Source organism: Phacochoerus africanus, chromosome 8, assembly GCF_016906955.1.
Source record: "Phacochoerus africanus isolate WHEZ1 chromosome 8, ROS_Pafr_v1, whole genome shotgun sequence".
NCBI lineage: Eukaryota > Metazoa > Chordata > Mammalia > Artiodactyla > Suidae > Phacochoerus > Phacochoerus africanus.
Window position 1 is genome coordinate 90,695,258 of NC_062551.1, and position 71,035 is coordinate 90,766,292.

Sequence of the window (71,035 nt, forward strand, 5' to 3'; positions counted from 1 at the left end):
CTCCCACCCACCCTGCTGAGCTGCTGCAGAGCTTTGATCACCACTACACGAAGGGCTTCCTGAATGCTTTCCTGAGGACATTGTTCCCCACTACAGAGTCATCAGGGTCAAATTCATCACGGGCTATGCCGGTCCAGGTCCTACCCAGTGGGTAGGTCCAAGCCCCACTTCCCCTGGGAGAATGAAGCCAGTCGTTTCTTTCAGTCTCGCGTGCTACTAGCCCGGGGGAAGGAGAAGCTGTAGCAAAGCACTGCTGCTGCCCTGAGCTCAAGGCAGCCAGGCAGCTCAGTGCACACACCCAGGAGCCCGGCTCCCACTTCCCAAGACGCCTGTCTCCGCACCCCAGCACCTGCTCCATCCCCAAATCACACTCAGCGGCCTCTTACTTCATTCAACATTTATTGTGACACCCTGTGCGAGGGACAGAGTTGAGTAAGGCAGGGTCCCTGACCTCAAGGAACTCAGTCTGGGGCCCATCCCTATGGCCACAGAGTCCGTGCCATGTGAGATGCTGCAGTGGGAGAGCAAACACAGGGCTAGAGGCAGAGGAACGACTGTCTCAGCTCAGGGAGGGGCGTGGACCCTCACACGCCACGGCTCATAGTGCAGTGGAGCTCCCCAGACAGTCAAGGAGGCCCGGTGCAGCCAAGGAGGCGTCAAGTTCTGGTCAAGCAGGACGTGTTCTGGAAATGGCAAAAAAGTGGCTCCGTCCTGGGGACGAAGGGAGGGAGGCGGGGGCAAGATGGTGAAAGAATCTTCATGGAACATGGGGCTTTGGCGAGGGACGCCTTGGAGGCCCCTTAGAAGTGATCTCGTCAAAGATGTGTTTTGGAGGGAAAATGCTGGCAGGAATGGAAGAGACGAAAAGTTTAGGCAGATGATGATGGGCTGAAGCAGGGAAGTAAGATGGAGAACAGAGGATGAATTCCAGATGAAGAAGCGGGTCACCACAGGTTGGCCGGGGTGGGGGCAGGCAGTCAGGACCAACTCAGCAAGAGGAGAGGAGCTGGACTCTACACCGAATGCCACGCTGGGTGTTTCCCACTCTCCATCTCCACAGGAATCGTCGCCATTGTACAGACGATGCTTGGAGAAGTGGAGGGACTTTTCTGGTGGCACAACTAGATTACGCAGTTAAGCTTCAAACCCAGCTCAACACTTTTAACCATCACGCTATATGGGAAATCTAGACAGATGAATAGCGAGCTGTTTCGGAGAATGATCTGGAGCTTGGGGGGAAATTCACCACGAGAGATAGACATCTGGAAGCCCTCAAGGTAAATATAGCTGGTGGTTGAGGCCGCAGGTGCAGCTAAAACCGTCCAGCAAGAAAAAAGCCAAGGATGGAGCGGGAAGAAGACTCAGAGTTAGGAGAACGGGAGGGGCGGGGGCAGAGCAGAGAGCCAGAAAGGGAAACGGAGGCGGCAGTGATGTCGACGGAATTCCATGAAGAGCACCAGACACTGCAAAGCACAGGTGTGACTGGGACCAAAGGAGGAAGGCTTTTAGCCAGACTGGCCTCCCCACTGTAGTGGTGGAGGTGCCGAGCAAGCAGCCAGGGCTAAGAGCAGTGCGGGGATGGGGCTGAGGGCTTGAGGAACTTGGTTTTTAAAAACATCACCTTGAAGGTTGCATCCAGAACCATAAACGGAGAGCTCCAGGCAGCACGGTTATGCAATATGCTCCAGCTGCACTTGGCAGCTCCGGCCCACACGCAAACAGAATGGACAGTGTGGAGCAGGACAGAAGGGCATGGAGGACTCCGGACTCTTCTAGAGAGAAGAACCGCCCTTTCTGAGACACCAGTAAAGACGTTTAAAAAAAAAAAAAAAAATCTCAAAAATATTTGGAGGACCCATTTGGAATTTTTAAACAAAAAACAAGCCATGGTTTATCTCTGCATGATACAAAAAAGATGTGGTAAACAGATAACTAATGTTAACAAACTTAGCTCAAAAAGAATAAACTATTTTTAAGCACCTCAAGGTACTGCTGGAACAGGATGCAAAATGATACACTGTGATTATCCTCTTTACTTGTAAAGCTGATTCCCCAAACACTTTTACTGTAGCAAATAGTTTGAGAGACTGTTCAGAAAAAGAATAAAGGAGCATTTATGTCTATGCCGTTATTCAGACTGGCTGCCATTCTGATTCGGTAAAAGCAAGATTTTACAGGACAGAACAGCACCTGCATGTTTTTGGAGCACTGGCTAAGCTGGCCTCTCATTCTTTTTACACTACACCTCAGAGCACATCCGTATCCCCATTTTGCAAGTGGGGACACCAAAGCCAGAGAGGTGAAGGGGCCTGTTCCAGGCCACCGTGTTCTCTGGTCTCCAACTCCAAAGCTCTCTCCTCCACCCATTCTGAAGTGGGGCACTCTAGGGCCATTCCCCATGCCTTGCTCCCCACTTCTCGTCTCCAACTTTGGGATAGCACTGGCAAGGGGACTACCCAGTAACACAGGTCTAAGCCCGCACTCCCGCCGCCGCCAGCTGGTCCTTCCTGTAAAATACTCCTAAGAAGCCCTCAATCACTAGGCCTGTGACCGCACCTATGAGCACTCTCCCAGCCAAGGCTCCCTCCTCCAGATCCCCACCTCCCCAGGATCACAGGGGTACATGCAACTTTTTCCTACAATAAAGCTAAAGGAGCCAACACACTTATTGGGCACCTACTTGCTGCCATGGACTCTGCTGAGAACTTCACATGTTACCTTAGCTTTGCAACAACCCAGCAAAAAACAGGTATTCTTGAGTTCCCACTGTGGCTCAGCAGGTTAAGAACCCGACTAGCATCCATGAGGATGTGGGTTCGATGCCTAACCTCACTCAGTAGATTAAGGATTCAGCACTGCCTTGAGCTGCAGCACAGGTTGCAGGCATTGCTGGGATCTAGCATTGCTGTGACTGTGGTCCAGGCCAGCAGCTGCAGCTTCGATTCGACCCCTAGCCTGGGAACCTCCACATACTGCAGGTGTGGCCCTAAAAAGACAAAAAAAAAAAAAAAGAAGAAGGTATTCTTATCCCAGTTTTACAAATGAGGATAACTGAGGCTCGGAAAGGCTATGTGACCTGCCCAAAGTCACTCAGCTACCTGTGGAGGCAGTACTCACAAGTCTGCCAGCCTCTAGCACCCACTTTATTTTTACTCTACCGCACGGCCCCGGCTCCCCACTCGACAAGTGCCTAGAGACCTGAGGGAAAAAAGAAAAGTAAGGCAAAAGGCATAAGCCTTTTCGTTTCCACTGCCTGGCCCTCAAGTGACTCTGGGGAGGCTAATCCCATGGAGTTTTTTTGCTCTGCTGGCGGCCTCACCAGCCCAGGGCCCTGGGAAGCTGACAGCAGTCAAAGGGCCCCCTAGAAGGCTTGTCCTGGCAGCTGCCCAGCTGACTTGTGCTAACACAGCAACAGGCACAGGAAAGGCTCAGGAGAGAGTGGAAAAGCACCAGACACGGGGCGGCTGAGGGCAGAGAAGTGATTCCTGCCGTGCTCAGATAGGATAACAGGCTCTGACCGCCGGCACCAGGCCGAGAAGAGATGGGGTGGGGGTGGGTGCCAAGCGAAAAGCCCCAAGCACATCTCAGTGTTAATGTGACTGTTGGGCTGATCCCAAAGAGGGTCACATGCCTCCAAGGTGAATCAGCAGCTATGGAAGCAAACTGGTCCGTGCCCTGGTTTGTTTCAGCAAGCCTGGCCTGTCTTTGCCACAGCCTCAGAAGCCCTGCTACCTGAGGTCTCCTGAGCAGAGACAAGAAAGCGTGCACTATCTCACAGCCCCACAGCAGAAGCAGGGCTCAGCCAGCCCTTGGGAAAGAAAAGCCACTGAGAATATTAATAGACTTGCCAGAGGCAGACATTCAGTGAGGGCAAGCCCTAGGAAATAAAATTATTTAAAGGGGACACAAAGTGAGACTGGAAAAATGGGGCAACTTGGATTTCCAAAGATAGGGCATCCTCTGCCAGGCACTGGGAGGAGTACAGCAGCAGTGACAGGCTTATTCTAAAATAGCTGAAAAATCCAAAAATGTCTTAGTTTGTGGGAAAACTTTTTTGGATTATTTCTGTAGGTTTTCTGCCCTCTAATGTTTTGCTTAGGCTGATGTTAGACTACATATGCACAGGATGCTCAGGTGTTTCAAAAGAAACCAGTCCTGGGATCTAATCTTTGCCACAGTTGTTTGATTGCTTAAAAACAATGCAGATCTCTCAGATTTCATTAGAAGGCAAGGGGCAGTTTGAAAGGTGGCAAATTGGCAGCCACTGGGTCAAATTACCTCTATAGGTATGTTAGCATGCTTAGAATTTTTATTATTACTATTGTTATTGTTTTTGGCTGCATCAGCAGCATGAAGTAGTTCCCAGGCCAAGGATTGAACCTGAGCCACAGCAGCAATGCAAGCCGCAGCACCACTGCACCATAAGGGAACTCCAATTTTTTTTTTTAAATAAACTGTCAACTTTTAAAAATCGGAAGTTTCCACACCAAAATAAATAAATAAAATCCACAAAAATCTGAATGTCTAGTATCTTCAAGAGGGAAAAAAGAAAAACTGGTGTTTCTAGGCAAGGAGCACAAACTGGAAGAAGCTGCATAGCCACTGCCCCCTTTAGGCAAGCCTGTGCTTCCTAGCTCCTGGCCTGGCCTGCTCTTTTAAGTCACCTTACTGAACCCCTCCAGGCATGGGAGTTTGCTACTAGCAGTTTGGCCCTGCGAAGGGATCCCAGGCTTGACCATACTCAGGACTGCCACAGGGGGGCAGCACTGGGCTGCCAATAAGGCCTGCGTCAGCCTGAGCTCAAAAACCAAGTGACCAAGCTGAGCTCAATATATCCTTTCAAAATCAGAAACCTCATCACTACTTCGGTAGCAGACACTGCTGCTCCACACTCTCCATCAGATTTATTCCCTGAGAGGCAAGAGCAACTCATCTCTACATTCCCACTAGGCCTCCGCAACTGAGGGGAAGCTACCAACTCAACTTGCCCCTAAATCTCTGGCTACCTCCTTCCCTGTCCCCTAGCTCCTCCCACTGCACAGCCAGCATCTCTACCTGTTCAGGAATCCCATCTTCACCCACCCCAGATCCTGAGGTCAGAAGCAGGGTACACACCCTCCCCCATTTTAAAGCAGTTTGTTCTTCATCAAATGTTCATTGCCTGCCTTTTCTCATTCAGGTTAAAGGTCAGCCGCCTTCATCAGGCAATAGGTCCACTCTCTGCTCTCACCCCTTCCAAACTCCTCAACAACTCTTAAGTGGCAGCATGTAGTATAAGCTCTTATAGCCCCTTGGAAAGACATTTAGTGTTAGGCACCGAGACCCTTAAAACTGTTCATCCCATTTCATCCAAAACGCCATTTACTGTTCCTACCATTTAGTCCAAACTGCAGGAAAATCCTTATATAAGATACTCTTTGCGGTACTTCTTCTAGTGAACCAGAAACAATCCAAATGTCTAATAACAGGGAAACTTAAAAAACAAGCCATGCCGAGTCCCCTGGTGGCTCAGTGGGTTAAGGACCTGGCATTGTCACTGCTGTGGCGTGGATTCAGTCCCTAGCCCGAGATCTTCCACATGCCGTGAGCACAGCCAAAAACAAAAAACAAAAAACCTATGCTATGTTCCCACTCGATGGGCAATTATACAGCTGTTGAAACAATGAGGACTATGAAGACCATATGATAAAATGAGAAAATGATCATGATGTGAAACACCATGTGAAAAAAGAATATAAAGTTAAATGTACAATAGTGATAATATCAGAAAGAAAGCAAAAAACTATGTCAAGAATTAGTGAAAGATACCAAAATGTGAGCTTTTTAGCTGTAAATGGGCCCTCAGAGTGTGGATAACTATCTGTTTGGGTTTTTTGTTTTTGTTTTCCCCATTTTTGGCTGCACCCACAGCATATAAAGTTCCTGGGCCACAGGATCAAATCCGAGCCACATCTACAACCTAGGCTACAGCTGCAACACCAGATCCTTAAACCATTGCATCAGGCATCGACCTAGCAACACCATGAGATGAGCCGGATTATTAACCCACTGTGCAATGGAGGGATCTCTTGGGAAACCATCTTTTTAAAATCCCTACCAAATGTTCTTTAATGTACAAATACTACTTTCACCGGGAAAACTATATGTGTGTATATGTACGTGCATGAAATTGGTAAACTGACAATTGTTCAGCTTCCTGGGCTCCTCTAATTTAGACTTTGAAAGGTCCTATAAGCCTCTTGTTATCACGATAAAAAGGCTCTTGGGAACGGGCGCCTCTGGGACCCAGTACAACCTTGTTAGTAGAACAAAGTTTTTATGGCCCCAAAGTCCTTACTCAGTTAAAGGCCAGCGTTTTCCTACCTGGAGTCGCCTGCACTTGCATAACTCTAAGGAGACCCCAACACCACCTGGAAGATAGGATTAGATCAATATGGTTCTCAGACACCACTTTAATCAAGTTTTGCACTGAACAGTGATGGGGGGGTGAAAGGTAGTGACTGTTTTCAAGCGAAGTCACATGCCCCAAGGTGAACAGCCTGGGCTCCCAAGAACGAAAGGGCTTTCCTTCCCAGGGGAATCCCTGCCTGAGTGCTAGGCCAGGACTGGAGGGAGAACGAGCACAAAAGACAGGTCAAGCTAGTGAAGGGAGCCAGGCAGATCCGTGACCTCCTCCCAGTGCAAACTGGAACTAGACATGTAGGTATCCCTCCTAAAGACAACCCCCAATCCCAGCCACTCCCCCTTGGGGCTGAACTGCTTCCCCGAAGGGACTGAGAGCCAGTGTTCATCTCATAACTCCTCCCAGTGGTGCACCCAGCAGCGAAGAAGCCTGAGCAGCGGTGGCCACCAACCAGCAGATGCAACTTTCAGGCTGGAACCCTCGTGAGCCTTCCTCTTCATTGGCCCCTCAGCTACCAGCGCATCTGCCTGGCCACAGCAGAGCAGCCAGAGTGTGTGGCTGTGTGGGGCGAGAGGGGCCAGAAGCGATAAAGCAAATCAGATGTGGGTTCTAGAGCTGAGTCGACATGGTGGCAGGGCCAGACAAGGCCCACTGAAGGACCCATAGGGCCCTGTGTCCTTTGTTAATTCTTCTCCGGTCGGTTTCTGTTCAGGACAGCTTTAGGGGCAAATTCCAGCTTGTCCTTAAGGCTCACCACCTGGGTGTGGTCCTTGCCTAGCAGCTCATCCAGCTTGCGGTCCTCCCGGCGCTCTGAGATGCTCTTCTCCTCCTCCACAGGCTGGGGATCCTTCCCTCTGATGAACCATTCCAGGTGGTAGCCCACAGCCCCGACCACAAAGGCCACAGGGAATGTGACATAGGGAGCATAGGTACGCACCACGGTCCAAAGCACAGGCCACATGACATCTGCAGAAAAGCACAAGGCCGCATTAGGGAGAAACCAGCACCCCTTCCCACCAAATACGGACAACCCGCCAGGGCTCTCCACTCATCCGGCTGCCTGGCACAACTTACTGAGCATTCACTCCACACAGAGCAATGCAAGAGGGGACCCCTTGCTTTATGCAACAGCTGGGTCCCTGAAACAACCTAGGAAATTTCAAAAGATTCAATTGTTGGAGAAGGGGAGAAGAATCTCTATTTTATGTACTACGCTCTCGGACAATTACACAACCATGTGTGGCAGTGTTCCCCACAAGAGGACCTCTGAGCCTTACCTAATACAGCTGCAAGCCTGTTGCTGACCCCACCCCCAGGCCCTCCCTGCACAAGTTGCCAACATTCCAAGATCGGGCCTCTCTCTGCTCTACGCAATTTCACCACCAGCAGAGCTGGCCACTCTTTCCCCACCACACACAATCCCACTGCGAATCTCCTGGGTCCAAGATAATGAGTAGTTTCTTTGCCTCCTATGAAGAAGGAGGAGCAAAACCCCAATCCATTATTCAACCATTCTGGATTTTAGATAAATAGAGCTTTTTCCTATGCTGAATTTGACTTTTCTAACCTATAGAAGATAAACCTATACTTTACAAATCTATTGGTCAAACCCCTTTACAAAATATGCTTTCTTCAACCAAAGCCACATCCTCATATTTGCATAATAAGCTCCTAAAAATATCACCAACCCATTATACACTCTCGACATATGATTTGAAAATTCTATGTTAAAAAAACCACTGCACAACGTACATGGGAAAAGAATCTGAAAAGGAATGAATATATGTATATCTATAACTGATTTACTTGCTTTACACTTGAAACTAACACAACTTTCTAAGTCAACTATACGCCAACAAAATTTATTTAAAGAATAAAAATTAGGAGTTCCCATTGTGGCTCAGTAGTAACAAACCCAATTAGTATCCATGAGGATGCAGGTTCGATTCCTAGCCTTACTCAGTGGGTTAAGGATCCAGAGTTACCATGAGCTGTGGTGTAGGTTGCAGATGCAGCTCAGATCTGGTGTTGCTGTGGCTGTGGCACAGGCCAGCAGCTACAGCTCCAATTCAACCCCTAGCCTGGGAACCTCCACATGCTGAGGGTGTGGCCCTGAAAAGACAAAAGACAAAAAAAAATAAAAAATAAAAAAGAGAAAAAATTTTAAAATAAAAAATAAAAACCACTGCACAAGCCATGGCAGAAAAACAAAGAAGTGGAATGGCCCCATGGCTTCCTGAAATGAAATAAGACAACACCAAAATAATGTAAAAACACACAAACTGGTTTTTGCCACTTAGTCTCAAATGATTATCATTATTAACAATTATCAAAGAAAAACAACTATTCACAATTCTAACAGTGATCACTCCATTTATTGAGCATTTCTTATATGCCAGACCTTGGGCCAAGCACATTGTATATACTCTCTCCTTTAACCCTATGTCCATTCTGTGATGTAGACAGCGTTACCACAGGGTTAAGTAACTTGCTCCAAAGTCTCACCTGAAGGATCATTTCTTTTGTGCCCCTGTAGGTACTTCTCCAACTTGGCTATCTCCAGTCTAACGGGAACAATCAAAATCTCACCAAAGATAAGATGCGTTTCTTCCTCTCTCTTCAGTTCCAATTCTCAGCATTTTGGGAAACCAAGACTATATTGCACCATCAAGGAGAAAACTGCAGCAGCTCCAAGACTGCCCTCTGAGTCCCGGTCTCAGCGCCAGGCACCATGCTGGACAATTTACACACTGGTCATCATCTGATTTTCACAGCACCTCTATGAGCTAGGAATTATTAGCCCAGGTTTCTCCTGAAGGCCACAAAGGCCCAGTGTCATTACCTTTACTTGCCCAAGATCACTAGAAGTGACACAGCCACTGATTTTGAACTCAGGCCTCTCCAACTGCAACGCTTATGCTCCTTCTACTGGAAAGAACACACTGCAGAGGTAGACGGTTTCTGTCCAACTCCTGGACTTGAGGAGAGCTTCCACAGTTTTTTCCCAACAACCTGGCATTTCACTATCTAGAAGAGCCTCCCTTTTTCCAAACTTTAAGATTACACTCAGAGATCTGTGAAATTATATTTTGGAGTTGTTAAAAGAGGCACTCTTGGAAGTTCCCACTGTGGCTCAGTGGGTTAAGAACCCAACATAGTGTCTGTAATGATGCAAATTGGATCCCTGGCCTCACGTAGTAGGTTAAGGATACTGCATTGTCATGGCTGTGGTGTAGGCCTGCAGCTGCAGCTCAAATTAGACCTCTAGCCTGCAGAGAAATTCCATATGCTACAAGTGTGGCTGTAAACAGAAAACAGAAAATAAAAAAACAAAAAGAGTCACCCTTGAAGTCAAACGTAATACTTCTCCATTTTCTTTCCTACCTTGTAAACAAGTTCTCTTCTAGCAAACACTTTCCCTCAACAGCCACTCTCCATTCAGATTTCCAATTTGTCTTAAAACATATGAAGCATGAGTCCACAACTAATATTATATTTCATGTGCAGTACAAGCTCTACCTCTGTCTACTGTTCACATTCTAATCATTCCCAAATAAATTAATCCACTCATTTATTCAACACTTATAACCACTTTCTCTGTGTCACACAGTGAGCCGGCCTACCCCATTTATTTCTATTTCTCTTCACGCTCCAAGAGGGCAAGGCTCAGGTTTGTGCGTCCCCACTGTGCCCTATCCATCCCCCACCGCTCCCACCCCTTCTGGCACTAAGTGCTGAAAAAGTGTGTCGAATGAATGAGAGCTCAAGCAACTCATTAGTTTAAAACCACAGTAGTCATTCATCCACCCGCTTTCAAAAGGCGGCAGGAATACACAACAGGTATCTTTGCTGATTACATGAGACTAAATAACAAGTCATCCCCAGATTATCAAAACTAAAGAAGCAACTGTCTGGTAAACACGGTGACGCACAGTTCCAGCCCCGCACGGAGGGAGCCTGAGTGTCCGGGAAAGGTCAAACGGGTTGCCGGGAAACCCGCTCCTGTGCGGGAGTCCGGAGGCCCAGTGAGACGCGAAGCCGCAGTCCGAAATTTGAGGAATGCAGGGGAGAGGAAGGGAGACATGAGTGGGTAGAATTAATCCTGACGGTCACTTGCACCCAAAGCAGGTATGAAAACACAAAGAGGTCAGGGTTCAAGGGTCTGTTCTCCTCCTTCCTCTGGGTTCCCGGGCCCCTGCGCCGATCCCACCAGGCTGACGGCCTCGTCAGCGTCCTTCTTCACTCACGTGCCTGAGGCCAAGAAGCCCCAGCCTCCGTGTCCGCAGGGCGCTGAGACTCCGACGCTGAGCCCCAGGAAGAGAGGGAGCCGTTAGGCCTTGCCAGGGCCGGAGCTGACGCTCGCCATCACCCCTCCCCTAACTCAGAGATCAAGGCCAGGAGCCGTCGCCATAGCAACAAGCGGCCCTGCAACAGCTCACGGGGGAAGGACTGCCCGCCAGGACGCTCGCTTACCTGCGCCGCAGCCCGCACTCCTCCGTCGGGCTCCCGCCCTCCACTGGCGCACCGGGGGCACCAACGTCGCCAATTCCAGGAACCCGCGGGGCCTCGCCCCGGGACCCCGCTCACCGGCGCCGGCTCCTTCGGAGCGCCGGGATTGGCTGAACTCCAGCCAAAGGACTGGGAAAGCTAGGCTACGCCGCGGGCCGCGCTGAGCTGAGATGGATACAGCGCTCCCTACCGGCTGGGAGGTTTCACAGTGACGTCACCACGGGCTTTCGCACGGAGAAAGTGGAAGGTCATGCCTCCTTGTATTCAACGGATGTTTATTAGGCGTCTTCTAAGCCCTAGGTCTGGGCACAGAAAAATAAAAGACATAACCCTTGGCCTCAAGAAGGTCTCAGCAGAGTATAATGCAGAACTTTAAAGAATTCTTCTGATTTAGTCCAGCTTTCTAGCCATGTGACCTTGGGAACATTGTTAATCTGAGACTCCTTTCCCTTTTATTTAATTATTTATTTATTTATTTATTTTTGTCTTTTTGCCTTTTCTAGGGCCGATTCTGAGGCATATGGAGGTTCCCAGGTTAGGGGTCTAATCGGAGCTGTAGCCACTGGCCTATACCAGAACCATGGCAACGCAGGATCCAGGATCCGAGCCACGTCTGCAACCTACACCACAGCTCACGGCAACGCCAGATCCTTAACCCACTGAGCGGGGCCAGGGATCGAACCCGCAATCTCATGGTTCCTAGTCGGATTCGTTAACCACTGAGCAACGAAGAGAACTCCCCTCCTTTCCCTTTTATGCATAAAGGTAGTAACACCTATTTCAAGGATGTTGTGAGAGTTAGGTGAGATAATGTATGCAAAGTGCTGAGCCGGCACGTAGCAAGCAGGGAAATAAATGGTACTACTGTTAGTATACAAATAATTGAAATATAGTAAAACCTAAGTTTTACCTGACCTCTCAGGTACAAGTATTCACTCTCTCCTCTGTGTCCCCACTGCACCTTGTACAGATGTCTGTTTTTATAGAAAATAACACCAAAGCTTAGTTCCGTAATGCCCACCCCCCCATCCCTGCACACCTAGCCCTGCTGTTCCATCCTTATTCCACTAGTCTCAGCCAGGCTTATTTATCTGTCTTTCCTAACGCATGCTAAACCCCTTCTACTTCCCCATGTGGACCAAACTGCTTTATATCTCTGTGCCCTTAGTTATGCTTTCTCATCTACCTGGAGCCCCCTTCCCACATTTATTTATTTATTTATTTATTTATTTATTTATTTATTTATTTATGCTTCTTAATCTTTAAGAGCTTCTTCCACACCAGTGCCATGTGGAAGTCTCTAGCCAGAGATAGAACCCTTGTCACAGAAGTGACCGGAGCCAGCTGCTGCAGTGACAACACCAGATCCTTAACCCACTACAAGGAAATGCCAACCACCCTTTTTTTTTTTTTAATACAAAGTAGCTCTGGCTTTTTTTTTTTCAAGCTTTAGGGACGCCTTGGTAGGAAGCCTCCTAGAGTGCATTATCATTTTAGATACACTTCCCCTGTGATCTCAATACTAAGATCTGACAGTGGAAATGGAGAGAAAGGGACAAAGAATAAAGAAATGTGGGAGTTCCCACCGTGGCTCAGCAGAAATGAATCTGACTAGCGCTGTGGCTGTGGTGTAAGGCCAGTGGCTGCAGCTCCACCTCAACCCCTAGACTGAGAACTTCCATGTGCCCCAGGTGCGGCCCTAAAAAGCAAAAAAAAAAAAAAAAAAGGAAATGTGTAGGGAAACCATTATCAGCAGAATTTGTCCACTAGTCGAATATGTAGAGAGGAGAAGGGAACCAATTGCGTAGAATAACTAGCATTCAGTCAGCCAGTTAACGTATGCTAGGCACTGGGGATGCAAAAATGTCTGGGACCATCTTTGCCCTCAGAAGTTGTCTGACTGACAGGGAGGGGTCCACAAAATGTCAAGAGAATGAGAAGTGTGATGACAAGAACACACGCAAGTAACGCAGAAGAGGAGCCCCTGGAAAACTCAGGGAAGTCTCCCCAGAGAAACCTGCCCTTGAGTCTCAAGTGGTAGCTAGCAGTTCTTTTAGAACTGGATGGGGAGTTCCCATCGTGGCACAGTGGTTAACGAATCCGACTAGGAACCATGAGGTTGCAGGTTCGGTCCCTGCCCTTGCTCAGTGGGTTAATGATCCGGCGTTGCCGTGAGCTGTGGTGTAGGTTGCAGACGCGGCTCGGATCCCGCGTTGCTGTGGCTCTGGCATAGGCCGGTGGCTACAGCTCCAATTCAACCCCTAGCCTGGGAACCTCCATATGCTGCAGGATCGGCCCAAGAAATAGCAAAAAGACAAAAAAAAAAAGAACTGAATGGGGCTCCAGAGCACAGACTTAGGACTCAGAGTTGTGGGTTCAAATCCTGGCCCTGCCACCTGCTAATCTCAGGATAGCTGTTTACACACATTGTTTTTAAAAAGATAATAATAGTACCCATCTCCTTAGGTTGTTCTGTACTAAATCACCTAATGTGTATAAGATGCTTAGCACTTACTATATGTGGCACTTAATAGTATAAGTGCTTAGTCATGATCACCAGTATGTTTACTATTCCTCAAATGTATTCCTCCACCTGTAATGTCCTATGTCCATTTATGACATTACTTACTAAGTCAAAAACCTGAGTGACATTTTCAAGGTCTCTGCATCTTTGCATTATTCCCTAGATCCTGGTTATAGCACCTATGCCTCTGAATGTCTCTCAAATTCTTTTTTTTTTTTTTTGGCCGAGCCTGTAGCATGTAGAAGTTCCCCAGCCACGGATCAAACCTGCACCACAGCAGCAACCCAAGCTGCTGCAGTGACAACACCAGATCCTTAACCTGCTGCACCACAGGGAAGTCCTCCTCATCATTTCTTACCTGGACCACCTTGGCAACTCCTTCAGTGGTCTCATTGCTTTCCAATGCCTCCTCCAATCCACTTCTATTCTTTTGGCCAAAGAGTCTTTCAAACACTTAAAAACAAACAAACAAACAAAACCACTTAAATAAAACCATGAGGGAGTTCCCATCATAGCTCAGGGGATAACGAACCCGACTAGCATCCATGAGGATGTGGGTTTGATCCTTGGCCTCACTCAATGAATTAAGGATCTGGCGTTGCAGTGAGCTGTGGTGTAGGTCGCAGGTGCAGCTTAGATCCCACATTGCTGTGGCTCTGGCGTAGGCAGGCAGCAACAGCTTCGATTAGACCCCTAGCCTGGGAACCTCCATGTGCCACCGGTGCGACCCTAAAAGACAAAAAGACAAAAATAAAATAAAATAAAATAAAACCATGAGGAGTTCCCACTGTGGTACAGTGAGCTAAAACTCTGACTATAGTTGTGTTGCTGCAGCTGCGGCTTTGACCTGGGAATTTCAAATACCATGGGTGCTCCCATTAAAATTAAAAAAAAAAAAAATTTTAAGGGAGTTCCCATTGTGGTGCAGTGGAAAAGAATCTAACTAGGAACCATGAGGTTGCAGGTTCGATCCCTGGCCTTGCTCACTGTGTTAAGGATCCAGCGTTGCAGTGAGCTGTGGTATAGATCACAGACATGGTTCAGATCTGGTGTTGCTGTGGCTGTGGCGTAGGCTAGCAGCTGTAGCTCCAATTAGACCCCTACTCTGGAAAACTCCATATGCTGTGAGTGCAGCCCTAAAAAGCAAAAAAAAAAAAAAATTTTCAATAAAAAACCCATGAAACCTCCAGCTTAAACCTCTCCCCCTCACCTCTGTCACGTCATCCCTTCCAACCATGTCTCCTCAATTCCCCCCACCAGGGTCCTAGACTGTCACCTCTCTCCAGTCCCTGCTCTTCCCACCAGCCCCCACACAGATACCGTTCTATGTCTTGGCCTAAGCTGGTCCCTATGCCTGCAATGAATGTCTTTCCTTTTTATCCCTGACTGCAAAACTCGAATTCATCCCTCAAATCTCAGTTCCAAAGGCCCCTCTCAAAGAAAGCTTTCGCAGACTCGCTGGTCGCTAGAGGCTCCCTCCCCTGGTCTCTTCAGCCCCTCTGGGAGTGCAGCCCTCCCTTTGTACCACAACTTTCTGTTTAGGTGCCTGGGAGACTGGGACAGACTGGGAGCACCGCAGGCACAGGGACTGGATCTAAGCCTTCACATGTCCATGGAACCCAGCACAACGACCCAGACCACAACACCCAAAGGAGAGCTGCCCACGACCCCAACGTCAGCCACATACGGGAGATTGTGGACGCTGCCTGTCCCTCCACGTCCATCCCACACATCTCATGGTCCCAGCATGGGAAAACACAGAATGCAGAGGTTAAACTTAGACTCTGCCACTTCCTGGCTTCATGATTTGGGGTAAGTTGTTGGAACTTCTCCGAGCCTTGGTTTTCTCATCCATCAAATGGTAGTGATAACAATATTTGCTTCATAGGATTGCTCTGCGTATTGTCTAGTTCAAACCTCACCCCAGGTTCCCATTTTATTTTTTTAATTATTTTACTTTAATTCATTAATTAATTGATTTGCCTTTTAGGGCCAAACCTGCAACAGATGGAAGTTCCCAGGCTAGGGGTGGAATCGGAGCTACAGATACCAGCCTACACCACAGCCATAGCAACACCAGATCAGAACTGTGTCTGCAATCTACACCATAGCTCAAGGAAACGCTGGATCCTTAACCCACTGAATGAGGTCAAGAATCGAACCCTCATCCTCATGGATACTAGTTGGGTTCGTTACAGCTGAGCCACAATGTGAACTCCGTATTTTTTTTGTTATATTTTATTTTATTTATCTTTTGTCTTTTTTTAGGGCCAAACCCACAGCATATGGAGGTTCCCAGGCTAGGGGTCGAGTTGGAGCTGTAGCTGCCAGCCTACGCCAGAGCCACAGCAAGGCGGGATTCAAGCTGCATCTTTGACCAACACCACAGCTCATGGCAACGCCAGATCCTTAACCCACTGAGCAAGGGCAGGGATCGAACCCACAACCTCATGGTTCCTAGTCAGATTCGTTAACCACTGAGCCATGACGGGAACTCTTTTTTTTTTTTTTTTTTTAATACCACACCTGCAGCATGTGGAAGTTCCAGGCTAGGGGTCAAGCTGGAGCTGCAGCTGCCAGCCTACACCACAGCCACAGCAATGCCAGATCCGAGCCGCATCTGTGACCTACATCACAGCTCATGGCAATGCCAGATCCTTTAACCCTCATTCTCGTGGATACTAGTTCATAACTGCTGAGCCACACTGGGAACTTCCAGGTTCCCATTGTAAAGTTTAAACAACTGAAGCTCAGTAATGGTAAAGTCACCCAACCCATGTCTCAGTTGGCAAGTTTAGGGGAAATAGACAAATGAGCATTTCTAGTTGAAACTTTGTGACAGTCATCCAATCTAAGTATTCCCAGACCTGGCTGCCATCAGAATTTTTGCTAATTTTTGCTAAAAATTCATCCAAGGGCCAAGAATCTATTCACTAAGTCTTAGACAGGGCCCAGGAATATGTTTAGGATTGGCTGCAAGCTGATTCACTTTTGGGAATTCAGATCACTTTTGGAAATTCAGAGCCCTCTCCACCTCCCAGTGGTTTCGCCTGTGTGTGTGCATGGGTGTATGACCTCTTGCTTTTCAGGTGGTCTCCCAGACCAGCAAAATATCTGTTCATGCCACTGTCCTCTTCAAAACCCTTCTGCGGCTCCCCATCGCTCTCAGGACCCAGGCCCACCTTCCTTAAACTGATCCCAAAGCTCAGCGTGATCAAGCCTCTGCCCTCCCAATGCCTCTTTCTCCTCCAGACCTTTGCACAGTTGTTCTCCGATCTTGGAACATTCTTTCCCCACCCTCCTTCAGTGGCTAATACCTAGTCATCTTTCCAGCACCCACCCTTATGATGTGACTGCTTACCTTCTTGTCTGTTTTTCCCATAAGTCTATTAGCACCATAAGACTAGAAACAACTCCTTCAGGGCTATCTTTCCACTGCTAGACAGTGCCAACAGTGGTTCTTTTTTTTTTTTTTTTCCTTTTATGTATGAGCCTGTGCATATGGAATTGCCCAGGCTAGGGGTTAAACTGGACCTGCAGCTGAGGCCTATGCCACGGCCACAGTGAATGCCAGATCCAAGCCACATCTGTGATCTACACCACAGTTTGCAGCAACTTAACCCACCAAACCAGGCCGGGGATCAAACCCACATCCTTACAGAGACTATGTTGGGTTCTTAACCTATAGAGTCACAATGGGAACACTCCAACAGTGGTTCTTGCTAAATATTTGCAGAATAAATGAATGAGAAGAACTGGCTAGTCCAGAGAGGCTCAGAAGAGCAGCCAACCTTTTGGAAGGTTTTTCCTCAGAAAGTTGGCTTTCTAAGTGGGAGCTGCCATCAGCCTTTTTCTGGGCTCAGAAGGCTGTAGAGCTAAAAGCTCATGGCTTACATGAGACAGACCTGGGTCTCCCACCCTTAGGCCTGCCTGTGACAGGGCACTTGGACTCTCCTGAGCTTCGGCTTTCTCATCTGTCATAAGAATGAGCTGCATTCGTGTAAAGCACTCACCCCTTGCCTGACCCACCGCAAGCACCCAATAAACACTGGCCATCACTACTGGGTTTGGGATGCCACAGAGCTTCCCAGAAAAGTTCTCCTCTCTTCTTCTCTGCCCCCACCCCCCACCCCATCAATGTGCCCATGCACAGGAGGCATCAGAAAATGTGACAGCAGAAACTGGAATTCTCTGGAGTAGAGGCAACACTGACCCCTTAGAAGGAGAGACACCAGTATTTGTCCCTGTCGAAGAATATCAGCCCTCCCTGTTTATGGAGGACACGCTGTGGGCCAGGCATTGGGCTCTGGGCTTCCCTCTCTGGGGAAACATTGGGGGGACTGAGAGAAAGGAAACCTGACTGAAAATAGGAATTGAAAGACGGCCCTCTTCACCCCACCCAGGCCCCTCCGATGGGGCTCTGGTCCTTCTGTGGCCACCTGGCCCAGGCAGTCACGCTCTCCCCAAACCAAGAGCCTGGGCTCTGGCCTCTTTTCCCTCCACCCACTTTTCCGCGCCCCCCTCCCCCAACATGCATAGGCAGAGGTGGCTTCTTCTCGATAGAGCAGCTGGCTCGAGTGCAGTTCTGCCGTTTTATTTTTCCTGGGATACTCAAGGGGATGTGGGAACAGCCACAGGTGTGGTGAGGGGAAGCCCCCATCTCCCCTTCCCAGCAGCTGGGAAAGGGGAGAGGCCCAGGCGCCCTGGTCCTGGGTTGGTCCAGCCACTGTGGTCCCTGGGCCCGGTGGGCAGAGGGCTGAGGGTAGAGCCCCTGGGAGGATGGGGCGGGCTCCTAGGCGGGGTTCGGGATTCTTCATAAAAAGCCACGAAGCTTGATTCCCCACGAAGCCCAGCCCCGCGGGGTGGGGGGGACGCAGAGCCCAGATGGGGGACCCGGCCCGGCCTGGCCCGTGGGGGGAAGTAATGGCAGAGATGGTGCCCGTAGGGAGGAGGTGGGGACGAAGCGTCGGACCTGGAAAGAGGGGAGTCCCGGTGGGGGCGCAGGGTGGAGAGGCACGGCCCCCAGCCCAGCCCGGGCGCCTTCGCGTGGGGTCAGGAAGGTAAAAAACCCACGAGAGCGTGACGGGCAGGAGGGGCCGGGGCGTGCGGTGCCGGCGGGGCGGGCGCACGGGGCGGCCCGCGTTCACAGTGACCTCGACGCTGGGTGTACAGTACGGGTAGAAAACCGCGGGCCCGGGCCCGGGCTGGGCGGGCCGGGCGGGTCACAGCCTGGTCTGGGCCTCGGGGATGTAGATCTCGATGCTGTCGGCGCTCTCGGTGGCCGAACTGTGGCGGAAGGAGGCGGCGCGCTTGGCCGCCAGGAGCCGCTTGCGCGCTTCCTGCCGCTGCCGGTCCACCGAGTCCAGGGAGCGCTCCTTCACCGGCACGCCCCGGCCCCGCGAGGGCTTCTTTGGTATCGGCGGAGGGACCTTCTTCTCCTCCTGCCGGCAGAGGGGAGGTGGCTTAGTTTAGGCGCCGGATCCCGCCCGACTTCCCACTCCGCGCCCCCAGGGCCTGAAGTGGTTAACACCGCGCTCCTCTGACCGGTGAGAGCGGTTCTTGGGAGCGTGTGCCCGCCTAGAAACCTCAGAGGTACTGGTTCTGCCAAGGTCAAAACCCACAATTTACACTTTAAAAAAAAAAAAAAAAAAAAAAAGACTCGAGCGCCCCCTGGTGGAACTGTTTTCCACAACTCGCATCAGAGTGGAAGCTTTCCCTCCGGGTCCCTAGCGTGGCGGCCTCTCCGACCCAGGCAAGGAAACGGGGGTTCACATTTCAGGCTGTTGCTGGGCCCCGTCACTGACAAGGTCTAGTGAGATGAGGGCTCAGGGGACCCTAAATGTCCTCTCTGTGCTAGGCCCCAGCTGGGGGCAGTCTGCCATTCTGGCTCTCTCAAACTACCTCTGATCTGAGGTGGCTGCAGCCACCAAAGGGTTCTTGCAGCTCAAGCAGCAATGAGCACCAGGGCCAAGCAGAAGGCAGTGACCAAGTATGTGGTCATTTTGGAAGAAGATGGTCACCGTTACCTGTCCAAGGCCGCCTCTGCTGCCCACGTTCTCATCTCCTGTTCTCCTCTCCTCCCTACACTCTCTGGGAAGGGTCTGGCCTCTTGGCTTGAAGGGACCTCCTCCCTACCTTAGGCTCCAGGAGTTTCCAGCTGTTGGCCTTGAGTTGCTGTAGCTCCAGGAACTTGAGGGTCACATCCTCGATAGAGAGCTGCAGGAGGTCCCAGAAACCCGCCAGGTCCTGGAAGGTGGGCACGGGGAACGCTGTGGGGTCCTGCAGTGAAGGGAGACAGAGGGGGGAGGCAGCCAGTCAGCTGAGCCCCAGCCAGGACCAGAGAAAGCACTACCCACTCTCATCGTTGGGAAGCTCACCTTGGAAGAGTGGGGTGGGGACTGAGAGGCAAGGAGACAAGAAAGAGCCCAGGCCTCTCCCTCATGGCCACAGACACTGGGTCTCACCTCCAGGCATACACACTTCCCGTAAGCTCTATGCCCACGGGCACTCACCATGCTTTGCTGACACAGCCGGAAGAACTGCTGAACCTTCTGGGACAGGAGTAGTTGTGTGCTGCCCACGGCACTGCGGATCTTCTCCAAGACTGGAGGGGAGAAAGAGATGCGGGGAGAGGAATGAGGCTCTCCTTCTCTAGCCTCCAGGAAGTCTGCCCTGAATGACTCTGACCCCTCTGTTCTCTGGCACTGTCTATCCATCTGTCCCCTCCAGCCTTCTCCCCATCCCATCCTCAAGGTCTTAACAAGCAGTTCTATCCACTTCACCAAGAAGACCGAACATCCCCAGACACTGATGTTTCTTCGTTCATATGAGTCCTTATCCTCCTGTGTCCTCTCCGTCCCATGTCAGAGAACAGATGAAAACTTGCCCCAGCCCAGTCCTAGAGCCTTGGCCAGGAACTAGCTCAGGGATCACCCGTTGGCAGAACTTTGTCACTCACCAGCATATGACTCCTCGGCTCATTAAGAATTACTAAATCATGTCATGTGCATGGCTTTTGTCTTCGAGTCACTTCTCATCAACTTGGGGACCAAGGTAAGGCTGTCTCCCCCCTTCAGACTGGACTTGCAGGGATGGGTCACGGCCTCTCTCAGGCAGGGTCCTGTCTTCCTGGCTGAATCTCCTTCACCCAGGCTTGGGACATGAGCCCACACTGAGCACTGCCTCCCCCTCTGCCTGAAGTCCTGGTCTCACACCTGGATCAGACCTGGCTTTGCAGCCCAGCCCACACAGGAACAGAGTCCCCTGGATACCCATGGACTTGGACTGGCAGCCATCTCCCAGAAGGCCCAGCCCTTTCACCCACTTTCCCAGTCCTCACTCAGGCCTCTGAAGCTGCTCCTGCTTTCTTCCAAGAGCTCCCAGGATGCCCTGCTGCCAAGGGAGAGCCACCAGAGCCTGGGGCTACACAACCAAACTGTGAGTAAGGCAGTCACTCCCGGCCAAAGGCCTCTCCTCCCGCATTGCGCTGCAGCCCCACCAGCCACGCTCTCTCCGCGCACACGGTGTCCTCACTCACTCTCCTCCGGCAGCTCATAGTCCTCCGCCTCGCGCTCCATCTGCTGGCACCAGTGCTCCAGCTTCTCCACCTCCGCCCTCAGCATCTTGATGAACCACTCGCCATCCCGTGGGCAGGGGGACGTGCGGCCTGAGTCGGGGAGGCTACGTGAGCCGCGCTCCATCCAGGAGTCGCGGCGGCCGGACCCGGGGCCGGGGGTAGGGGCAGGGGCAGGGCCGGGCGACCCATCGGTGGCCGGCGGCTCGTACGGCAGTGGGTAGCCCTCGCGGTAGGCCCACTGGCCCTGCGTGTGGACCGTGCGGAAGACTGAGTAGGTGGGGGCCCGGGGCCCGGGCTGGGGCTCAGAGGCGTGCCTCTGGAAGGAGCGTCCGAACTGCAGGGCCTTGTCTTCTGTGGCCACGGTGGCCAGGCCGGCCAGGCCCTCCAGCTCCAGGTCGGCCTGCACGCCAGCTGTCACACTGTTGGAGCGCTTGAACCTCGCCCGCCTGGTGAGAGAGGTGGCAGTCATCTCTGCCCCTGCTGCATCTCATCTTAGCCCTCTCCGCACCCCCAGGCCAAAAGGAAAAGGAATGAGAAAGGAAACCTACAAAGTGATGGGCATTAATTCCCGGACTTTAAATGTATCAGTCCTTGCTGCCAGAGGGTACAAAATATACCTACCTGTTGCAGGGCTTCTGGATAGGGGCGACATTCAAAACATTTAACAACCTGTACTCCCTGGGCAGAACAGATGGTGGCAAATACCAATCGGACAGACACAGCCAAAGTGTCATGCCATCACCTGCAGAAGCTGGACTAAGGGCCAGACCAGAGGGGCCCAGCAGGTCCAGGGTGGTGGCTCTTTACCAATGAATACACAAGTATTTTAGCATTTATTTTTCTTTTTAGGGCCAAACTTGCAGCATATGCAAGCTCCCAGAGCTAGGAGTCAAACTGGAGCTGTAGCTGCTGGCCTATGCCACGGTCATAGCAACACCGGATCCAAGTTGAATCTGCGGCCTACACTACAGCTTGTGGCAATGCTGGATCCTTGACCTACTGACCAAGGCCAGGGATTGAACCCAAATCCTCATGACTCTAATGTCAGGTTCTTTTTTTTTTTAATCTTTTGTACTTTTAGGGCCGCACCCATGGCATCTGGAGATTCCCCGGCTAGGGGTTGAATCGGAGCTACAGCCACAGGCGTACACCACATCCACAGCCACGCCAGATCCGAGCCGCGTCTGTGACCTACACCACAGCTCAGGGCAACACCGAATCCTTAATCTACTGAGCAAGGCCAGGGATCAAACCCACAACCTCATGGTTCCTAGTAGGATTCATTTCTGCTGCACCACGATGAGAACTCCTAATGTCAGGTTCTTAATTAAAAAAAAAAAAAATTGTCAGGTTCTTAAGCTGAGCCACAACAAGAACTCCTATTTCAGCATTTTAACAAACAATATGTCTCTGCTAGTTTATACCAATGCTATCAGTATGTCCTCAGCCTATGGCCCAGAGAGCCCCACAGTCACTCAGCTGCAAACAGGAGAGCCAGGATCTGGAGCCAGGACTGCCACGCTCCATAGCCCAAGAACTTCCCACCACACCAGCTGCTAGAACATCAGGAAGAACTGCCTTAGAGCAGCTGGGGGAGAGGGGGCGGGCTGCAGCTGGGAGGACTTCTCCTCTAGGGACCCCCTAGCTCAGAACGGAGCCTGGCCAGACACAGTCAGTTGGTGCCAGTGGAGTTGAATTAAGTCGTTGGCAGGAAAGACACAGGGCCTGGAAATTTCTTGTCTTTGCATTAATAACATGCAAATCTTATGCAAAACTGAAAGTCAATTGGCCTTGTTCTTTTCTCCCCCCCTGCTGAGTTCAGTGTAGGGGCTCTTTTCTATGAAGAAGTGAGTGCTCCCTGAGGAGCATGAGGTTGGGGTCAGATAATACTTAAAGAAGTGAGAGTCAGGAGATGTGGGGGTGGCAGGGAGAGGTTAACGGAAGTTTGAGGTCTGGAAATGCAAGGACCATAAAGAAAAGCCCGTGCGTCCTAAGCTACCTCTACCCTCGTGTGGTCTGATGAGAGAGGGGCTTGGGGGGTCAGGTCTAGGGGCACCACCAGCTTCTCAGGAGACTCCCCCAACCCCCACAACTTCAACCTTCCTCTTGCTGCCCAGGCCTTCTCTCCCTGTCTGCTTTGCCTGCCTGCTTCCCTCCAGCTGGCAGGCTGCCTGCTGGGAGCCTGTTGCCATAGAAACCAGGCCCAGAAGGATGCTGCAGGACCCAGGAAAGAAAGATGCACTCATGTGCGGTCTCCAACCAAACCCTATGTCCCAACCCCCACCCAGAGAGAGAAAAAGCAAGAACATATCTGCATTGCCTCCCACATGGCCTTCACCTCGGCACCTGCCTTGTCCTGCCCTGGTTAGGACTAACCATTCTTTCCTTGACTATTAGATCAGCCTCATTTCAGCCACCTCTGTCTCCACTCAGTAGAGCATAGAAGAGCACCAGACTAGGAGACAGATCCGAGTCTAATGTCGGCCTTGTTGCTCTGGGCCTTTGGGAAGTCATTCACCCTCTACCTGGGCCATCTAATGTGTGTGTGTGTGTATAAATTACATTATATGATATATATGACTGCATATTCCATATAAATACATAACATGTACACTGTAAAATGATAGGAATGGACCAGTAATTGCCAAGGTAAATTATACCTTGCCGATGGGAGTGATGAGTGAAACAGGTGAGGGCAATTAAGAGGTACAAACTTCCAGCTACAGGAGTTCCCTTTGTGGCTCAGCGGTAATGAACCTGACTAGTATCCATGAGGATGTGGGTTCGATCCCTGGCCTCGCTCAGTGGATTAAGGTTCTGGTATTGCCATGAGCTGAGCTGTGGTGTAGGTGGCAGACGCGGCTCAGATCTGCCATTGCTGTGGCTGTGGCATAGGCCAGTGGCTACAGCTCTGATTCAAGTGCTAGCCTCGGAACCTCCATATGCCTCAGGTCTAGCCCTAAAAACAAACAAAAAAGACAAACAAACCCCCCCCCCAAATTTCCAGCTACAAAATAAATGAGTCACGGGGAAGAAATGTACAGCATGTGGAATACAGTAAAAAATATTATAATAACTTTATGTGGGCGTCTAAGTCTAGATGGTAACTAGACTTATCATGGTGATTGTCGCATAATGTATGGAAATATCAAATTTTTGTACCTGGCATTACATAGTGTTGTGGTTCAATTATACGTCAATCAAAAAAATAATAATAATATTTTTTTGATCTTTTTTTTAGGGATGTACCCTAGGCATATGGAGGTTCCCAGGCAAGGGGTCTAATTGGAGCTACAGCTGCTGGCCTATGCCACAGCCATAGCAATGCCAGATCTGAGCCGTGTCTGCAACCAACTGAGTAAGGATAGGGATCGAACCTGCATCCTCATGGATACTAGTTGGGTTCCTTACTGCCGGGCCACAATGGGAACTCCCAGATAATTTTGAAATAAAACAAAATAAAATTATACCTTGCATATTTTATGTTGGATCCAGGGCCCAACATTTCCTCACCCATCTCTCCAGCACCCGGGAGAGGAGTGATCTTCCTAAAGCGGACCTCTGCCCAACTCATTCCCCTGCTCCAAACCCTGCCATTGCTCCCCGTTGTCAACAAGACAAAGGCCAGGTTTCCTCCCCACATTTACCCAGTGCTGGCGAGTACTCCAGATGCAGTGCTCTCCAGCCTCATCTTCCCTGCACCCTCCTTGTTCCCCATGTATATTATAGTGGCCCTGACTTTAGCCTTTGCACCTGCTATTGCCCTACCTAAAACAGCTTTCCTCCTCACTCCCTGTCTGTTCCCTGCTCAAGCCTCCTCTTCTTCCGTGAGCCTCCTGACTGCCTCTGACACCATCCTCAGCACCGTTCCTCTCTCAGCCATCTTCCTGCATCTGGAAGCAGCCCCACTCTTTGGTTACATCGTTCTGTTTCTGGTGAGAGTGTGTGTGTCTAACTGGAACTGTTAGGATGCACTTTGGCTCCCTTTGAAATTGTTGTGCTTTGAGCTCCAGTTCATCTCTGGCTCTTTCAGAGCTCCAGCAATCACAAAAACACACAGGTAAAGGTGGGATTTGCCCTAGTAAATACATCACTGAAGATCTGCCTTCCCTATTTTCCTTCCTGTTACCCCCATGACACATGGGTCCATCCTTTAGTGTCACTCAGTCTGCGCCTTTCATTGTCCTCTGAGGGGTCCTGAGAGTATCATCCATCCTCTGTCTTGATGGAAACGGGTCACACAGTCTGGAACAGAAGCACAAGGATCCTGGGCTTCATGATTCTCAGCTCAAGGAGCTCTCTCACCGTGTCTACTTCAAGGAAGGCCAGAGAAATTGAGGCAATTATGGGATTACTGGAAACACAATTTTCACCAACACTTCCAGCCAGGAGCCAGAGATTTGCACAGCACAAGCAAGAATTGCTCATCCTTGTGCAAGTGGCATTTAAAACCGGTAGTGTGTTGGAGTTCCCGTCGTGGCGCAGTGGTTAACGAATCCGACTAGGAACCATGAGGTTGCGGGTTTGGTCCCTGCCCTTGCTCAGTGGGTTAACGATCCGGCGTTGCCGTGAGCTGTGGTGTAGGTTGCAGACGCGGCTCGGATCCCGCGTTGCTGTGGCTCTGGCGTAGGCCGGTGGCTACAGCTCCGGTTGGACCCCTAGCCTGGGAACCTCCATATGCCACGGGATCGGCCCAAGAAATAGCAACAACAAAAAGACAAAAATAAATAAATAAATAAATAAAACCGGTAGTGTGGGATAAGATCACCCCAGAAAAGAACAATGGAACATTGCAAAGCCCTGGGGAACACAGACATTTCAGGGGCCAGTGGAGCCTATGCAGTCCCAGACAAGTCTAAGCCAGAGAGGAAGAGAAAGAAAACCAGGAGAAAGTTACCTAAAGGCAGACACGGGATGGGGGGGGGAAATCCCCCCCAAAAGTCTCAAGGAGGAATGAGCAGCCAACTGGAAAATGCAGCCAGTTGGGAATGAAACGTATCCACTGACCTGGCCATAAGGAAGCCACTGGTGATCAGGGCAAGAGTCAGTTTGGTGGAGGGAGTTCCCTGGTGGTCTCATGGTTAGGATTTGGTGCTTTCACTGCTATAGCCTGGGTTCAACCCATGGTCTGGGAACTGAGATCCCACATCAAGCCACTGCACACCGCAGCCAAAAATAAATAAATAAATAAATAAAGTCTGGTGGAGTTTGGGGACAAGGGATTGTCAGGAGGTGGAGAAAACTAAGCAAGACAACTCTCCAAAAGGGCTTGGTTGAGAAGGGAGAAAAAAAGAAAAGAAGACAGTGTACCTTTAAGGAAGGGGTAATCTGGTTGTTTATCAATTATATCTCAATAGAGCTGATGGGGGGTGAAGGAGGCATTTTGTTTAGGACAGTTCTCATATACCATATCCCCAAGAGGTAAGCAGAGGAACTGCCACCCAAAGAAGTCATGCCCTAATTCCCAGAACCTGCGACTATGTTACCTTCCATAGCAAAAAGGACTTTGTAGAAATAATTACATCGAGGATTTGAGATGGAATCCTGTGCTATCCATTTTAATCAAGAGTCCTCCTAAGTGGAAGAGGCTGGCAGGAACGCAGAGTCAGAGAAGGAGAGGGGACAACGGGATCCAGGCTAGAGTGATGGGAAGTGAGGACTCAACCTACCACTGCTGGTTTTGAAGAGAGAAGTAGGCTACAAGCCACGGAATGTGGCCAGCCTCATACATTGGAAAAAGTGACAAAATGGATGATTCCCAGGGTCTCCAGAAGGGATCAGTCTTGCCAACACCTTGATTTTAGCCCAGTGAAACCCAGTTCAGACTTGCAACCGCTAGAAATGTTAAGATTATAAAAAGGTATCATTGGATGCCACTAAATTTGTGGCTATTCATTACAGCAGCTATAGGTAACTAATACAACCTGTAAAAAGTAGTCAATTCAAGATAGAGAAGAGAGAGGCAGTAATCCAAGGACCAGATAGAAGGGGATTAAATAATAACTAACATCCTCTGAATAGTTAGTATGTGCTAAGCAAAGCACTTTACATGAATAAATATGCTGCGTCCTCACGTTAGAGTCACTCCTTACAGATGAGAAAACTAAGGCTTAGAGAAGCGACGTGACTTCCTAAGACCAGATGGTTATCAATTTAGTGTAGTTAGTCAGCAGAGGCCCACTCTTAAAACCTTTACACTCCACTGCTTCCCTAGGACCGAGGGAGAGGGGCAGCTTTAATCAGGAAGACAGATGCTTCACCCCCTGGGGCAGGACTGTTGGAGGAGGCAAGGGAGGAGAGGCAAGGAATTTGGAAGTTGGTGGGAAGTGAAGAGAGGTCCTACCACTGGACCTCAGTCATTTTAATGAAGTAAGCAGGGAGGCAGTCTCTGGAGATTGCGGGGAGGGGCACTGGGAGAGGGAATAAGAAGGAACAGCCTTAGGGGAGGCAGGCTAGCGGAGGGGTTAAGCAGGTACATACGCTCTGGAGTCTGGAGAGGGGCTGCCTGGGTCCAAAACCAACCCAGCTTTACAGTTTGTGCCTCAGTTTCTTCATCTACAAATGAGAATGACAGCAGCACCTACTCATAAGATTGCTATGAAATAGCATATCTAAAAAACTTCGAACAGCACCTGGCCTGCCCATGGTAAACGTTAATCACTATATGGTGAGGCGGGAAGGTTTGGAGCCCACACTGAAAAGAAAGGGAGATGGACAAATAAAATCATGGGACTGGAGCACTGAGAACCCAATTAGACCGTTGTGCTGTCTTGTAGTTACTGATTATCACGAATAATGTAGTTACTGCCGATCATTTCCATCTGTTCTCCCACAGCACTCTGAATAAAATCTCTCTTTTACTCCTTATCACATTGTATTGTAATTAGTTCACGTATGTAAATCTCTCTCTCCCTTACTAAATTGGGCAATTCCTCAAATAAACCTTGGTTGAGTGGTTGGCTGGTCGGAAGGAAGGATGGTAGAGACTACATACAAATCATTCCTCAATATCCATTCCCCTTTCTTCCTTAGTAACAGAATCCCCCAGTTGGTTGTTTTGGTTTGGTTTGGTTTTGGCTAGTGGATTGCAAAAGTTCCCAGGCCAGGGATTTAAACGGCACCAAAGCAGCAATCTGAGCCACAGCAATGACAACACCAAATCCTTAGCCCACTGAGCCACCAGAGAACTCTCAAATCCCACAATTTAAAGCTAGACACATGGCCGTTTCAAATAAAGATTCTTTCACCAATCCCCATTACAACGAGGTGTAGCCAGGTGGCTAAATTCTTAGCTCATTGGATATAAGAAGAAGTGGTATGTGCGACTTTCCAGGAAAGGTCCTTAAATGGAGAGCACATACCCTTCTTTATTCCTTTCTCCTCCCTGCTGACCAGAATGCAGATGTGATGGCTGGACCACAAGCAGCCATCTTGGAACATGGGATGTAAGCCAAGTGTTAAGGATGGAGGAGAAATAAGACAGAAGAAGCCTGGGTCCTGACACTGTGGATCAACTACCAGCTCTCAACTGACTCTCTCCGGACTTCTAAGCAAGAAGGAAATAAACTTCTAGCATATTTAAGACATTGTTTTTCTGCAACTGACAGCCAAAACTGATCCTAACTGTAACAGATGCATTTTCAGGGTAGTGAAGTCCAAGGCTTTTGTCCCTATTTAGTTTTGGATTTGGCAGCATCTGCTGTGGTCTTCACCAATAGCTGCAAATACAAGGGTAGAAACTGGCTTCAATTATGAATCATCACTAATACCTAACAATGCCTTTCATGATATTTTCTCCCCGAGCATTTTAACGAGGTCAAGGAGGCCTCTTCCTCTCAAGTCCTTTAGGGTGACAATGATCAGACTGCTGATGATTCTGGAAGCGGTTATCATGGTTGCTTCAGGGAAATGTTTCTACCATGATTCTCTGATGGATAGCACAGAAGACTCTGGGAAGAAACTGACTCATCCCAAGAGACTCGGTGTCCAAAGAATGTTCAACATCCAGAGGTTGTCAAAAGGTTTTGCCAGGAGTACCTGGCAGTAGGCTGGTGGGGATGGGAGGGGGAACGGATTGGGACATTTCAGCAAGGCTCAGCCATTGTTCTAGCTCCCTCTCTGAGAAGGCATCTTAAGAGCTTAAATACACAATCAATCAGGAATTCCCAGGTCCACCACAGGGCCTGGGGGCTATGACAGTGATGCCAAGGTGGCGCTAAGGTGGGAGATTTAGGGAGAGTCATGACCATTCTGGAGCTGATAGCTGAGGAAGGGAGGCAGTGTCCACACCCAAGGCTTGTGGTCATTCAGCAATTCATTGCTTTTTTGAAGGCCTGTTCTTGGACTATAACTTCATGAGGATGTGCTTCCTTCCCAGCACTCCAGGAGCTCTGTTCTTTCAGCACATTCCCTCCCCAAGGTTCCAAAGCCAGAAATGACCATGATGCTAAGAAAGGGGTGGACTTCCTACACAGAGTTCTCCAGGTAGCCCTGATTGGGCACAAGTGGCTGAGTAAGGCTGCCAGATAAAATATAGGACTTCAGTTAAATTTTAATTTCAAATAAATAACAGATAATTTTCAGTATGTCTTATGCAACATTTAGGAAATACTTATACCAAAAAGAAGTATTTCCTATTTACATGATAATCAAATTTAATTGGATAGCTGGTTTTTTTCTTGTTTATGTTGTTTTGTTTTTGCTAACTCAGGAATTTAAGATTAAAATCTTAATGGAAGGGATCTAGAAGTGGAAGATACAAGGAGATCCCTTGATTAGAGAGAGTTAGAAGCAAAAATCACATGACTTCCATGTTCTCAAAGGGCTCTAGCAATAGACTTCTAATATCCAATAAGGGCACCGGATGCATTCTTTTTTTTTTTTTTTCTTTTTCACAGCCACACCTGTGGCAAATGGAAGTTCTGGGCTAGGGGCTGAATTGGAACTGCAGCTAAACCTACACCACAGCCACAGCAACACCTGATCTGAGCCACATCTAAAACCTATGCTGAAGCTTAAGGAAACGCTGGATCCTTAACCCACTGAGTGAGGCCAGGGATCAAACCCTCATTCTCACAGAGACAACGTCAGATCCTTAACCCACCAAGCCACAATGGGAACTCCTGGATGTATTCTTTTATCACAGCCCAGAGTACATTGGGTCTGGGAAGACAGGTGCTGTAGGATGCCTTGAGATGGAGCTGATAACCTTTTGTTTTTGTTTTTGGTTTTTTTGGCTTTCTTTCTTTCTTTTTTTTTTTTTTTTTTTTGCTTTTTAGGGCCACACCCATGACACATGGAGGTTCCCAGCCTAGGAGTCAAATCGGAGCTACAGCTGCCGGCCGAGGCCACAGCCACAGCAATGCAGGATCTGAATCATGTCTACAATTTACACCACAGCTCATGGCAACGCCGGATCCTTAACCCACTGAGCGTGGCCAGGAATTGAACCCACAACCTCATGGTTACTAGTCGGATTCTTTTCCGATGCACGACAATGGGAACTCCAACTGTTTCTCCCTCCTACCAGAGGGTCTTAGCACCTGCTGGTCCTTCTGCCTGGAACATTCATCTCCCATTTTCACTTAGTTCTGTTGATCCTTCAGGTCTTCACTCAAATGTCACCTTCTCAGGGAATCCATGCCTGACCCCTCTGACTGCGTCAAAGCCCCAACTATACACGCTCATAATGTACATGCCTCTCCTCTGTGGCTCCTGCTCGGCTGAACTTCTACATCATTTATGAGGTTCTTAGATTAATGTGGCAGCAAGCTTCACAGGCCAGGGGCTGTGTCTGCTTTGGCTCACCTTTGTATCCTCTGTGCCCAGAACAATAGTTGACAAATAATAGGGATACAATAAATGTCTATGGACAAATGAATCTTAGGCGGGGGTGCAGTGGAGATGGAGCTGAAGGGGTGCCAACCCCAACGCTTATATGTTTCTAAGCCAAGTCATCACTGATGATGCACAACCGAAAGGACCCACAGACAACTCCCAGGAATAAAGGGAAATAAATCCGAATTTCTCACCCAGTAGGTTAGCAGGGAACACCTGAAAGGCAAAAAAGGAGAAACCTTTCCTCCCTGGCAATTTTTTAAACCAAAGTACAGAGAAAGAGAAAGAGAGACAGAGAGAAATACTGGGACCAGTGAGACGAGAGCAAGGACAAGACAATCTAAGAAAATGGGGTGGCAGCAGGTGGGGGGCTAGACCTGGATGTGTGTCTGGAAAGGCTGCTGATATTCATGGCTCACTTTTATGTACCAGTTGGGTCATGGTGTGTGGTAAGTCAGACTTAGAGTGCCAGGGACATAAGGGACAGAAAGGACAAATGCAGGTGTATAACTAATGATGCCTTCAGCAGACAAGCAGGGGAACTGGGCCAGAAAGATGCGCCAGATTTCTTCTCTCCCCACCTGTCACCCCCTCTGGATTCCCAGTGTGATCACCTGTCCCAAGCAATTCAGTTCTTTAGACATTTGTCCAACACTATCTCCTCCCTCCAGCCCACCCCATCAAGGCCTCCCCAGCACCTACTTGAGAGAAAGGAAGACCTCAGGCTCCACCTGTCCCCACCCTTCCTTGACTTCACTTCAAATGCTTCCAAAATCATTCCACTCCTCTCTGTATCTGATGCCATGAGCCTTATCCAGACAATTGATCAATAGGGCAGGATGAACCAACCTGGGAAGTTCCCACCTCCCCAATACCGCACATATAGAAACATACAGAAATGCTACATCAAATAAAGTCCAGGAGGTCCCGTTGTGGCTTAGCAGGTGTCCATGAGGATTCAGGTTTGATCCCTGACCCCACTCAGCGCACTACGGATCCGCCGTTGCTGCAGACTGCGGTGTAGTCCGGCAGTGGCAGCTCCAATTCGACCCCTAGCTCGGGAACTTCCATATGCAGCAGGTGTGGCCCCACTAAGAGAGAAAAAAAAAGAAAGCCCAAAAGGCAGTTGCTACAATGCCAAGCTTGAAAAGAAGAAAGAGAAATCTTCAGGTTCCAGAAAGAAAAAGGAAATTCTAAATCAGAGAGGTGAAAGGGAATCTAAGCCAAATGAGCCACAGGAGTATCAGGCCAGACATATGCTAGAGGCTACCTGGTAACACCAAGAATATAAAAGGAGAGACTCCAAGTCTTTGCATCCTGGGGACCTGGAAGGAGACCCCATGCATAAAGCCAGCAGACAAAATAAAGGTCGTCTCATTTACAAACGTGGACTAGAAAACTCACGTCATGATTCAGGTATGTGGCCTGGAGGTAGGATGCCGAGAAATCAGAATATTAAGGCTGCTCTGTGTGTGGGTGTGGGGTCTGAATGAGTAGTACCAGTGAAATACAGAAACCTCAGGCGGAGATATTAACTCTAAAACTGCTCCCAAGCTCAAGTAGCACTTCAGCATAAAGGAAATTGAACCCAGGAGGAAGCAGTGGGCAGCAACAAGCAATAGTGAACACATAAATTGTTAAAACATGTTTGTACGTCCAAACTATTAAACCATAAAAGATATAACAACAACTGACTTGGCAGAGTTTTTTAAAGAGGTATAATCAAATGTTAGACAAATATTAACATGGAAGATGGGGGGAGGGAGTTAAGAAGGAAATTAAAGCGTTCCAAGGTTCTTGCTTTGTGCCTCTTTCAGGGTAGAAATACTAATTTTAGACTTTAATAGAAAAATATGAAAGTAAGTATATTTGTTTTAAATTTGAAGGAAATCACTATTAAAATGTAAACTTCCAACCCAGTGGAGGGAACAAGAGAATAAAGTCACCTTGATCAGTTCAACATATGGCAGAAAAGCAAGGGAGGAGGAAGCAAAAGAAAAATGTGTCAAATAGAAAATGTTTAAAGAGATGATAGAAATAAAGCCAAACAAATCAGTAATCAAAAAATACATAAAGAGATTAAATAAGTCTACTAAATTCTAGCTCCATACTGCTCTTACAAGCAACATATCTAAAATGACTTCAAGGCAAAAACCAATAGTAAGGATGAAAAGCAACCTATTTAATGATAAAAGGACCAACCCACTAAGAAGATACAACAATCTTAAGCCTGAATGCTAAACAACATACTCTCAAACTAAAGAAAAATAAATAAAATTCCCAGGGAAATGGACACATTCACAATCGTGGTGAGACATTTTTAACTGGTAGGTCAAACATCCAAAAAAAAATCAAAGATATACATGTATAAAGTATAATTTATAAGTCTGATCATATATAATATATATACACATGACATGTATATACGATGGAGGAAGCTTCAACAAATTCTAAGGAATAAATATCACACAGAATGCGCACCATGACCAACAAGGTAGCAAATTTACAAATCAAGAGTGAAAAGGTAGGAGTTCCTGTCATGGCTCAGTGGTTAACGAACCCAACTAGTATCCATAAGGACATGGGTTTGATCCCTGGCCTCATTCAGTGGGTTAAGGATCTGGCTTTGCCGAGAGCTGTGCCATAGGTCACAGACGCAGCTCAGATTCCGCATTGCTGTGGCTCTGGCTTATGTCGACAGCTACAGCTCTGACTGGACCCCTAGTCTGGGAACTTCCACATGCCTTGGGTGCAGTCCTTAAAAGACCAAAAACAAAACAAAACAAAACAAAACAAAACAGTGAAAAGGTAGCCCCTTATGCAAAAAGATACATTTGGAAAGTTAAAAAAAAAATTCTTTTGAATAATTCATGAGTTAAAAAGGAAGTTAAGATGAAAGCTACAACTGAACAATGAAAACAAGATCCCAAAACTTATGAGATGCAAATACAGCAGTATAGTTAGAGGGACATTTATAGCCTTAAAAATAAGAAATAGTGTTCAGGAGCTCCCTGGGAGCCTAGTGGTTAAGGAATCCATGATGTGGCTGCTGTGGCTTAGGTTCAGTCCCTGGCCTGGGAACTTCCGCATGCTGCAGGCATGGCCAAATAAAGGGAAAAGCAAAAAAAAAAGAAGTAATGTAAAGAGGCTAGAAAAAAAAAAGTAGAAGGAAAATAATAACACAAAAGCAGTAGAAGGAAATATTAAAGATGAAAGAAAAACAACAGAGATGCTCACCCAAACTTAAAGCTAGTTCTTTTAAAGACTAAAAATACATAATTTTAAAAATATGTTAGGGGTGCACTGGTGGCATAGCAGATTAAGGATATGGCACTGTCACTGCTGTGGCATGGGTTCCATTTCTGGTATGTTTTTTAAATGACAAACTATACAAACATTGTGCAAAATGGATCAAGAAAGAGAAGTAGGGTATAAATATATACCACCAGGAATAAAAAGGGAGGGGGCATAACCTAAGAATATGATAAACATTTATAAAATTAATACCATGAGAAAGAATATGTGTGCCAAAGATTTTGGAAACTGTCAACGCTTTGTTAAACAGTCCATTTTTTAGAAAAACATAAATCACCAAAATTGACTCAAGAGGAAAAAACCAGAATAGATCAATAACCGCTAAACACACTGAAGCTGTTCTTCAAAAACCTTCTCCTATCCTGAAAAGGCATCAGGCCTGGAGAGTTTTATAGGCAATCTCTGCCAAAACCTTTAAGAAAAAGTTAATTCCTGCTTCCTACAAATTATTCCACACAACAGAAACACAGAGAACACTACCAAACTCATTTTAGGAGTCTAGCATAACCTTAATACCTGAACCGAATCTGAATAACAACAGTGAAAACAAAATTGTATGCCAATCTCACCTATGAGCATACATATAAAAATCTTATTTATTTATTTTTTGTCTTTTTAGGGCCGCACCCAAGGCACATGGAAGTTCCCAGGCTAGGGGTCAAATCAGAGCTGTAGCCGCTGGTCTACACCACAGCCACAGCAACGCTAGATCTGAACCACATCTGAGACCTACACCACAGCTTACAACAACACCCAATCCTTAACCCACTGCACCAGGCCAGGGATTGAACCTGTATTCTCACAGATACCAGTTAGATTCGTTTCTGCTGAGCCACGATGGGAACTCTTAAAAACCCTAAATAAATCAGTAACACCTATTCCAAAATCCAGCAATGTATATATTAAAAACAATAGAGCAAGACCGTGACAAAAACTGTTAAGAGGTCCACACACCCATTCTTCTCTCTGTGGTTCCTAGTCGGATTCGTTAACCACTGAGCCATGACAGGAACTCCCCAGGAAGTCTTTTAAAAAGGAAGGACTGCACCCTCCTTCTCTCTGCCCCCCTGGTACTGATCAGAATGCAGACAGGATGGGGCTTGAGCATCGGCTCCCTGAATATGTGGTGACAGACAAAGGATGGAAGATCAGCAAGGAGGCACCTGGGGTCCTGACACAGAACTTCCACATCCAGGCTTTTCCTTCTTGTGAGTGAGAAATATACTGAAGACACTTTTGAGGCCCTGTTACAGCCAAACTTAATCCAAACTGATAATAGGATCAAGCAGGGTTTATCCCAGGAGTGAAAGAATGGGTCAACATGGAAATCTCTTAATATAATTCACCACATTACAGACAGAAGGAGAAAATCTATGATCATCTAAGTAGATTCTGGAAAAGCACTCAATAAAATTCCACTCTCATTTTTTATTAAAAAAAAAAAAAAAAAAGGAGCTCCCATCGTGGCTCAGTGGTTAACAAATCCGACTAGGAACTATGAGGTTTCAGGTTCGATCCCTGGCCTTGCTCAGTGGGTTAAGGATCCGGTGTTGCCGTGAGCTGTGATGTAGGTTGCAGACATGGCTCGGATCCTGCATTGCCGTGGCTCTGGCATAGGCTGGTGGCTACAGCTCTGATCAGACCCCTAGCCTGGGAACCTCCATATGCCACATGTGCGGCCCTAGAAAAAAAGACAAAAAAATAAAAATTAAAAAAAAAAAAAAAACTCTTAGCCAAGTAGGAATAGAAGGGAATTTCCTTAACCTGATAAACAGTATCCATCAACATCTGTAACAAATATCATCACACTTATAAATGGGACTTAGAAGATATTTACTAACGTCTAATGTTTACTAATGTTGAATGGCACAAGAGTAAGACACTCAACAGCAAACTAGAAGTCCTGTTTAATGCATTATTGTGAGAAAAAGAAAAATTTTAAATACAGAATAAAACAAATATTCTCATTTGCAGAAAATATAACTGACCGTATAGAAAACCTATCACAATTTTCAGATAAGCTTTGAGTCCTAATAAGATCTGGCTGAATACAAAGTTAACATAGGAGTTCCCTTGAGGTGCATCAGGTTAAGGATCCAGTGTTGTCACTGCAGTGGCTTGGGTCACTACTCTGGCCCACCGTGGATGCCAGAAAAAACAGAAAACAGAAAAATCAACATATAAAACCTAACAGTGTTTTCATACACTAGCAGCATCCAAGTCTAAAATACAATAGAAAAAAATATCCCCAACACAAGATTGGCCATAATGCAAAAGGCTATCATCTTTCTTCTAGATCATGAAAGTAATCCTGTTTAACAGCCTCCCATACCTACTAGTACTTCCCTCAAATTTATTCTCCACTCAGTACATTTTGTAAACATAAATTAGATCATGTCACACTCCTTTTTTCCATGGATGCTCATTAGTTAGAATTAAATTCCAGTTCTTTATCACAGCCATGCTCTGCATGACCTGGCCCTGCCTAGTTTCCAGCCCACTCCCTCACCACTGTCCAGGACGTTCCACACCAGCCACATGAACCTTCTTTCAGGTCCTGATGCATATCAAACTCTTTCCTACCCCAGGGCCTTCGCATATGCTATCCCCTCTTCTTGGAATGCTTCTTCCCCCAACCATCACCTAAGTGTTCCTAGTCAATCCTCAAGCCTCAGCTTAATTGTCACCTGCTTAACCTAAATAAGCTCCTTTCTCTCTTAACTCCTTTTTTCTTTCGTATTCCCACCATAATGCATAATAATATCCCATTACCTACTGTACCATAATGTGTAATCATATTTTTATTCATGGATTATTCATGCATTGCCTTGACTCCCTTCTAGGTCATAACTTCTACAAGGGTAAGAGTCATGGCTTTGATGCTTAACAGGAGCTGTCCCATAATAGATGCTTAATAAGTATTTTCTGAATGAATCACTCCATGAATGAACAGCAGAGTTTGCTGATTTAGCCCAAGTCTCAAGAGAATGCCTGGTGCACTCTTCTCAGGATTCAGGCTGGTTAGGAGGAATGGGGGGGCGGACCCCAGGGGTCCACCTGGATGAGGGACCAAAAAGCCTCATGAGGGTGCAAATGGGGACACATGGGCTGGGTTTATGGTCCATGGGGCAGCATTAGCACTGGGGGCAGGGTTCTGAACACCTGACTCCTACCCACCTCTCAAGAGTTCAAGTCATGGACTTGCAGAATTGGGTTTGCCACAAAGTGCTACTTCTCTATGATCTTTACAGAATATTAAGAATTTGGAGGGTGACAGCTTTCAAGAATGATGGGGGCAACAAGGGCACCTTTTTGCCATCCTGGATGGAGGCATTTACAGCCTCAGGAGCATATGGAACCGCAAGGAGCTCGTTTGAGAGTGGAGAAAACTAGTGCATCGCCACAGGAACCCCCAGAAGTCCAGATCAGGCTCACACACACACACACACACACACACACACACAAGATGCTCCCAGGGCTTCCCAGAAACAGTTGGAGGAATCTAGGAAGGTCTAAAAGCCCAGCAATGGCAACTGGGTACAGAGCTATGAGGAACTGCCACTGGCACTCTGGTTTTTTTCCTTCAAGCGGTATGGCCTGGGCATCTCAGACTACTGGAAAACTCTTACAGCCGGCTCCAGGCAGGTTCCCAGGCACCATACTTAGGGCTGCCCTGGCCTGGTAGCACTGCAGCCCAGAGGGCAGACAGGCCGCTGTAGCGCTGCCACGTGGTCATTAGAGAGAGTGTCTTCCCACAGGAACCAAACAACAGAGATTCCTCCCAGTATTCCCTCCAGAGCTCTCAGTGCTAATTTTTCAGTTGGAAATTAAGGAAATAACCTAATGCCAGCACAGTGGCGGCTGATTTCTCAGGTATGCCACACACTCAGGCATATAATAGGTACCCCTGACTGGTTAAATGCTTGTGTGAGCTGAGTGAAGAGAAGTGTTACATCTGCCAGGGGCCCCTGAGAGGCAATCTTCGTGTTTGTTGCTTTTGGAGCTTACATACTTGTGCACCGCAGGAAATAACGAGGGATTGGAAAAATCCTGTTATGCCCTCTAAAGGGCACTTGTCGGAGGCTTGCTCTGTACCTACCTGCTACTTCTCCCTATCACCCCTTTCCCCAGACCACTGCGTAGCTCCTGTCCACCCCCCAGCACCTGGGACTGGCCTGGGTACAAGGAGAATTCATTTTTTTCTTTTTTTCTTTTGTCTTTTTAGGGCCACACCCACAGTAAATGGAGGTTCCCAGGCTAGGGATCTAATTGGAGCTGTTGCTGCTGGCCTACACCACAGCTCACTGCAACGTCAGATCCTTAACTCACTAAGCGAGGCCAGGGATCGAACCCATCACCTCATGGTTCCTAGTCGGATTCATTTCCACTGCGCCACAATGGGGACTCCAGAATTCACTTTAGATCTGCTGAAGGTCCTGATGATATCTCCGTGGAGAACCACCTCTGTACTGCTCTGACTTCTCCCCAATAAAAGGGCTTCTTCTCAGGACCAGGAAAAGAGGGTGGGCAGGGAAACCAGGCTGGTGAGGTCATCCTGCCCCCTCTCTCCTCTTCCCCCACCTCCCAGGAAAGCCTGAGATGCCCTGACTCAGACCTACCTCTTGTCTTCTTCCACCTGTACACCGATGGAGTGGAACTCTCTTCGACTCCTATTCTCCGTGTCCGAGTCTGAGATAGTCTCCACCTGATAGCAGGGTTGGGGAGTCAGTGGCCACAGCTAGACCAAGGGACCCAAGCCCTTCCCAGGGAGAAGGGCAAGGGATGCCTGAGCCCCCAGCCAGCTGGCAGATTCTGCAAAGACAATCTGCCTTAACAAGACGAGAGACTCAGGAGGTCAGAGGCATCAAGGTGACAACCTCTGGGCACAGGTCACCTTAGGCTAGTAGAGGTGATGGTGTCAGGAGGTGGGACAAGGGAGTGGGCTGGGGCTGTTTGGAGCAGCCCCATAGATGACCACACTAAAGCAAGGGAGAAAAATGTCTATAAACCCAGTCGGTCCATTGACCCCCTCAACCGTCCAGAACCTGAACTTTCGGTGGCACCGCCTCCTTCCATACCTGCACCCCGATGGACGGCCGCCACTTCCGCTGCCGCGCCAGGCTCCGCAGCTCCTCCCTGCCAGGAATGGTCTTGATGATGAGTGTGGGGGGCTTGGGGCTGGCCCGGGGTGGCACCGGCGCCAACTCTAGGGTGCGCGCGCCCATGGCGGGGCCGTCCAGCCCGTCAGCGGAGCTGCAGCGCCGGGCGGGGCCCTCCGCCGCGGTGAAGCTCTCGTGGGCGGAGTCGGTGCTGCTCTGGGCGGTGATGGAGATGCGGGGCGGGGCCTGGCTTCCCGTCGGGATGGGGGGCGGGGCCTTTCTGAAGTTGAAGGCTGTGGCCAGGGAATACAGAGACGCATGCGGTGAGAAACGCGTCCTGGCAGGCATCTGTGCCCGACCACCCGCCCCCCCGCCCCCCGCCACAATCCCTCTGTGACAGAGGACCCAGCAGCCACGTACAGAGTCACGGATTGTTCTCCCCATCATCCGGCCCAGAAAGGCAAGCGATCTGCCCAAGGTCATACGGCACAGCTGTGACCAGGGTCAGAACCAGAAGCCAGAGCGCTCCCCATTCTAGGACTGGGTCAGGAGAGAGAGGGCGTACTCACAGGAGCCGGGCCTCCCTGAGACAGAGGCAGGGGCAGCAAGGAGGGGCAGGCAGTCGTCATCTTGAGAGCAGCCGGCCTGGATGGCCCGGAGGTAGCTGTGGCTCCGCATGCGGAAACAGCCGGGCAGGTCCAGGGCGTCCACGGCCTGAGACTCCAGCTCCCCAAATACGGACCCGCACACGGCCTCCAGCTGCTGGTTCAGCTCCTCGCTGAGCTGGGTACAGGGGCCAGAATGACAGTTACTGTGGTGCTGGAATGGGATGGAGGCGTCTCTGAGGCGTTTTCCTTCGGAATATATCTAGATCTGCAGAGGCTGTGTCTGTGTGATTCTTATGCATTTGGACTAAAAGAAACCCTCACTCCCTGCAAAGAAAGATGTAGGCACCTCTGCCTTGTGCTGCTCCCCAGCCCTGGGGTCTAATCTCTCCTCTAAATACTCCTCCCTCTACCCCACCTAAGCCTCTTCCAGAGGTCTGGCTGTTCCCCAACCTCTAGACCACCCCAAATTCCTTTCCACCTTGTCTCAGCCCCTCACGTCTCTCACCTGACCCTTGGAGAGAGGACCAGGGACCTGACAGCTACTCTTCTATCCAGTAGGAGGGTGGGAAGCTGTCAGGAAGGTCACTTTTAATTTTATTTTATTATCTACTCCACTATAAAACTGATGGAAAACAACCTATAGAGATATAACCATGTGGCAGGAAGGAAATTAATGAGTAAGTAATGAAGCAAAAATTATCAACCTTCAAGCGTTCCAAGCCCTCCCAACCTTCTGTCCACTAACAAGGGTTCTTCTTCAGCCTGAGGCTTCCTTCCCTGCCCTCATCCTTTGAAGAAAGTTCAATCATTGCTGACTGAGGGTTTTTTTTGTTTCTGATATTTTGTGGTGCAGAATCCATGGTGTTGAAAAAAATTCAAGCAACTAAGAAAAAGCAAAACAAAAATTTTGTTCACAGAATCATGTCGCATTAACACTGCGCTAGGTCTAAATATACCAGAGGTGGAGTTCCCGATGTGACGCAGTGGGTTAAGAATCCAACTGCAGCAGTTCTCTGGTTGCCGCAAAGGCACCTGTTTGATCCCCAGCCTGGCGCAGTGGGTTAAAAAGGAGTTGATATTGCCACAGCTAGGTCGCAGCTGTGGTTCGGATTCAATCCCTGGCCCAGGAACTTCCATATGACCTGGGTGTGGCCATAAAGAAATGTAACAGCTAAATATAACAGAGGTTGTAGCTTCATTTGCATTATATGAGAAAGCTGGCACAAAGAAAATATAAAGGTAGGGAAAGGTGGTTCGGTGGTAAGCTCAACACCCGGAGCACAGGAAGGATGGGTGCACATCTGACTCTAAACTTCAGAGCAGCCAAGGCTTCGAGTACAGCCTATGGGTCGCTTGCATGGGCTGTGTTGTGAGACCCAGATGGACTCAAGTGCTGGCTCTGTTACATCCTGGCAGATGGCCTTTAATTAACTTTAAGGTTACTTGAAGTTTTTGGGCCTCAGTTTAACCACCTGTCAAATGGGAATGATAATGGTAAAAAAAACATGCGAGGCACTTGGTGCAGGTAAGCCCTCAGTCAGTGGCATGTGATAGTCTCAGGGCCTACCAGTGTTTCCAAGCTTGGCCTCCAAAGCGTATATGACATGATATCAAACTGAGCAGGCATTTCCATCCTATTCTTCTGATGGGCAAACTAAGGCTCAGAGAGGGCAGATGAATTGCCCAAAGATGCCCAGCTTGTGAGAAAACCAAAATTAAGTGTCCAGATCCCTGGCTTTCCTGCCAGGCTGACTGAGCATCAGAATCTCCAGGAGAGCTTGTTAAACCTACCTTAACTCAGGCCCCACACTAAGGATCTGAGCTCAGGATTCTTGAACTATAGGCCTCTCTTTGCTTTGGCTGCTCTGAAGGTCAGAGACAAATTTGCTGAGGATTCGTATTCAGTGATTCCAATAAGGGTTCAGTAATTAAAAAGAAAGACTGCAGCTTTTTTTAAAGAGACTTCATTACAAGTGTATAGGAATCTCAGGCCATGGATAAATCCATCCAATATCCTATACAAGTGAAGTTCTCCCATGTTTGACAGGCACAAGCCACACTCCTGCAGCACCTGCGGCTTTTGCAACCCCTTGTGAGCTACCTCTCAGTTTCCTATCTCTTGATCTCGGGGTACCCAGCACCACTGGTGCCAGGGTATTTCCTGCAGCTCAAGAGCTGATCTAGCGCCTGCTCTTTCTAGGCCAAGTTCAAGATACTCCTCAACTAGACTCAATCCAGCTCAGAGGGTCCCTCTCTGGAACATAAGAAAGCTGGTCTAACCCCAGCAGAGAGTGTTTCAGTCTCAAATTTGGGCACCAGATGATGGAAGGAATCTCTGTGGCTTATCTCTGTATCTCCAGCCCTCTTTTGTACATAAAGCACTAGGCGTAATATCTGGCATACAGCAGATACTCAATAAACATTAGCTACTATTATTAACAGCAAGAGGTTCTTAAATCACAGTGACAATACCTCTCAGAGGCCTCTCTTTCCCAAGGGTTCTCAAGCTCTTGAAATTCCAACCATATGCTATTCCCATGACCAACTCTATCCAAAGCAGACAGAAGGAGGGCAAGAAACTCCCTAGGGCCACACACCTTCCATCTCCACTCGCCAAGAGCTTCTGGAGTTCCAACAAGAGACCAGGACCCAAGGGAAATGCAGACTTTTATAGACTCTCAGAGGAATATTGCATCTGAGCTGATCTTTACTGTATTACAAGTATAACATTGTAACATTATGCCTTGAAATCTCCTATTATTCCTACATTGCTTTCAACCCTGCTCCCCCCAACTCTTGCTTTCAGGAGAGTCAAGGTCAAAGAATCCTCTTGGGAAATGAGAACCCTAGCCTTTCTGCAAACCAGACTCAGAATAAGTAAATATTTCCAAGGATGCGGGATATTTAAAAGAAAATACTTTGTTTGGATCAAGTTGAAAATTGTCCGTACTAGAGTTGGTCGGTCCAACTGAGGGCTAGGCAACATCCTCTATACTAAACATACGTCATTTGGTTTAGATAACCTTGGAAAACCCTCTTATTTTAAAACAGTCTAAAACACTGGATAAAATATAACAAATGTTGTTTTATATGCATAGCTGAGCTCACAAGAAGGCGAGATAAGTCCCCAGGGGACAAAAGCAAAGAGGAGACTGGAAAATCAGAACATTAACTGTGTGAGCCAATGCTGCAAACAGCCCAGTGGAGGTGGGAGGTGTCGACAGGGGTTGCTGGTCTCAGTAACCAAAAGGCTTAGATTTTAACACCACCCACTTGGGTGCAGGACTACGGCTTTGGGCTCACATGAAGCAAGTAATTGGAAATTAGAACTTGCGAAAAAGTAGGAAAAGGGAAAGCGCTGATGAAAAGGTAAACTAGAAAAAAATCAATGATTAGCAAGGAATCGATTCCTGATGGCAAGGAAGCTAGTCTGTAGTCTCGGCACTGGGAGGAGGGGGAAGGAGGTAAATCTAAATATTTATACTCACAAGCTAGTCTTCACATAGACACAGGATCTGTGTCTGCACTGATCAGAGCCCCCCCCCCCCCCAAATTAAAAATTAACATAAAAGAATTCCAGACTAATAGCAGTCCAACAGAAGCAATTTAAATTAGGGTACCCACTCCTAAACTGTTCTGATCAGGATTCTCACAGATAAAGCTCCACTGAAGATGAGCTAATATTAGACTATGGGGTAGGCAACCTCTGACCTGTTTCCAAATGGTCATCACCTCCTGGCACTCACACCCGTGCACAGTCCCTTCCTCTTGAGTACCTGTTAGACCTACTGGCCCACCAGGAATAGAATATGGCAGATACAATGGCATATCACTTCTGAGATTAGATTATGAAAATACCGTGGCTTCCATCTTGGACACCTACTCTCACTATCTCTTGGAGCCTCTGCTGTGGGGGAAGCAAGTTGTCGTGAGTTGTGTTATGCTGTGAGCCATGCAGTGAGTCCCACACATCAAGGATCTGAGGCCTGCTGACAGCCATGTGATCATGGAACAGCCATGTGATCATGGAAGAGGATCCTCCTCTAGTCAAGCTTTGAGGTGGCTGAAGCCTTGACCAATGCCTTGATGAAGCCTGTGAGACATCTGATCCAGGTGGCACCCAGCTAAGCTGTGCTCAGACTCCTGATCCACAGGAATTGTGAGGTAATAAATAACTTTGTTTTAAGATATGATGTTTTGGGGTAATACATTATGCAGCAACAGATAACTGATACAAACTGTGACATAAAGAAGAACTCAACTTTTACTGAGTTAAGCCATGGAGAATTCAAGATTTATCTGTCACAGCAGCTAATGTTAACCTAGCTAAACCATAGTTTAAAAGTTCTAAGAGTTAAAAGATAAATCTGAAAACATAAGGAGAAGAAAAAAAAAAGCTTTGGACAAAAATCTAGAAAGACTTGGAGGTAACAAATCAGATTTCTAGTGGTGGGGGGAGGGACATTTAAAACAATTAATGAATGAAGTTGTAAATGAGACACAGCTAAAGAGAAAAATAGTGAACCCAAAGCTATAACTGAGGAACTTACCCACAAGGTAGCATAGAGAGATAAAGAGACGGAAAATATGAAGAGGAGGTTAAGATACATGAAGGAAAGAATAAAAAGGCCTTGCATACAACTAATAAGTATTCCAGAGGAGGGACTAGATAGAACGTGGGAAAGGCAATATTTGAAAACATAATAATGGTGGTTGAAAGTTTCCAGACTTCTGACTTCAGACACAATAGAATGAGAAGGATACCAAATCGTATCCCCCAAGACAACTATAAAGCTGCACAAGAACAACCATTTTATCACTCTGAAAATCATCAAAGGCATACAACAAAGAAATACATTCATAAAAATTACTGAACTTTTGGTAAGAACAGCATGAGTCTCTGGTGTCCTTGCCTGGGGCTCCTCCAGTTACCCAGGCTCCCAGCTCTATCTGTCCTAATAGTTCAATGAGGGTGGGCCAGGCTATGAAAACTCTAACTAAAAAAAGCCTGCAACTAACAAAGGGTCCTCACTTAATTTTGAGCAGTGTCAGTTATGGTGTCAAGAATAGAAATAATTAGCAGCACCGCCCATCTGAGGTTTAAGCATTGTTTGGGGAAAGCGATGGACCAGAAGACCTCACAGGGATTTAATGGGGAGCTCCAGTGGGTAAGACAGCCACAGAGAATTGGATAACTCTTTACATGTTCTGGATTAACTAGAGGCTGGGTACATGTACAACAGAGATCAGAGAGGCCCTGAGTCACCCACACACCCCTCGCCAACAGAGCCTGTGCTTATGTGCAGAAGAAGTACAAGAATCCTAGTGAAAAGTAAAAGCCAGAGCAAGCTTGAAAACAGCCCAATGTTTGTACTCCCCAGCTCACACAGAACCATAAAAGGAAAACCATTACTGGCTTGAAGTTTTTGAGCACAATCTTTGGTCAGTCTCTGGCTGGATACTAAGATATGCAAGACACAGGGTTAACCCCTATGAAACCAGGCTTTAAAATAAAAACAATAAAACCAATTAGTGGAGACACTAGAGGCTGTGTTTGTCAGGGTATATAGATTTCACAGATTTAGGGGAGGAATTAACAAACAAAACACTAACAATATTCAAGAGGTGAAGTAAAAATCCAGAGTTGTGGAGTTCCCTAGTGGCCTAGCAGATAAGGATTTAGTGTTGTCACTGCTGTGCTTGATCCCAGGCTTGGGAACTTCCACATGCTGCAAGGGCAGCCAAAAAAAATAATCCAGAGTTACTAAAATATATTATCTAAAATGATCAGTATTCAACAAAAAAATAAGATATGTAAATAAATAAGAAAATGTCAATGTCTCTAAATGTTTGATTTATCAAACAAAGAATACAAGTAGCTATTATAAGTGTTCAAAGAACTAAAGGAAATTATGCTTGAAGATTTAAAGGAAAGTATGACAACATTGACTTCATTCACAGAAAACCACAACAAATAGAAATTATTATTTTTTTAAAAGAAGAAAAGAATTAAATGGAAATTCTGGAGCTGAAAAGTAAAATAACTGACATTTAAAATTCACTGATAGAGCTCAGCATAAAAAATGATCAGTAAACTTGAAGATAAGTCAGTATAGATTATCCAATGGAGGGGAAAAAAGACTGAATAGAAATGAACAGAACCTCAGAGACCTATGGGACCATACCAAGTATACTAATATGCATGTAATGGGAGTCCCAGAAGAAGATGAGAAGGAGAAAGAGGAAGAAAAAATATTTGAAGAAATAATAGCCCCAAAGTTTCCAAAGTTAATGAAAATCTACAGATTAAAGAAGCTCAATGATTCAAAGTAGGTTAAACACAAAGAAATCTATACCCAGGCATATTATAATCAAAATGTTGAAAGACAAGGTGAAAATCTTGATAGCAAGAAGAGAAAAACAATCCATCATACGAGAATATGATTAACAACTGGCTTTTCATCAGAAACAACGAACACCAAAGACAAAGGAATGGTATAGTCAAGGTGCTGAAAGAAAAAACTGTCAATCATGAATTCCACATCCAGCAAAACTATCCTTTAAAAAGTGAAGTAAAAATAAAGATATTTCCGGATAAACATACACTGAAGAATTTACTGCCAGCAGAGCTATCTACAAGAAATATTAATAGAAATTCTTCAGGCTAAAAGGAAGTGATACCCAAGGATAACTCAAATCCACAGGAAGTAATGAAGAACACCAGAAATGGTAAATACATGAGTCAATATAAATAATTATATATTTTCCACACTTTTCCACTTAACTTCTTGAAAAGATATAAGACTGTGCAGCTTTTACTGCAGTATATTACTGGTTTATAATAATTTTTAGGTTTATAACATCTATCGGTAATATCAATGATAATAATAGCACAAAGAAGGGAGAGAAAAAGAGATATATTAGAGCAATACTTCTATAGTTTACCAGAATTTATTAGATTTAAATAAGTTAAGAAATACATTGTAATTCCTAGTACAACCACTAATAACTCAAATAATATAGTAAAAAGGAATTAATAAAAAAGAAACTTAAATGGTACACAAAATATTTAACACAAAATAAGTCAGTAAAGAAGAAGAGGGGAACAAAAATGACACAAGACAATCCAACCATATTTATAATGACATTAAACATTAATAGACAAAACACTCTCATTCTAAAGAGAGAGATTGTCAGATTGGATAAAAAAGCAAGCAGATTGAAAGTTAAAGTATGGAAAAAGATGTATCAGCAAACAGTAACAATGAGAGAATTTTCCAGCTTTGATGAAAGACATGAATCCTCAGATTCAGGGAACACACACACACACACACACACACACACACACACCATAGTGAAATTGTAGGACACCAAAATCAAAGGCAGGATCTTGACAGCCATTAGAGAGAAATAGAAATAACCAACAAAGACAATTAGATTGATAGTAGACTTCTCAACAGCAAGAGAAGACAGATGATATAGGACTATCTTCAAAATACTGAGAGAAAATAAATGCTGACCTAGATTCTGTAATAAACTAAATTATGTTAAATAGTGATAGTAAACTATATTTTTTTGTTAAATTTGCTACTAACAGACATTCATGGAAAAAAATTACTAAAGAATTTACTTTAAAAAAAAGAAGGAATGAAATGTAGAAGGTGTAGTGAGGGGGTAAGGCAAAAATGTGAATATATACTCACATTAATCTAAAGTCAAAGACTAATAGTATAAAATATAACAACAATAATAAAGACTAATTGGGAGAGACGAAAAGAAGGTATTACTAAAATACTGAGCAACAAGTATATGTAAGAAGGGAAGAGGTGATCAAAAGTAAAGCACCCTAAGGTCTGTACATTGTTCAAGAGGAGAGTAGAAGTAATTGCCATTTTAGACTTTGCTAAGTCAAACATTCACATGAAAATTATAAGAATAACCACAAAAATAATGGAATTAGAATATATAACTCCCAATCCATCCAAAAAAAGGCAACAAAAGAGTAGAAAAGCATCACAAAGACAGGATAAATAGATGGCACAAAATAAGATGACAGAAATGAATCCAAGCATGTGAGAAATCACAATAAATATAAATGTACTAAACTCTCAAGCAATTGTCAGAATGGATATAAAATAAAATCTAGCTATAAACTGTTTACAAAAGACATACCTAAAACATAAGGAGACAGAAAGCTTTAAAGTAAAAGATGGCAAAGACATCCTAGGAAAATATTATCAACAAAAAGACTCAAGGGCAAAAAGCATTATAGATGACAGAGTGCTATCTCTAGCTCATTAAACCTGTTTTCTCTTCTGCAAAGTAGAGATTATAAATCATGCCCCCCCAGGAGAAATATGTAAAGTGTACATGATATTAGATAGTGTAAAGTGAGAAGAAGAGGAGGAAGAGAAGAAGAAGAAGAGGAGGAAGAAGGAGGAAGAGGAGGAAGGAGAAGGAGGAGGAGAAGAAGAAAAAAAGAAAAGGGAATAGGAAATCTTGAGAGGAGGTCAAAATTAAAATTTAGAGGAGTTCCCATCGTGGCTCAGTGGTTAACAAATCCGACTAGGAACCATGACATTGCATGTTCAATCCCTGACCTTGCTCAGTGGGTTAAGGATCTGGCATTGCCGTGAGCTGTGGTATATAGGTTGAAGATGTGGCTCGGGCCCCACGCTGCTGTGGCTGTGGCATAGCCCAGCACTACAGCTCCAACTGGACCCCTAGCCTTGGCACCTCCATATGCCGAGGGAGCGGCCCTAGAAAAGGCAAAAAGACAAAAAAAAAAATTAAAATTTAGAACATTTGGGGAAAGACCTGAAAGAAGTGAGGGAATGCTTCATGGGAGTGTCTTGGAAGGAGAGATCCAGAGGTAGCAGCAAAGGCCCTAAGTCTGAGGCATATATGTGGTGTCAGAGGAGCAACAAGCGGACCAGCATGGCTGGGGTGGGTGACGGAAAATAACAGTGTTAGGAGGAGAACTCAGTAGCAGGTGCCATATCATGCAGGACCTTATAAGTCATAGTAAAGTGCTTGACTAGTCCTCTGAGTAAGATTTTGAGTGAATGTAATTTTTATATTTAAATGATTATTATGGCTGTTCTGTGAGAGAAAGAAGTGGAAGCAAGGGTATGTGCAAGAGATCAATTAGAAAGCAGTGCAATAGTCTAGACGAAAGAACATGATGAAGTGCTGGCACGGAGATGGTGAGGAGTGACTGGATTCTGGAAATACTTTGAAGGTGGGACAATAGGATTTGCTGAAGGAATCGATGTGGGATGTGAGAGAAAGGAGTCCAGGCTGATTTAAGGCTATACCCACGTCATGTGGAAGTTTCTGGGGCCAGGGATCAAAGCTGTACCAAAACAGCAATGCAAGCCATGGCAGTGACAACGCCAGGTCCTTAACCCACTACACCACAACCCACTGACATAATGCTTTTAGACCAGGGCTCCTGGAAGGATAAAACTGCCATTATGTGAAATGGAGAGGATAGAGCAGGACATTTGGGATGGGAGAAGAGGGTACCAGCAGTTTAGTTTTGGACATCTTCTTCTTTTTTTTTTTTTTAAGGCCTACACCTGTAGCACATAGAAGTTCCCAGGCTAGGGGTTGAATTGGAGCTGCAGCTGCCAGTCTACACCACAGCCACGGCAATGCCAGAGCCAAGCCATGTTTGCAATCTACACCACAGCTCACGGCAATGCTGGATCCTTAACCCACTGAGCAGGGCCAAGGATTGAACATGTGTCCTCACGGATACTCATCAGGTTCATTACCACTGAGCCACAACGGGAACAACTTGAGTCTGAGATGTTTACTTAACATCCAAGTGAGATTTTAATACACAGGTATACACACCTGGCATTTGTAGGAGAAAGTGGGTTGGCACTATACATTTGGGAGTCATCAGGCCCTCTATAATACTCAAAGCCATGAGCGTGGATGAGCTCACCCAAAGAGTGAGTGTAGGAAGAAGTCCAGGATCTAAGCCCTGGAAAACTCCAGTGTTCAGATCCTGAAGAATCTGTGGGCACTAGTGACACAGACAGAGACTAGGCAGCCAAGAAAGAGAGCATCTAGAAGAATCTAAAAGATGTGGAATCCTCAAAGCCAACTGAGAAAGGTGTTTGAGGAAGGAGAGAGTCATCTGCTATGTTAGTTGTTGCTGACGGACCAAGTGAAACAAGGACTGAGCATTTACTAGCAAGTTTAGCAACTAGCGAGGTTGGGCTCGTGTGAAAAGATAGCTGCGCCTATCAGATTCTCTGATTCAGGAAATGTAACAAGGAAATGCAGAGAGGCTGCAGTAGCAAACAAGGGGAGCCAATGTAGACCATCTTTTGCATTGCTTTTTGTATTGCTTTATTCTCCCCCCAGCAAATAGTAAAAATAGCTGACCTTTACTGAGTACTGGCTATGTGCCAAGAGTACTATTATAATGCCTATTTTTAAATAGGGACAGTGGGGCTCAAAAAAGTCAAGCAACTTGCCCCAGGTCACTCAGCTAGCAAGTAGCTGAATTGGAATTCAAACCCATCTCTAGCATTTAATTACTAAATTATACTGCCAGCAAAATAACTAATCTCTAAGCCTCAGTTTCCTCATCTGTGAACTGGGAATGATCTTTATGCCTACTTCACGCATTGGGGGGAAGGACAAATGAGCAATATAGAGTGTCCAGCACAGAGTAAGTGCTCAGTGTTAACTATTATTATTAGGAGCATCAAAAGGCACCTTGTGTTTGCACACATTTTCTCACGGAACTCACAAACCCCCTGTGAGGTAAGCTTCACTACTATTGTTACTTCAAAGAGGAGAAAACAGGCATTGGGAGGGAGGTATCTTGCTAGTGGTCCACAGGGTGGAGTAGAAAGGAAAGAATTCAAGCCCAGATCATCTCTGAGACGGCAGCTCTGCCTGCTTCCAGTCTGTACAGCCAATCCTGCCTTCTGCATGGGGTAGGCTGGGAGCAATCAGGCCAGGACAGGGCTGGTGAAGCGTTGCCCTTACAAGCTCATCACTTTGACAATACTCGCTGGTTTTCAAGGATGTTACTCTCTGAGAGCCTCAGTCTGAGTCAGCTCCAGGAGTCTCAAGGCAGGATTGCCAACTGCCCAAAACCAGATCTCTGTCCTCTCCACAGGCAGATCCCTTTCTTTTTTTTTTCCTCCCTGCTTTTTAGGGCCACACCCGTGGCATATGGAGGTTCCCAGGCTAGCGGTCCAATCGGAGCTGTAGCTACCAGCCTATGTCACATCCACAGCAATGCTAGATCTGAGCCATGTCTGCAACTTAAACCACAACTCACGGCAGTGCCGGATCCTTAACCCACTGAGTGAGGCCAGGAATCGAACCTACAACCTCATGGTTCCTAGTCGGATTTGTTTCCTCTGCGCCATGACAGGAACTCCAGATTCCTTTTTTTTAATTTTTTATTTATTTTTTTTTCTTAAAAAAAAAAATTGCACGCGTGCTGCCCCCACTGCCACCCCAGGACGCACCCCAGACACCCCCCATCCCTTTTTTTTAAGCCTAGGTTGAGCATGGGTCTGAATCTCCCTTCCCGCCCTTTCCTTCAGGTGTGCCGGGCCTTCTCCCTACCTGTCCGGTGGTGAGGGAACGACTGTAACCAGGGATGGAGCTCCGGGGGTGGATCCGGGGTGGGACACAGCAGCTGGGAAAGGTCAAAATTCCAGATTCAGAACAGGGGTCTGCCAGGAGGCGGGAGAAGGGAATGAAAACACTGGGATCCCTAAGCAGCTTCAGAAAGCCCCAGAGAGCCCCCCGAGACTCGTGGGTAAAGGGACTCTTCCAAAGAGGCATTCAGGTAGGGGCTCTCCCAGGGAACCCCCCTTCACGTGGGGCAGAGCGAGACTCCACTTGACTCCTAAGCAGGGAACCTGAGTGACACCCACGCTATGCACATCTCCTGCAGGAACCCAGCATCACCATCCTGCCCCCCACCCCCACCCCGCCCTCCCAGTCCTTACTTGATCCGGGCCTGGTCCACGCTGGAGGAGCGGCGGGTGGTGAAGCGCCGGGCGACTGCCTTGGGAGATGTTTTGGGGCTGCCGTCTGAGTCTCCGCTCTCCTCATCCCCCATGGCTTTGATGTAGCTGCCGCTCCGCATCCTGCGGCAGGGGATCTCTCCGTCCTTGCCCCCAGTGGGGTAACCCCCCCAGTCATCCTGCGGCACCTGCGGGGACAGGGGCCTCCGTCTCTCAGGCAAGTCCCTGCTAAATCTAGAAGTCAGGACCCTCAGTCTCCACTGCCAGCGGAGGATGCTGTGTCCTGGCTCAAGCAGGCAGCGCTCAGGAGCATGCAGAGCAGAGCGTTGGGCAGTCTCAGGTCATCCCCTCCCCAACAGACAAGGCCTTATCATCCTCTGTGGACCTGCTGCTACTTAACTGAGGGCGACCTGGAGTCTGGGGGCTGACATGTCAGGTGCCAGGGGGCTGAAGAAGCTCAGAGTCCTAAGTGACCTATGTCAATCTCACTCCCAGCAGTAAAGTGACACTTGACTCCAGTCACTTTTCACCCTTCCTCTTTCATCCTCTTAACGTGCTTATGTCCCCAGTTCCCTGATTTCCCCCTTCCTTCTGTGGGGAACCACACAGGGTTTTAAGCAGGAGAGTAACACCGATTTGTGTTTCAGAAAGAGCACTTCAACAGTACAAAAAGAGGATGGATTGTGGAGAACCAGGAGCAGGGCAGGGGCTCAAGTGGCAGGAGGGAGACCAATTAAGAGACGGATGCTGTTATCCAGGCAAGAGATGATGAGGCCTAAATTAAGACAATGACAATGAGGGGGAAGAGGAGATGGAAATGAGAGGTGTTATGGAGCATCAGTGAGCCTGATTAGACGTGGGGGGTGAGGGGGCGAGGAGGAGTCGAGGATGACTGGGAGGCTGCTGGCTGAGGCCCTGGTGGATGGTGCTGTTGTTCACTGAGCCACAGAATCCCAGAGAAACAGATCTGGGGGAAAGGTGATAGGCTTGGGGTTGAGCATCTCGAGTCTGGCAGAGAACTGTCGAGCAGGTGGTTGGGTGTTTGGTTCTGGAGTTCAGTGGAGAGATCTAGGCTGGAGGCAGATGTGGGGTAGTCAAGGGTAGCAGCCGAATCCACAGGAGTGAATGAAACAGCCCAGAAGAAAGAAGAAAGAGCAGTGAGGATGGATCCACTGACATTTAAAAGGGGCCTGCAAAGAAAGGAAGAAGAGCCTGTGAAGTCACCTGAGAAGGAGTGGGCAGAGGGGTGGGAGGGAAGTCAGGAGAATGCCATGTCATGGAAACAGAAGACATTTCCAGAATAGAAGGAGCTGATAATGTCAAATGCCACGGTGCATGCGGAGGTTAGTGATTCGGGCTAGGGAGTTAGACAGATTCATGTTCAAATTCTGGCCCCATCACTTGCTAGCTGGATGAACTTGAGCAAACTGATTAATCTCTAAGCCTCAGTTTCTTCATCTGTGAACAGGGAATGATCACTATGCCTACCTTACAGCATTGGGGAGAAGGACAAATGAGCAATATAGAGTGCCCAGCACAGAGTAAGTGCTCAGTGTTAACTCTTCTTATTACATCATCGAAATTAAAGCATCGAAAGGTAGCTTTCAAGGAGAACTCTCAAGAGACCGCTGTCAGAGGACACTTTAGAGGATGGGATGTGGACATCAAACTATAGGAAAAGGGAGAATGAAAGGACATGAAGTAGCAGAGTCTATGCTCTAAGAACGTGGAAAGGGAGGGGAGACAGGAGATGGAAGGGGGTATGGGGTTGAGGAAAGGTTTTCTCAGGATGAGAGAAATGTGAGCATGTTCTCGGGCTGAGGGAAAGAGCCAGTAAAGAGAAAGATAGTCTTTAAATGTGGGAAGGAAGGGAATCCTGTCGTGGACAGACAGGATTCTGGGGAGATGGGCTCAAGCCCTGCTGGGGGGTCAGCCTGGGATGGGTGGTCCTGGCTTCTCCTCTGGGCCAAGAAGAAAGAGGATGAGGGTGGTTGGGATCTTGATGAGTCTGCAGATGGGCTGACAGGAAGGCAAGGGGGTCCATGACACTGGCCTACACCTTGAAGAAGGAGGAGTCCTGAAGGCATGGGGGAGGGGGCTAGGGCAGGTAGCAAAGATTTAAAGTACCTCTTGAAAAGAACAGGTTAAATGAGGTGGGGGCTGGGGTTCAGGGAAAGCAGAGGGTTTAGGAGAAGACCAGAGACTGGGGTGAGGCTAGATGAGGGGTCAGAGAGTCAGTGGGAGAACACGGACTCAGGGATGTGGGTCCCATGAAGGAGCCCTCAGGGGTTGAGGGGGACAGGGCTGGGATCAAACAGAAGATGGGAACAGAAGAAGGAGGCAAGGCTCCATAAAGGAGCAAGGGCTCCGAGGGGAAAGAGGGGTTCTGGAAGAAGGTTGGGGGAGAGCTGGAGTCCAGTGGGCAGAACAGGGTCTCAACAAAGTAACTGGGGATCCAACAAAGGCACCTGGTCTGACAGGGTCAGCCTCGCGTGCCTTTGTGCCACGCTGCCTGGAGAGTCCCTGCAGCCTCTTGTTCTCCCCCAAACAGGCTCTGACTTTCCAGTCCTAAGTTGCCTGGGAACCCCAGCCCCTGATGGACCATTGCCCTTCCCCACACTCTACAGAGAGGAGCCACAGTCAGGCAGAGGGAGGCAGATGGGACAGCCAGGGCACGCTCTGCCACACTGCAGGGTTCCCACTCCACAGCCACTGCGGAGCTGCTGGCTCCTCTGCAGGACACTGTGAGGTGCATGTTAAAAAGGAAGCCCCCAGAGAGGTCAGGGCAGCCCTGGAGAAGCAGCAGGGAGCAGCAGAGTGGTGGCAAGGCTCCAGGGATGGGAGAAGAAGGGCTCCTCTGCCCTTTCCACCAGACCCTTCAATTCCCAGCTTCGAGAACCTCTCTATCCAGGGAGGGGGCAGCCCCAGGCCTACCCGGAAGTCCAGAACTCCAGACGTCTCCAGCCTCCCCTTCTATCTCCCACCCCACCCCCACCCCCCACCCTCGCTGCTTCCACTATGGCCCTATCGGTACCCTGGAGCTTTTCTGAGTTCTCTTCCTAGGAAAGCCCTACCATGTACGGAACAACTTACCCGAAAGGCCAGTGACACCCAAAACACATGCAAGCTCAATTCTTCATACCTTTGAACATGCTGTAGCCTCTTCCTGGAACACCCTTAACATGGAACTTCTGCATTCCACTAACTCCTGCTTCTCCACTGAGATTCTGCTCAGGAGACATTCTTCCTGGAAGCTGCTCTGAACACACCCTAGCCACGATCACCCAGGTGGTGAGGTGCCAACTCTGGGCTCCCATGGTTCCCGAGGTTCCCTCCCATCACAGCCTCATCACATTGGATTCCAGCTGCTTCCTTGTCTATCCCACCTTTAAACTGTGAGTTCCCCCCAAGCCGCGTCTCTGTATCCACAGCACCCAGGAAATGCTCGTCAAATGAACAGCTGTGGATTAACTCTGTGGAAAGTGGGTTTGGGGGATAACCCTCAGTCCACTGGACTCCTAGAACTAGTCTGGACTTTTTCTCCTAAAATGACATGAGGGCTCAAGGAAGCACGTCAGAGGATACCGGAGGAGAGCGTGAGGCAGAGAAGAGGAAGGTTTGGTGGCGAGAAGAACCCCTGACCCCATCTCCATAAGAAGATGGAGAGGGGACTGTGAGATGGATAAAGGCTCCATAAGAAGAAGAGGTCAGAGCTCCTGGCCTCACCTGCAGACGCCAGAGAGGTGATAAAAGAGAACAAGGACAACGCGCCAGCTGTCACCTGCACATCCACTCCCAAGAAGCCCTGCCTGCTATTGTGTCTGGAGCTCAGACTTCACTGTGTCCCCACCGCCTATGGAAACCCATAGCACAGGCTTCCAGGCTCTTCCACAGCCCGGCAGGCATCCTACTGCAGGTGCTCCAGAACAACAAACACCAGCGGCGGCACATTCTGGAAATAACTGACCTTCATAGTCAAACAATATCTGGACCACCCAGATTTGGGAAGAAAAGAGGTCTGGAGAAGGCCTGGGGCAGAAAGAAGACTGCTTTCCAACTGCTGACCTCCAATTTCAAGGAAGCTCCAGGCGGGGAGCACCACGCTGCCCTGTTCACTGCCTACCCTCAACCTCATTTTGCCTCCAGCCTCACAAGGCAGAGGCCAGGACAACTCATTCAAAACAGCAGGTAAAGGAAAGGTCTTCCTGGCACTGACATACAACATCAGAATAGAAGGGCACTGTCACGGCACAAACGGGGAAACTGAGGTCCCCTAAGGGGCTCAAGGTGACACAGTGAGGCCGGAATGAGCCTCCCTGCCCCCAGACCCTCCAGCATGGGAACAGCTGACTCCCACCCAACCCCTTCCACAGCTCCCTGGGTGACAACGTTTGTGAGGGCTGAGGACCCTCTTCCCCACCCCCACCAAAGCCTCACCTGCAGATAGTGATAAGTCCTGGCTTTGGCCTTGGTCTCCGGACCCAGGAGCCCCTTGCCTGGCCCGGCCCCTGGGTATCCATCCCGGCCCTGGCTGACCATCATAGTATGCCAGGCACTTCGCTTGACCGATTGTCCATCCAGTGACATGGACATGCCAGTGCAGGCAAGACAGCGGCCTTCTGACCCGCCCGAGCGCCCCTTGAAGCTCAAGTCCCGGTAGGACCCATCTGGAGCCTCCAGGCAGAAGGGACCCCCGGGCTCCCCAGGGGGCCGCCCACCCGCCAGGAAGCCACTATCACTGTCCAAGTTGTCGTCGGAGCTCCACCAGCCCGTGGCCTTGGCCTGGTGCCGTCCATCCCCCTTGCGGTCCTTGCTCTTGCTCCTCTTGCCGTGCCGGGACTGGTGGTGGTGGTGGTGGTGGTGGTGATGGTGGTGGTGGGAGGTGTGGGAGCCTCCGGAGCCCGGGCCAGGGTAGCTGTCTCCCCCGGAGCCACCTCTTCCCTCAGCCTTGGGCCCGTTATAGTCCCGCTTCCCTGGGGCCTCCAGAGAGTGGGACTTGGCAAACAGCTTCTGCACAGAGTGAACCAGGTGCCGGATGCGGCTGGGGCTCTCGCTGCGGGGCTCCGGGGCAGTGCCAGACCCCGGCCCTGGCCCTGGCCCCGGCCCTGGCCCTGGCCCCGAGCCCGGCCCGGCCCCTGCTGGACCGCGCTGGTATGGCAGCGTGTGGAAGCCATCTTGTTGAACTGGCAACTGCTTTTCAAACTGGTCCAGAAGTGTGGGAGGCAGGCGGGGGGCACCCTTGCCCGGTGGGTGGCCCACACAGTCTTCACAGGTGTCGAAGGGGCCCTGGCCAGGGTACATCCTGGGGAAGGTGCTGCTACCTCCCCCAACCCCGGCCCCTCCTGGCCCTCCCTCGGGGCCGATGGATGGCACCTCACTCAGGCTCAGGGGCCCTTCAGGCGAAAGGTGTCCCAGGCCGGCTCTCGGGGCACAGAAGCGGGGCTCGGTGGAGAAGGCCTCCCCGGAGCCCAGCAGGTACGGGGCCCTGGCAGAGGGGCCCACGTCCATATGCTGCTGGTCAGCAAAGCGGGCTGGGCGGGGATGGCTGCCTCGGTCGCCATGATAACCCCTCATGGCCTCAGCAAGGGCTCTTCATAGTGTTGGGGGCCAGGCCCCAGGAACCTCCTGGGAAAATAGGGAGTAGTGGGATTAGGATTGAACAATAGACCCCTTCACCTGAAACTGTTTTTTTTAGGTATTCTTATATCCCTTTAGGTAGTGCATATCAGTGCATTGCGATTAATTATACTATCTTTCCACAAATGGGGTTAAAAATCCTTAACACAGTCATCCTAGACAAAGATGCTCACAAGGGCACAAAACAATATCATCCTTCATCAAACACTGCAAATATAAGAAATGCTTATTCACAAGAGGAAATGCCCTCAACCAAATGGGTTTTAAGAATCCTCAGGTAATGAGAAATAAAAAGATGCCCACACAGACATAAAAACCCACTAGCCGTTAGGTAAATTAGCTTTCAACAAGCTGCTAAGAGGCAAAGTGATCCAGAGCCACACCTGTGTCCTGTCCCCACCCACTCCCACCACTGTGAGGAGCCAGGCCTCAGGGTCACAGCTCCCAGCCGCAGGAACCAAAGAGAACACGAGACCCTAGTCTTCACACCCATCAGGATTCTGCAGGAAAATCCCTCCCCTTCCTTCCACACCCAGCTCCTTCCATCTGGCTGGAGGCTCATTCTGCCTCCCCCCAGGGCCGAGATAGGAAGGGACAACCTGAGATGATTCCTCCTTTCTCTTCTGGGTTCCAAATATTCACCCATGAAATTTCCCCTTTTGCCTTTTACCACTGCCCCCAATTCAGTGGAGGGGAGTCATGAAGGGAAAAGAAATCATAAAGAGGAGGAATGCTGGCTATTCAGGCAGCATCAGAATCCTAAACTGGGGTTGGAGCCCAGGAGTTCCTCCTCCCAGGAACAGTGGGCTGGCAGGGTAGGGAGGTGATGGAGGGAAAGCATTGGAACCAGTGCCCCTGGCCCCCATCCCAGGCTTGCCAAGGCTACAGGACAGAGAGGTCAGCTCTCAGCAAGAACTGCCTCCAATCAGGACTCCAGAGCTGCCAGGACAGGAGCTACGGCAGGAGGGGGTGCCAGCAGGAGGGACAGGGACTGAGGAGCTGGCAGACGGCGCCCTCCCTCATCCCAGACCAGGCTCCTGGGCCATCTGCTGACTATGAGGGGATGACAGCCTCAAAGACTCCAGACAGCAGCACCTCCAAGGCTCATCCTCCCTTCCTCCTCCCCCTCCACCACCACCCCACCACCTCCCATACCCACCACATTTCAGGTTTCTTCCAGATCCTGCTCACAGCTCATCTCTGAGCACCTGCTAGGGAACAGGTACTGTGTATACCTAACATTCTCTAATTCCACTGAAATCCTATGTGTAGACATTACCCACATTTACCCATCAGAAAATTGAGCTCAAAATGGTGAGGTCACAAAGCCGGTAAGGGGGGGGGGCGGTGAGTCACTCTGAATCAAGAATCAAACCCAAGTTATTCCGATTTGAGAACCCCATTTCCCAGACCCTCCTACCACTCACCATCTGGGGTGTCCCATCCTTGGTGTCAGGATCCTCACCACCAGGCAGAATCCTAACTTCAGAAGGCTCAGGACCACTGGCTCCTGACCAAAAAGAAAAGAGTGGTAAGCAAAGAGAAACAGATTCTGCTGGAGTCCTTGGAGGACCAGTCTCTGGCCTTGACAGTTTCCCTGCCCAACCCCCCAAACCAGGACTGATTGGATCCCCCATGATGCAGAGCCTTTGGACCCCCAGGGAAATGAAGTTGGCTTCATTATGCAAATACATGCAAATGAGCTTACAGGTTGGACTACCTCCAACTGCAGGTGTCTGTGTGATCTGTCCATGGTGCTAAGCCACTGCATTTTCATTGCCCTCAAATATGATGCCATTCCACAAATATTTGTTGAGCAGCCACCATAACAAGACTCTGAGTAAGACGTGTATAGAGGTGATCTAAGTATGGTCTCTGTCATTGAGAGGCTTATAGTCTAACACTCTCACATGACAGTGTTATTTTAGGTCCCTATATTTTTGCACAGGCTGCTCCCTCCTCTTAGAATCTCCTTTCATCCACCCCCAAACCCATTCCCCTGGCTAATACTTACTCATATTAAGCCCCATCTTCCCTCGAAGACTTTCTGTACTCTTATTCTAGGTTATGCCTCTCTACTGGGCTTTTATAACACCCCAGGTTCCCCCATGAAAGCAGCTATCACACTGCACTGAAATTGTCTGTTTCAGTTTCCATCTCCCCAACTAGAAACTGGCCTTCTGCAGGGTAGGAACCAAATCCTATTTATCACTGGATCTCCAGCACTTCACTCAAGGCTTTGCCCAGAGCTAGTTCTTAATAAACGTACACTAAGTAGATGAATAAGTGACTGTGCTGGAAAGAGGCACCAAAACGTTAGGCCAGTGCGGACAAGGGCAAGACTAGATCCAATAAAGGGAAATTGAGGAAGACTTCCGAGAGAAGAGTATGTTTGCGGTGAACAAGGTGGGTGTGTGTGTATGTGTGTGTGTGTGTGTGTGTGGCAGAGAGAATTCCCAGTGGAGGAAATAGCAGGCACAAAGGCAGAAGAGGTGGGCAAATAAGGACTTCTCAGGGGTGGGCTCGGAGAGTTGCAGCAGACATTTGGGGTTTGGAAAACACTGGGAAGAGATGGAAGCGAGAGGGAGTCAGAAAAGAAGATGATTCTGAAGTTTGCAGCAGCCGTGACTGGAAGACTAATGATGCCATTATTAGACACAGGGATGTCAGGAAGAAGAGCTGGCTTTGTGGGCATGATTAATAGTAATGGACGAGACACAGTCAGACAACAAGAAGGACTTCCTGACCCTGAGGGATGCGAGACCATGAGGAAGATGGTGAAGCCTTCTGGGAATCTTCCAAAGAGGGGAGGGGAGGACCTGCCCAAAGCCCTGGCCCACCCTGTGCCCTGGGCTGTACAAGCTGTTGGTTATCTCGTCTGGAGGGAAGCTGGTGTGACCTCTCAGATAGCGACTCCCTGACTCTAGATGACAATTCTCCTACTTTGCCCCTTCCTGGGGAAGCAGAGGTGAGTTCAGACCAAAATGGCCTCTCAAACAGTTGTTGGAAAAGCAGCTAGAAGCATCTCCTTGCTTTGGAAAGAAGCTCTGATAGCTTGTTCTTTCAGCCATGGCCTTGTCCTCCTCTTCCTGCCCCAGGCAGGACCATGTCTGAGACTCACAGCACAAAATGACATTTTGACAAAAGCCCAGACTGTCCTATTTGCCTTGTTTGGGGCCCATCAAGCTGATGTGCTTCCCTATGGTGGACATTCCCAGGTCCGCCCCCCATTCCTTCACCACCACAAGGGCTGCTGCCACTGAGCCACTGAGGCTTCATCAAGATCTTGTCAATAGAGTTCCTGTTGTGGCGCAGTGGTTAACGAATCCGACTAGGAACCATGAGGTTGCCGGTTCGATCCCTGGCCTTGCTCAGTGGGTTAAGGATCCAGCGTTGCCGTGAGCTGTGGTGTAGGTTGCAGACACGGCTCAGATCCCACGTTGCTGTGGCTCTGGCGTAGGCTGGCAGCTACAGCTCTGATTAAACCCCTAGCCTGGGAACCTCCATATGCCGCAGGAGTGGCCCAAGAAAAAGGCAAAAAGACAATAAATAAATAAATAAGATCTTGTCAAACTTCAGTCTCTTTAGTGTCAAGCCATGTTCTCCCAGCTCTAGTTTCAGAGGAGATGGGTCCCTGTATTTGCTCTTCTCCAGATAAACCACCTCCCTTATCTATGCCCTATATAGCAGCACTAGCTAGTGGGAAAAGCATAAGCCCTGAGACCAGAAGGCGTGTAACACAAGACAAGTCACCTTCCCTCTCTAAGCTCACCTGTCTCCAAGGATTTTAATATCAAGTGATACAATGTATATGAAACCACTCTATAAACTCTAAAAGATTATGCAATGTAATCCCTCACAAGAAGCCTTCATTTTTGTTGTTGCTGTTTGTCTTTTTGCCTTTTCTAGGGCCGCTCCCGTGGCATACGGAGGTTCCCAGGCTATGGGTCAAATCGGAGCTACAGCTGCCAACCTATGCTAGAGCCACAGCAACGCGGGATCTGAGCCACATCTGCAACCTACACCACAGTTCACAGCAACACAGGATCCTTAACCACTGAGCAAGGCCAGGGATCGAACCGGCAACCTCATGGTTCCTAGTCAGATTCGTTAACCACTGCACCACGACCGGAACTCTGAAGCCTTCATTTTGGATTTCCAAAATCCCCAATGTCCAAATACTAAACAATAGCATCAAGTCCAAATTACTGAGAGAAGATATCCAGTTTATGGATTTGCTAAAGAGACGAGTTAACCAATATAGACTTCCTTCTGTATATCATACTCAGGATCACATTCCTTCTGCTGCCATTACTAAACATAATCAAAAGGAAGGAAAAACAAGCAAGGAGGGAACTAGTAATTCAGTCCCTTGTCAATCTTATGGATTTTGCTTCCTAAAAATAGATCTGCCCACTTATTGCCATTTCTACCAAATCACCGTCGGCTGACTAGCCAAAATACATTCTCAACTTCCTTTCCCCTTTCCCAGGCTCTCTTGTACCCAGAAGCCACACTTTTAGCTAATGATATACATAAAAATCTGATGTGGGTTTCTGGGAAAGATTTTGCCTTTATAATAAAAGGGGCAGAGCTTGCTGGTACCATCCTTCCTTTCTTTTCAGCTTGGATACAATCATGATGCCTGGAGCTAGGGCAACTGTCTTGCCACAATGGGAGAAAAGCCTAGAGAATCCAGAAATGCTAGCCCTGGAGTCACTGAACCATGGAACCAACACAAGTAGCTGCCTTCCTCTAGGCCAAAATGTGGTAAGGGACAAAACCCTCTTTATTTTTTTATTATTTATTTATTTTGCTTTTTAGGGCCACACCCACAACATATTGGTTCCCAGCTGGCCTACGCCACAGCCACAGCAACGTAGGATCCGAGCTGCATCTGCAACCTGCACCACAGTTCATGGCAATGCCAGATTTTTAGCCCACTAAGCAAGGGCAGGGATCAAACCTGTGTCCTCATTGATGCTAGTCAGATTCGCTAATTGCTAAGCTGCGACAAGAACGCCTTTTTTTTTTTTTTTTTTTTTATGGTCACATCCACAGTATGGAGTTCCCCAAGCCAGGGATCAAATCTGAGTTGCAGCTGCTACCCATGCCAGACCCTTGAATCCACTGTACCCAGCTGGGAATCAAAACCACACCACCGCAGAGGCAAGGCAGGATCCTTAGCCCACTGGGCCACCCTGGGAACTTCAAAATCCTTTTGATTTAGACCACTGGTGGTCAGATTTTCTGTATTTGCAGCAGAAAGCTCTGCTAACTAATCCAACTACCTCAGAACATCATCTCCTGCCTGGACATCTGCAAAAGCCTCCTAAATGGTCTCCCTGCTTCCGTTCTTATCCTGCTGCAATCCCAACAGTCATCTGGAAACACAAAGCTGATCGTGGCACTTCTCTGCTTAAAACTCGCCATTGGTTTATTGATGTTCTTAGGATAAAATGCCTTAACCCAACCAACAAGGCCTGCAGGCTCTGGCTCTTCCTGGGTTTCCAAAATCCTCTCACAACAGGTTCCCCCTTTTGCTTCCTCTGCTCCAGCCAGGCCAGGCTTTTTGCGGTCCCATGATCCTTCCCATCACGGGGCCTCTTCCCCCATCCAAAAAGCTTTTCCCTCCCACCTCTGCCTTGCTAACTCCTACACACCCTTCAGATCTCAGGCCGGTTGTTGCTTCCTCGGGGAAGCTTTCTCTGGCCTCCCTGACTAGGTCAGATTCCCCTGCTGTTTGCTCTCAAGGCACTAGGTACCTCTATAGCTCGCCTATCATTACCATTGCCAATTTCTGTGATTCAGAAATTGTCTGTCTCTCCCATTCGAATGTAAGTTCCATGTAAGTGCAGGGATTCCATCCATCTTATTTACTGCATTACCTCCGCCCCCGTCCCCCCCCCCCCACTTCCAGAACAATGCTCGGCAGGTGTTTGTTGAGTGACTGTGAGCCTCCAAAGAACAAGACCCTTTTACTTATGACATTTTAATTCCCACAACCTTCCAAGGGATGCATATGATTCCTATCTCCCAACTTGCAGAAGAAGAAACTGAGGCTCGGAGGGGTTCGCTCACAGTCCCAGAGTCACAGAGTTGGTGGCAAACCCAGAAGTCAACCCCAGTAGAGCTTTACTCCAGTGCCTTAGCTTTTCTGCTACCTGTGCTGCTGCTCAGGGAAGCCAAACTGATTAAATGTCGTTCTGGAGGAACACAGTAATGAAAGTGAATTTGTTAAAAAAAAAAAAAAAGGAAACAAACAAATAAAAACCTCATACATACCACATACTCCAGAGGTAACCAGAGTGTGGTGTAGCCTTTTCCCCTGTGTGGTGAGTACGGAATTTGTTTCAAGTCCAAGGTCAGATAATTACCGAATAGAGGAAGCTCCCCAAAACCCTATAACAACTCCAGGTACCAGTGTTATTTCCCCCCATTTTATTGCACCAAGTCATCTACCTACTATCCCAGCACACAGAGAGCTGCCCGGATGGTGAACCCCCAGGCCCAGGGAAGCAGCCGCTTTCGCGATTGCCTGCGGCTGGCTGGAAGTGGGGAGTGAAGGAGGCTTGCAGGGTGCTGTGGTGTGACAAATTCTCTGATGCAGCTCGCATCTTCCTGGGATTGGAAGAAGTGGCACACATGCCGTCACCAAGAAATTACCCAATTTAGCACCAACTACACAATCCAGCAATTAGTTTCTTAAACCGGAACTTGCTGGGGGCTGCCAGGCTGGCAGGGTTGTTGTTACAAATCTCACTGGGAAACCAGCTGTGTAATTCGCCAGGAGGTTGTCACTGCCCCAAGCAATTACCTCCCAGAAAAAGAATGGAAGATGGAGGAAGGAAAAAGCCTGCAGAGGAAGGAGTCAGAGTGCTTTCTTTTCCTCTCCCCAGGGTACTGCCTGGCCAAATCAGCTGATTTTCCTTTCTTGAGACCTAGGTGACTCCCAAACTCCCGGGATCAAAGCAGTTAGTGGTATACCTCTGGTGTCAGACTTTCTGGATTCAAATCCCTTTCCATCCACTTACTAGCTGTGTGTACCTGGGCAGGCGATTCACCTCTCTTAGCCTAGCTTCTCTTCTGAACAATGGGGTAATATTAGAGCCATTAGAAAGGTATGAATGATGTGATGGGGAACCGGGTAAACATATAACACTGTACCTGGCGCAAAGAGAATCCTCAACAAAGGCAGCTACCATTTAGCTGTACTTTCATTTTTATGACTTCCTCCCTTGGTTCACAGTGTGACCTCAAGTAGGTCACTTCATCTCTCTGGGACAACCATATAAGGTATCCAACTGGGAAGAAAACGCAGTCCTTACTCAAGATCGGCCACACCTGGTTGCCCAAGGATCCAGGTGCACTTGACAGAGGCCAGTGTCTCAGAGGTTGACACAAAGTGATGCTTTGGGCAAAGAAAAAGCTTTCAAAAATCAAGTATCAACTGATTTATCCCTTCCCCAAGAAGTTGCCTGGAAGAGCTACAAGCCAGACCTGATGGTCCGATGGCAGCAAAGGGGTACCGTTGCATTCTTGCTGGGGATCAGTTTTTCTGGTCCCCTCACATTGGTATGAGGTCATCCCCGTACCTGTTCCAACACAGCAAGTGAGGCCTGGAACTCATTTTGCTGCTGGGATCCTCCACACCTGTGAATGAGCTATGCGTGCCCTTGGGACCCCCAAGTTCCAGGCTTTGCCTCCTCAGCCTCTTTCCCCATGTCAACCTAACAAGAATGGCCAGGATTCTGCCTCAGTTTCTCTTTCCAGTCCTCCGCCACCCCTTATCTCGACAACAGCTGGGAGGCGGGGGTTGTATGTCCCCTGTGAAAAGGCTAGCTACTGGGGAGCCTAACACAGAGCTCTGACCTCTGGCCCACACTCCCATGGCCCTTAACAGGCATTCCTCCTCCAGCCCCTGCCTTCTCCCACATCCAGTGCTGCCTGAGCCCCCTTGGCCATTGCAGCACCAGCTCTGCTCAGCTGCCTTCGGCAGGATATCTGTAGCTGGTGCCCTCACCCCTGGCCTCTCTTAAACCTCACCACCCAGCTCTGTCGCTGAAGACTCAGCATGCCTTGTGCCCAACCCCAGCCCTTGGGACCTCGGATGATCCTTCTCTTCCTCTCATTGCCCCAGAAAGTGGAAAGAAGGAAGGAAGAACAGAATAGGAGGGAGGTTTGGGATCTTTTTCATTCACCTTTATTACTTTATTTAATCAACTCTTCCTGGGTGGTGGTGGGGGGGGGCATGTTAGGGTAGGAATTTTACAGAAAATGGGCTTACTGTTCCAAAACAGTTGAGACATTTAGGAAGAGCCCAGTCGAACTCAATCTCCTGACCCATTGGACAGGGCTCAGCCTGTGAATAACCCACACTACCTGTAATCTCTTTGAAAATCCCACCTCAGGGGGCTTGGTACTTGATGTTCTCTCTGCTGGAACACTCTGCCCCAGATATTCCCATGGCTTCCTCTGTCTCATCTTTCAGGTCTCAGTTCAGAGAGGCCTTCCCTGACCACTCGCTAACTAAAGTTGAGCTCCATCCCCCAGGAACGGCCTACATCAGCCTGTTTCATTGCCTTCATGGCACTACTGCTCTTTGAAATTATTTTCTTTATCTATTACTTGTTTATAGTATATCTTCCCACAGCAGAATATAAGCCCCAGGAGGGCAAGGATTATGTGTGCCTTATGTGCTGCTAGTGCCCACAAGTGTCTGAGAGTCTAGAACAATGCCTAGCGCTAACAGGTACTCAAAAAGCATCTGCTGCACGAACAACTATCTTCTCTTTACACTCCACTCGTGTTTCTAAGAGCCCACAGAAAAGACCTCCACTCCTTTCCCTCTAGGGGCTCTGGAGAGCCTCTGGAGGACTTGGTATTAGAAATCCAGCCACCAAATCCAGCCCTGCTTGTTCATCATGCTTATCTAGACCCTCTCAACTAGCAGGTCAAGATGGTTCTTTTCCAGCCACATCTGGAGCTCTCCAGATGTTCCCCTTTGCAAAGTACAGGGAAGGCAGGGAGGAGAAAAGGGGATGAAGTGGGGAAGGAGTTACCCTCCCCACACTGCAGAGCAGAAGGAGGAGACTGCAAGGAGGGGATCGCCCAGCCCGGGGCAGTTCTCTTCATTCAGAGTCTCTGGGCCCCAGCTCCTCTGTCAGCTGGGGCCATGTGGCCAAGAGGTACCAGAAGCAAAGTTCAGGATTCTCCAGGGCTGCCAAAGGCCCAGTGAGGTACAATTCAGCCTGCTCAGCCTCACCCCCTCAGATGCCTTAACTGCAGCCAAGGCCCAACTGCTTCTGGCCCACTCTTTCCTTTCTGCCCACGGATCAATGCTCTGGCTGTTCTCCCTGTCCATGCTCCCCCTTCTGAAGGTCCCTAAGAGCCTTCTTTGGGGAGTCATCCCAGCCCACTGATGAGAGGCAGGACTCCCAGGACTAGACTCCCATGGACCCTGGTCAGGCACAACCAGTGCGAGAGACTGTGGGTTCTGGGCCTTGAGTGAAACTGTTTGGGTTCATGTCCCAGGTCCACCAGTTACTAGACATGTGACCTTAAGGCAGTCCTCTGTCTGTCTCTTGTTCAGTTTCCTCAACTTTCAAATGAAGGCAAGCATAGTGCCTTTCTCACCGTGAGGATTAAGATAATGCAGATAAAGTATCTGGCACAGGGCTGAGCATTAGCTCCTGACAACCAGGGGAAAACAAACAAACACTAAAATGCATGACATCTGGAAGCAGGGCCTTTGAGAGTTTCTTGGCCAGTCTTGGGCAGAGGCCATAGCCATACCTGACTCAGCTATGGATGAGAGATCCCAAACTCTAAAAACCCATTTGTGGAGTTCCCGTCGTGGCGCAGTGGTTAACGAATCTGACTAGGAACCATGAGGTTGTGGGTTCGGTCCCTGGCCTTGGTCAGTGGGTTAAGGATCCAGCATTGCCGTGAGCTGTGGTGTAGGTTGCAGATGCGGCTCAGATCCCACATTGCTGTAGCTCTGGTGTAGGCCGGTGGTTACAGCTCCGATTCGACCCCTAGCCTGGGAACCTCCATATGCCGCGGGAGCAGCCTAAGAAATAGCAAAAAGGGAAAAAAATAAAAAATAAAAAAATAAAAATAAAAACCATTTGTCTCATGTTTCACCTGGGGCTTTCTGTTTACCTGGGTTTCTTTCTTTCTTTCTTTCTTTTTTTGCTTTTTTTTTTTTTTTTTTTGCTTTTTAGGGCTGTACCCAAGCCATATGGAGGTTCCCAGACTAGAGGGCTGAATCAGAGCTGCGGCTGCTGGCCTACACCACAGTCACAGCAACACAGGATCTGAGCTATGTCTGTGACCTACACCACAGCTTACAGCAACGCCAGATCCCTGACCCACTGAGTGAGGCCAGGGATTGAACCTGCATCCTCACGGATACTGGTCGGATTCATCTCTGCTGCACCACAGTGGGAACCCCAACCTTGTTTTCCTTGAAGACCTCCTACCCCTTGAGCATGCCAAAGACAGCCGAGCAGCCCTGGTGGCATCTGAGAGAACTAGGGGCCCTGGATTTGTAGACCCCACCATCCCTGCAGCCAGGGCTGGTGGTTTCTCTTCCAACTCCAAGGATCTGGGAGGGAAAGCCCAGTGGCCTTACTGCTGGGTCCTGGAAAGACAATCATCTGCTTCCAACCATTTTATCTCAGCCTACCTGCATGACCATGAAAAACTTGTTTTGTCTGAGTCTCAATTTTGCCATCTGTAAAGTAGGGATAACAGTATCTACCTCTTAAGGTTGTGGCAATGAAAAAACAAGCTGATCTATCCTCGGCAACCAGCACATTTGTTTCCACACATCGGTTTCTCCTGACTTTAGAACCCTAGCACCTTCTTTTATTTGTGTGTGATGAGCTTTGGGCTGATGCTGCCCTGGCCTCCAGGATGCTGCTAGGGCCATCAGAAACGAGATGCAGAAGCTCAAGACCATGGCCAGGGTCCATGGGGCAGTAGCTTCTCAGCCAGGCCAGGTGGCCTGTCCGAGTCTCTGGAGCAGGTGTTTTGATTCTCTCATGAAGTCCAGAGTTTAGGCCTGCCTCCTGGGTTGGCACCCTGTGCTGTAAGCTCTCTACATGAACTAGGACAGGCACTGCCTGAACCAGGGCCTGTCTTCTCCACAAGGAGAGTCAAGCACAGAGCTGACCCCATGGGGCCCAGGTTCATGTGGTGGCACCTCCCACCCCTCAGCTCTGACTGATCCTCCCCCAGCCTCCAGGGGAGGATCAGCCCCTGCTCCCCCCTCTGGATTTCTGGGCCTAGCAGGAGCCAGGACCACAACAGGAGAGAGTATGGGGAGAGGAGTCAGCACAGACTGTGAGATTCTTCCATCTGGAGAGCCTATCCTCCCAACTTTGCCTCTGATGCAATGCAGGTGTCCTCTCTTCCAAGAAGCCTTACCTAAGAGCACCCTCCCCATCAATCCCAGGGCACAGCAGTTGCTACCTTCTCTAAAAGTCCCACACTTGAACACAGTAGCATAAATATTTGTTTGTGGGCTATGAGCTCCTTGAAAAGGATCCGTCTGGTCTATCTCTGCCTAAGCAAAACGTGGCATAAAGTAGATGCTCGATAATGAGTTCAAAGTCCGTAACTGAGCCATCAGGAAGAAGTAACTCTCTGCTGGGGCATAGGAATGGGGGGAGAAATGGGAGAAAGCATGAGGGAGATGACTCCCTGCAGCTGGACCAGAACTTCCCAGCAGGCAGAGCTGGCCCAGTGTGACGTGGGTTTCCTGAAGAGCTGGGAGCATTCTGTCCAGGGAGGCATATAAGCTCAGGTTGGAGGGCCACTCTGGAGGATGGTATAGGATGCATTCAAGCACAGGATACATTTTCGATCATACAACAACTTTCAGCTCTGAAGTCTAAGGCCCAGGTCTCTGAATGCCTACGATTGAACAGGTGTGTTAAATGCTTGAGATGCATCTCTCTGTGTGGTCCTCACAACCATCCTGTGCAGTAAGAACCATCCTTACTCCCATTTTACAGATGAGGAAATTGAGACCACAAATGCAAAGAAAATTGCCCAAGGTCACTTAGGTGGTGGAAGATTTGCATCTGGGTCTGCTCCTGGCCCAACACTCTCAACCACTAAGAGACCAAGCCACTGGCAGGTCTAAAGTAGCATATTTCTCTGACCATACTGGTCTGATGAGGTCACCAGGTAGACCCCCTCCCTCCTGGTATCCTGGCTCATCACTCAGCCTCAGGAAACCTCCACCCCTGCCATCCCCCAGCTGCACATGGGATGTGTAATCCCAAGACTGTTTATTCACAATTTAACAAACATGTTCTAGAGAGGCAGATTACACAGCCATGCAAACTCATCCAACACAACTCGCATGGTATTTGTCCTCAAACATCTCGTCATCATCACATAATGTGCACAAATATCTACAAACCTGTTCCCCAAGAGTTCACACATACATGCATTTTCATCCAGCGGACAGATGCTTGTGCACATAGAAGCTGCGCAGATACCAAACCTCACGTACATGTTCACATGTTTATCCCCACACGACAGACATATACGTCCATTTCACATGACTTAGGCACCCACATCTGCTCAGTGTCATACACCACATCCTCCCCCAACAAGAACTTTATCCATTGTTTCCAGATCCAACACTAGGCCCAGGTGAGCAATGATGCTGCCTCCCTCTGGGGTTGGCCAGGCAGCCCTAAGATGGGGAGATGGTTCAGCCTGCCTGTGATGGATGGAATTAATCTACTGAGCTGGAGAAACTAAATAATTAAATCCCTAATCACCCCCCAAGCCAGCCCAAGCCAATATAGCTGAGGGAGGGAGGGGGCTCTGAGGCCCAGACCAATATCCTAGAGAGGAGGAGGGGTTTGGGAAGAGGGGCATAGACAGAACCCTCTAGGAGGGTTCTCTGGAAGGTAGACAGACATACAGACTGACATTGTTCTCCAGGGCTACAGACTCTCCCTTTCCACATGGAAATGGAGCAGGTGGGCGAAGACAGCCCACCACCACCCACTAACACAGAGTGAGAAGAGGGGTACAGCACCATCCCATCCTCCCTAGGGTCCTGCCTGCCTCTCCAGGGTATGCATCCCAGGAGTGCACAAGGATGGCAAACAGGACACTCGCAGGACCCAGGACCCATGGCCACTGATGGGGTCTGTCTGCCCAAAAGGGAGCTGACATCGAATGAGTCAGGCCCTGGCCCCGGCCACCCCTGGAATAGGTCCCTCCCCAGCCTGGTGCAGATGGCAGGGAAGGACCCTCCACACAGGTGCACCTGCCTTCCTCAGGAAGTGGGTCCAGCATGTGACAGGCTGAGGATGGAGCAGAGGACTGGGCAGGGGGGCTCAGGGAGTGAGCCTGGGAAGAGGCCCCAGTCTGATTGGCTGAAAAGTGGGTCATTTTGCTTTTGAAAAATAGTGAGAAAATGGAGAAGTAGGTCGGGCTCTCATCCCCTCAGCCCCAGGCACCATCCCCGACTTGTAGGGTGGGG

General features: G+C 48.5%; 2 protein-coding genes across 4 annotated transcripts; both read right to left on the reverse strand.

Annotated features, from left to right (window-relative positions):
- Positions 1 to 6,434: 6,434 nt before the first annotated feature.
- Positions 6,435 to 11,075, reverse strand: SMIM12 (small integral membrane protein 12). 3 transcript variants are annotated; one of them, XM_047793266.1, is made up of 2 exons: positions 10,877 to 11,075; positions 6,435 to 7,369 (listed from the first exon to the last, which is right to left on the reverse strand). In XM_047793266.1, exon 2 carries the CDS (start codon positions 7,362 to 7,364, stop codon positions 7,086 to 7,088), a length of 279 nt encoding a protein of 92 aa, XP_047649222.1. In that variant the 5' UTR covers positions 7,365 to 7,369; positions 10,877 to 11,075; the 3' UTR covers positions 6,435 to 7,085. The 3 variants fall into 3 exon arrangements, with proteins under 3 accessions (XP_047649222.1, XP_047649225.1, XP_047649224.1); XM_047793269.1 differs by lacking the exon at positions 10,877 to 11,075 and adding an exon at positions 10,655 to 10,776; XM_047793268.1 differs by lacking the exon at positions 10,877 to 11,075 and adding an exon at positions 10,651 to 10,776.
- Positions 11,076 to 18,014: 6,939 nt separating this feature from the next.
- DLGAP3 (DLG associated protein 3) lies at positions 18,015 to 59,026 on the reverse strand. The gene is made up of 11 exons (XM_047790678.1): positions 58,947 to 59,026; positions 56,320 to 57,507; positions 51,865 to 52,070; positions 51,476 to 51,548; positions 39,833 to 40,046; positions 39,243 to 39,556; positions 38,784 to 38,869; positions 20,974 to 21,458; positions 19,949 to 20,040; positions 19,572 to 19,715; positions 18,015 to 18,877 (listed from the first exon to the last, which is right to left on the reverse strand). Exons 2-11 carry the CDS (start codon positions 57,454 to 57,456, stop codon positions 18,659 to 18,661), a joined length of 2,970 nt encoding a protein of 989 aa, XP_047646634.1. The 5' UTR covers positions 57,457 to 57,507; positions 58,947 to 59,026; the 3' UTR covers positions 18,015 to 18,658.
- Positions 59,027 to 71,035: the final 12,009 nt, after the last annotated feature.

What these genes read in the sequence shown, in the direction of transcription:
- SMIM12 (XM_047793266.1), bottom strand. Translation starts at nt 7,364, where the DNA reads ATGTGGCCTGTGCTTTGGACCGTGGTGCGTACCTATGCTCCCTATGTC.
- DLGAP3 (XM_047790678.1), bottom strand. Translation starts at nt 57,456, where the DNA reads ATGAGGGGTTATCATGGCGACCGAGGCAGCCATCCCCGCCCAGCCCGC. An exon ending in GGACTTATCACTATCTGCAG is followed by an intron (nt 52,071 to 56,319) that starts GTGAGGCTTTGG and finishes CTGTCCCCGCAG; the next exon opens with GTGCCGCAGGATGACTGGGG. An exon ending in CAGGTGGAAGAAGACAAGAG is followed by an intron (nt 21,459 to 38,783) that starts GTAGGTCTGAGT and finishes CTCTCTCACCAG; the next exon opens with GCGGGCGAGGTTCAAGCGCT.